This window comes from Helianthus annuus, chromosome 13 (genome assembly GCF_002127325.2).
Source record: "Helianthus annuus cultivar XRQ/B chromosome 13, HanXRQr2.0-SUNRISE, whole genome shotgun sequence".
Taxonomy (NCBI): Eukaryota; Viridiplantae; Streptophyta; class Magnoliopsida; order Asterales; family Asteraceae; genus Helianthus; species Helianthus annuus.
In genome coordinates this window covers 129,521,642-129,593,481 of record NC_035445.2, presented here as the reverse complement: position 1 = coordinate 129,593,481, position 71,840 = coordinate 129,521,642, and the positions used below count along the sequence as shown (strand labels likewise).

At 39.8% G+C, this 71,840-nt stretch overlaps 6 protein-coding genes and 1 pseudogene across 7 annotated transcripts; 4 read left to right on the top strand and 3 right to left on the bottom strand.

Annotated features, from left to right (window-relative positions):
- The first annotated feature begins 24,119 nt into the window (after positions 1-24,119).
- LOC110901706 (probable serine/threonine-protein kinase PBL28) lies at positions 24,120-32,861 on the top strand. The gene is made up of 5 exons (XM_022148506.1): positions 24,120-24,310; positions 24,792-24,886; positions 27,084-27,214; positions 31,162-32,108; positions 32,660-32,861. The coding sequence occupies exons 1-5, from the start codon at positions 24,120-24,122 to the stop codon at positions 32,859-32,861; spliced, it is 1,566 nt and encodes a 521-aa protein (XP_022004198.1).
- A 2,370-nt stretch (positions 32,862-35,231) lies between these two features.
- LOC110901705 lies at positions 35,232-37,221 on the top strand. The gene is made up of 2 exons (XM_022148505.1): positions 35,232-36,456; positions 36,548-37,221. The coding sequence occupies exons 1-2, from the start codon at positions 35,232-35,234 to the stop codon at positions 37,219-37,221; spliced, it is 1,899 nt and encodes a 632-aa protein (XP_022004197.1).
- An 87-nt stretch (positions 37,222-37,308) lies between these two features.
- On the top strand, positions 37,309-38,197 carry LOC118485858. The gene is made up of 2 exons (XM_035982355.1): positions 37,309-37,364; positions 37,448-38,197. Exon 2 carries the CDS (start codon positions 37,457-37,459, stop codon positions 38,195-38,197), a length of 741 nt encoding a protein of 246 aa, XP_035838248.1. The 5' UTR covers positions 37,309-37,364; positions 37,448-37,456.
- An 838-nt stretch (positions 38,198-39,035) lies between these two features.
- Positions 39,036-39,992, top strand: LOC110901704. The gene is made up of 4 exons (XM_022148504.2): positions 39,036-39,219; positions 39,296-39,379; positions 39,475-39,663; positions 39,774-39,992. Exons 1-4 carry the CDS (start codon positions 39,070-39,072, stop codon positions 39,936-39,938), a joined length of 588 nt encoding a protein of 195 aa, XP_022004196.2. The 5' UTR covers positions 39,036-39,069; the 3' UTR covers positions 39,939-39,992.
- Positions 39,993-41,708: 1,716 nt separating this feature from the next.
- On the bottom strand, positions 41,709-43,055 carry LOC110901703 (annotated as a pseudogene).
- A 920-nt stretch (positions 43,056-43,975) lies between these two features.
- LOC110899323 (cyclase-like protein 2) lies at positions 43,976-48,893 on the bottom strand. Of its 2 annotated transcripts, none has more exons than XM_022146213.2 (6): positions 48,380-48,893; positions 46,126-46,170; positions 45,777-45,849; positions 45,570-45,667; positions 44,452-44,543; positions 43,976-44,362 (listed from the first exon to the last, which is right to left on the bottom strand). In XM_022146213.2, exons 1-6 carry the CDS (start codon positions 48,771-48,773, stop codon positions 44,237-44,239), a joined length of 828 nt encoding a protein of 275 aa, XP_022001905.1. In that variant the 5' UTR covers positions 48,774-48,893; the 3' UTR covers positions 43,976-44,236. The 2 variants fall into 2 exon arrangements, with proteins under 2 accessions (XP_022001905.1, XP_022001906.1); XM_022146214.2 differs by having other exon boundaries at positions 44,452-44,522; positions 48,380-48,892.
- Positions 48,894-66,307: 17,414 nt separating this feature from the next.
- Positions 66,308-70,199, bottom strand: LOC110899321 (probable receptor-like protein kinase At2g23200). Its single transcript, XM_022146208.2, has 2 exons — positions 69,899-70,199; positions 66,308-68,784 (listed from the first exon to the last, which is right to left on the bottom strand). Exons 1-2 carry the CDS (start codon positions 70,156-70,158, stop codon positions 66,552-66,554), a joined length of 2,493 nt encoding a protein of 830 aa, XP_022001900.1. The 5' UTR covers positions 70,159-70,199; the 3' UTR covers positions 66,308-66,551.
- Between the last annotated feature and the right edge of the window lie 1,641 nt (positions 70,200-71,840).

Below are 71,840 nucleotides of genomic sequence, written 5' to 3'. Positions count from 1 at the left end.
GAAATGCTTTCAAACATACATTTTCAACAAAAGAATCAAATGCTTAAATTTATTTCAAACTTTGATTACAATTGCATGTATGCTTTGCAAACTCCCCCTCAGCCCGAGCTCAGTATTTGTTCGTGCAGGAAGAAGATGGTGAAAGAGCTAAACAGAACAGTACAGAGCACTGTTCTATTTATAAGCACTAGCAAACCACTGAGCATCTAAGTTGACGTCACCATGAAAGTGACATCTAACCTCCTAACAAACTCTTAACAACTGACCTATACAAACACTGATATGCTAACTACTGATGTTACAATGCATTACATAAAGTAAACATAAACAGCTGCTGCATCCTTCCACTGCTGTGAACCCAGCAGTACTTGTCATGATCAGCAGTGCTTGAAACAAGGCAGTAGATTGAGCAGCAGAGCTTTAGTTCTTCAACAGTCTTTGACTTGATCAGCAGTTGTAGGTCAGCAGTTTGCATGATCAGCGGATAGGAGGTCAGCAGATGTTGAAACCACTTTCAAGGGGAGAGATTTGCATGCATAACATCTGCTTATTCTGGACCCACTGCTCTGATCCAGTTTTGGCTTTTATTATCTGTTCCTTTGGCAGGGTTCAATCCCAACAATCTCCCCTTGGAACAGATAATGCCAAGACTCTCCATTATTTAAAAGATTTTTATTGCCTCATCAGCAGTTCCCTTATTTGCCCTTTGAGTTGTAATTGAAAGGTTAAGGCGTCTGTGTCATTATCATCCCTGCTAAGTGGAAGATCGAGGAGATCCTGCAAATCTTCAATACTCTGGCCAAGAGCTTGTTCCCTTGTTAATTTCTTCACTTCTCCACTAGACTTGAACACAGTCAGTACGTGGGTCTGTTTATCAGTTTTCCACTTTAGTACTTTTGAGCCTGGTGGGTTTCTTGGGAGATTTTTATTAGATGAGGTATTTGGTGATGCTGGCCTATTCATGACTGGCTGAGCAGTACTTGCAGCTTGTTCCAATTCAGGATCTTCTTTCATTATTAACCTAATGCCCTCTTTTACAAGGTCATTACCAGCAATTAGATCTTGAACTGTTTCAGCACACAACTGGTTTTGTCTCCTTCTTTTGTAGATGGCAGCACCAGCAGGAGCAGTGGTTCTTTTGGCTTGCAGCTTTGGTGGTCTTTTTGAGACCTCTGCTTTGGAGTAGTCGGGCTTTTGTGGAGCTGTTGGATCTTTCTTCCTAAGTTCCTCCAACCTTTTATAGGTGGCCCTGACCCTAGCTTCTCCCCACTTTGACACAGAATTCTTTGACCCATAATCAGCTGTTACCAGCTCCTCTTTCATTCTCTTCAACTCTAAGGCCTTGTCAGCTTCAAATTGTTTGAATTTTTCAGGAGGAGTCTGCTTGACCTTATTTTTGATCTTTTCATGAATCCTGGCTACTTCTTTTTCAAGCTCAGGAATGGTCCAGTTTTTGTACATGTGTTTCTCCCCCTTGTATTTCTTGTAGGTCATGATGTTTTCAATGTAGTCTTTTCTCAAGGACTCATCTGCCCTTTCAGAGATTTGCTGACATACATTTTTGGCAAATTGCTCCATAGATCTGACCTGTGTGAGTAGAAACTGATAGTTCTGCTGAAATTCTCTATCAGATTTCCCATGTTTTTTTTTGATTGAGATATCCTCTGCTTGCTTGGCCTTGATTTTCAAATCTTCTTCAATATTATTTGGCCTGGGATATCCTTCAATCGATGGCAAACTCCTTTTGGCAGGGTCATCCTCATAATAGAAAGATTTGATTTCTTCCCTTACTGCTATGAGTTCCAAAGGAAATACAACACCTACAAGAGGTAATGGCTTTTGGATTTGAGCTGAAGAGAAAGGAATGGGTTTTGGAATTGTGACAAGTGCTTGGGATTTTGAAGCTGTTGGTGGTGGTGATGGAGAATCATCATCTGATATGATAATCCTTCTCCTTTTTATTTTAGGAGAGGCAAATGATGTTTTGGGTGGAATAGTGGAGGTGGTTTGAGTGGCAGTGGTTTGTGAGTGACTAACAGTTGTTGAAACAACTGGTGTTTCAACCACTGTTGTCATTACAGCAGATGTTGTGACATCTGCTGTCTTCTGCTTTTTGGCAGGAGATGATGGTGGAGATGTTGTTTTTGGTCGTGATAAGGCAGTGGTAGTGGTGTGTGTTGAAGTGGTGTGTGTTGAAGTGAGAGCAGATGTTGAAACAACTGAAGTACCAGCAGATGTTGATACAACAGGAGTTTCAGCAACTGTTTGGGTGGAGGTTTGATGTTGGTGGCTTTTGGATGGTGGTTTTGAAGTATGCTTTGGAAGACTGGATGGTGTGGACTTGGGTTTCCTTACTTTTCTAGTAAGATTTCTTTTTGGAACAGGATTTTGATCTTCCTTTTCACAAGAACAACCCTGCGCATTCAGCTCCATGAAAGCTCTCTTCTCCTCATTCCACCTTGATAAATCCTTTGCCGCTTTATCCCTTTTTACACTTATGACACCTTCATCAAGTGCATTCTGGGTAACATCAACCTTTTTGCTACCATCTAGCAAGGGAATGTTTCTAAGCATAGCATCCTTTTCTTGATCCAGATACAACCCATTATCAATCCCTTTCTTTATCCACTCCTTAATTTTCTCCCCCTTTTTGGCATTATCTGGGGGGAATTTAGCAATAAAAAGAAGTGTCGGAGGAGCAGTGCCAGTGGTTGTCAACAGATGGGCCTTGATAGCCTTGATGTCATCTTTTGTATCCTTCAACCTAGACTCTATTGTATTTTTCAGCCTTTGAACATGTTTTTCATCTTGTTGTTCAGCCAGTTGATGTTGTTCTTGGAGAAAAGGTTGAAAAAGGTTCCAGAGCTCATTTGTAACGTCTGCTGGTTCTGGAGCGGGTGCTTGAGGTGGAACAGCAGTGGATTGTACCATTTGAACTGTCAACAACTGATGCAGCATTTCTTTGATTTCTGCAACAGTGGTATCCAGTTTTTCAACTCTGTCCGTCAATTCCTGGTACTTTAAACCATCACCCAACTTAATAGGATCATCTGATTTTCCACTAGCAGTGGTTTTATTTGAGGTTGAGGTAGGGAGTATACTCCTAACATCAACAACTGATGCCCTTTTTTTCTTGGTACTGGGGTCTTCTTCCTTCAACACTTGATAATCTTTTGATGGAACCAGTAGTTAAAACAAACTCACTAGCAGATAACAGAGGTGTTATGGAAGGAATTGCCTCCTAGGAAGTCTTATTGATGTAACCACTGTCCAAGTGTGAACCTGTAGGTTCAACACTTGTAGTGGCTGCTTCACTTGGATTACCACCAAGAGTTACTTGTAACTCAAGGGGTGTAACCTCCTGAGGTTGTGTTGGTGGGTTAGCAAAGATTGATACATCAAGCCCAGTCTCATGTTGAGGTATATTCTCATGAACAGGTGATTGAGAAGGACTGGTTTGTGCCAGGTCCAAATCAATTGCATCCAACAGTAGTTTGATGTTTGGGGGAATTGGGGATGTGAGTTTGGGTGTAGAAAGAGGATTTGCCCCGGGTATTGGGCTGTGGATGATGGAAACAAGTGCTTCCAGAGCATCATGATGTGGTGACCCTTGTTGTACAACCTGTTCTTTTTGTGAAGAGACAGGAGGAGTTTCAGCTATGGTTTGAGATATTTTTGCCAACTGCTGTGAGGAAGTAGCAGCAGTGGTTTGATGTGACTTTTGTGTTGTCACAGGCAGTTACTCTGGTATCTCATCCTCTAGAGTTGCCTTTTTTATGGGTTTGGGGGTTTTTGAGTTTTCTTTTTCTGTGGCTTTTTGGTGATTTTAGGTGTGGGTTTCAAAGCAGTTGTTTGACTACCTTGATCACCTTGAGCAGTGGGCTCAGCAGCAGATACCTGAGGAGTAGTGTTTGCTGCTAAATTCTGCTCAGGCACATCTCCTTGTGTTTTGCAAGGTGTTGACATTCTTGTAAAAGTTTCAGCAGTTAAGCTGTGCATTTGTAGAGATTCACCTTGGTTTATTACAGCAATATCATCCTTACTGAATTTTTTCTCAAAATAATAACTTAAAAATCTTGGAAACAGTAAGAATGATTTTGTTTCACAATTTTTAACCAAATCATTGAAGATTACTTGGGAATAATTAAAGTTTTCTTCTTGAAGAATAGCATATCCCAGGTTTTGAATCTTCAATGGTATTTCATTAAAAGAAGTGGTTTTATTTGAAACACACATGAGGAGGGTATGGAATAAAAATCTTGTTGCAGGAGGGAAGAAACCTTTTTGTAAGGTATCCCTCTTCATTATTGTGTCTGCATACCCTCTCTCAATGAAGTCAATTTTTAACTCATTTTTAGGGAAAGAATCTTTACCTTCCTGATCATCGAGCTGAAAGACCTCTGATATGGATTGCGATGTGATGTTGACAGTTTTGCCCTTTAGAGAAGAGGTAATGTTAGTGAAAGTTTCACCTTTTTTTACAAGGGTTGCATTCTTCCAGAACTCTCTTTGGGTCATCAAGTAAATTGGTGCATCGGCGGTTAACAAAGTTTTGTACTTTGTTGCATTAAGCATATCGAGGATGGAATCAAAGGTATCAGTGGTGCCGGGCTTTGTGAGAAGACCCAGAAGATTATGAGAAATTTTATGTGGAATTTCGGTGGGTGTAGCCTTTTGAGAGGCAGCTTTTGAAGGTGATTTTGCGGAAGCCTTTGATTTGGTCATCGTTTTGAAGACGACGATTGAAGAAATTTATGGAGAAATTTGATGAAATGTGAGGAAACTACTTTGAGAAGAGAATTTTTGTGAATTCAATTCGATAGTAAAACCCTGTTTGGGGCTTGAAAGGGGGTTTTAAGGAGAAAAAGTGAAGGCTGGCGTGGCAGCGGTTACAAAAGATCTGACCACTATGTACTGTCCACGTACCATCCCCTGATGAAGTGAAGGACAGTACTTTTGTGAAAGTTACTGAAGAAAGCAGTGGTTGTAACGGTACGGAAGGCAGTGGATGATTTTTGCTATCAGTGGATAGCTCATCAGTGGATACAACACTGCTTTTGAACAACAGTGTTTATCAAAGAAATAAGAGAACAGGGGATGGCTTTCAGCATTGGACAGTCTTTTGAAGTAGAACAGTCTTTTGAACTCATCAGTGGTTATGGCAGACTTTTAAGGATTTTAATGAAAAATTCATTTTTAGCTATTTTTAAGGATGAATTTTTTATTTTCTGAAAACATTTTAATGTTTTTATTCATAGAAAAACAGGATTTTGCCTGTTATTCCATATTTAGCATGCCAATCCTAGAGATCAAGCTTTCAAAGGTGGATGTGTCTAATGCTTTGGTTAGCACATCTGCCAGCTGATCCTTAGTTGGAACATGATGCAGAGAAAACAAACCTTTTTCATAGCAATCCCTCACAAAGTGATGTCTGATGTCGATGTGTTTGGTGGTTGAATGAGAAATTGGATTTTTAATGATATTTTCTGCTGCCTGACTGTCCAACATAAGTGGTGTTTTCAAGGCAGTGATACCAAAATCCAGCAACTGATTTTGAAGCCAAAGTAGTTGGGCTGTGCAACTTGCAGCAGCTATATATTCTGCTTCAGCAGTGGATGTGGAAACAGCTGCTTGCTTTTTGCTTTGCCAAGACACTAAGCAGTTGCCTAGGAATTGGCACCCTCCTGAAGTGGACTTCCTTGTCTTGTCACATCCAGCAAACTCACTATCTGAGAAACCTGAAAGCTCAATTTTACCATCAGCTGGATACCAGATACCAAGTGTGGGAGGACCTTTGAGGTATCTGAATATCCTTTTTACAGCAATAAGGTTTGACTTTCTGGGGGCTGATTGGGATCTTACACGGACACATGTTGCAAACATGATGTCTGGTCTAGATGCAGTTAGGTACAATAAAGACCCAATCATGCTTCTATATAAGGTCTGATCAACCAAATCATCCTTTTCATCAGACATGACCAATTTATTGGTTGCAATGGGTGTACTACATGGCTTACAATCATCCATATCAAATTTCTTTAAAAGCTCTTTGGCATATTTGCCTTGATGGATGAAAGTGCCATTTTGCAGCTGCCTTACTTGGAGACCAAGAAAGCACTGGAGTTCACTCATTCCACTCATTTCAAACTCAGCTGTCATGAGTTGCCTGAACTCTTCACACATTTTATTACATGTGCTTCCAAATATGATGTCATCCACATAAATTTGGACAATCGTCAATTCCTTCCCTCTCCATTTTAAAAACAGTGTTTTGTCAATTCTGCCTCTGGTGAAACCAATGGAGAGTAGAAAGGTGGAAAGAGTTTCATATCAGGCTCTTGGTGCTTGTTTCAAGCCATACTAAGCTTTATTTAGCTTGTAGACATGATCTGGATTAAATGGATCCTCAAAACCTGTAGGTTGACAGACATATACCTCTTCTTGAATCTTACCATAGAGGAATGCACATTTTATATCCATTTGGTACACCTTGATGTTGTTGTTGACAGCAAAGGCCAGAAAAAGTCTGATTGCTTCAAGTCTAGCAACAGGGACAAAAGTTTCATCATAGTCAATGCCCTCTTCTTGTCTGTAACCTTGAACCACAAGCCTGGCTTTATTCTTGACAACAATACCCCTTTCATCAGTTTTGTTTTTGAAGACCCACTTTGTGCCAATAGGACTAACATTCTCTGGCAGTGGTACAAGCTCCTATACTTGTTGTCTTCTGAACTGTTGGAGCTCCTCTTGCATGGCTTCTACCCAGCTGTTGTCTTTCAGTGCCTCTTGGTACTTGACTGGCTGATGGAGTGATAGAAAACCAGCAAAAAGACAAATGTTTTGGGATTGACTTCTTGTGAGCACCCCTTCATTGATGTTGCCAATAATTTGATCTTGTGGATGAGATTTCAAGAAGATGAGCTCTCCTTGGTATGGAACAATGGCATTGAGGGGTGAGGGCTGCAGATGTGTATCATCTAAGCTAACCACTTGTGGATGAGATTTCAAGAAGATGAGCTCTCCTTGGTATGGAACAATGGCATTGAGTGGTGAGGGCTGCAGATGTGTATCATCTGAGCTAACCACTCCTGGTGACTTTGATGACCCAGCAGTGGCTTCAAAAGGTGGTGGCATAGGGGGTAATGGTGAGGACACATGCTGACTTTGATCCACTGTTTGAGGACTTTTGTCAGCAGTGTTTGATGAGGTGGAAGCAGGGGTGAAGGGGCTACTTTGGTCAACAACTGTTGACGTAGCAGTGGTTGAGCTTTGACAACTGTTTTGAACAAATGATGCTCTTCCCATTGAAGCAGACTTTTGAGGAATGATGATCTCATATCCATAGTCTGGTGATGAATTCTCTGATGGACCTGCAGTGTTAGTCTTGACAGCAGTATTTTCAAAAGTGAATTAATCAAGATCAAACAATTCTGCAGGGTTTGCTGGGATTTTCATTGATGAAAGTTCATTGAACTTCACATTTAAAGTCTCCTCCACTGCCTTGGTTCGTGTATTAAACACTTTGTAGGCCTTGGCAGTGGTTGAGTATCCCAGGTGATATCCCATATCAATTTTGGCTGCAAACTTTGAGATAGAATCTTTTAAGTTTAAAATGAAGCATGGGCAGCCAAAAACTTTGAAATATGAGATTAATGGCTTTATTTTATACAGTAGTTCATAGGCAGTCTTTTGATGCCTGGGGTTGATCAAAACTCTGTTTTGGACATAGCACGCAGTGTTTACTGCCTCAGCCCAAAAAGTTAATGGCAAACCTGAACCTGCAAGCATGGTTCTGACAGCCTCAATCAAAGTTCTATTCTTTCTTTCAACAACCCCATTTTATTCTGGTGTTCTTGGAATGCTGTATTGCCTCACAATTCCTTTTGACACACAGAAATCATCCAACTCCTTGTTCCTGAACTCTGTGCCATTGTCACTTCTAAAGATTTTCACTGGAAGGTCAAACTGCTTTCAACCTGTTTCACAAAGTCTTGCAGAATGCCTGCAGTCTCATCTTTTGAGTGTAAAAAGTAAGTCCATGTAAACCTAGAAAAGTCATCAACAATAACCAAACAATATCTCTTTTTCTTTAGACTCATGACTTTTACTGGGCCAAACAAATCCATATGAAGCATTTGCAAACATTTGGTTGTTTTGGACTCATCAATGGATTTGTAGGAGCTTTTATGTTGTTTTCCTTTTAGACAGGAAACACAATGCTCAGGACAGTAGAACAATTTTTGAGGTAAACCCCTTACCAGTCCCTGTTTTAAAATGGCAGTGATTGTCTTAAGATTTGTGTGCCCCAATCTCCTATGCCATAGTTCTGTTTCTTTGCTAGAAGCAGCTGAGAACAGACAGGCATCAGCTCTGGGACACTCTTTTGACATATCAACAACATAAACATTGCCACTTCTTTGAGCAACAAGTTTAGTTGAGCCTTTGTTGATTATTGCTTCAATCTTATTAAACATTTCTGGTCCAACAATACTACAACAGTCCTTTGTGAAAAATGAGCCAAACCCTTTATCACTCATTTGGGACACACTCAGGAGGTTGAATTTTAGATTGTCTATAAGATTGACATTTTCAAATTTTACATTTCCAGACTTTACTGTACCAGACCCCAGAACCTTCCCTTTACTATTATTACCAAAGGATATATCACCCCCTCCATGAATTTTGAAGTCTTGAAGAAGGGCTTTACATCCTGTCATGTGCCTGGAGCCTCCACTATCTACATACCAAAGACTACCTAAGCATGCAGAAGCTCCCTGCACATGAAGTAAAAGGATTAGTTCATTAAGGTCTCCAAAGCCAATAAGGCTTTGGATGGGGTCTCAACAGTGTCTGGGATGGTGGCAAGTGTATGGACAGTGGTTTGCTCAGGGGTTTGAACATTTTTGGGAATGTTCTTTTCTAACCACTGTTGGGGGTCTTGACCCATCATCTGTTGATAACCAAAAGGATGCTTGTTCACTCTTGGTTTAGAGGGCTTTTTGTAAGCCTCATAAACGTGTGCAATCCTTTGGTATGATGCTTTTTCCTTTCCTTTTCTGAAATGATTGGCTGGAGGTGCATCAGTCACCTGTACATCCCTTTGAACAGATGTTTGGTTCAGCTGTTTTGTGACAGCAGTTTGGACAGGGACAAACAGTGGTTGTTTCTTGGTGAATTTAACAGATGATGCTGATGAACTTAAGGATGTTTTTGCAGTGTACTATTTCTTCTTCTCATCAAAGTTTTTGAGATACACACATTCCTTAGTTTTGTGGTTATTTTTACCACAGATGGTGCAGCTTTCTGCAGGAACAATGACATTTGTTTTGTTTAGATCATGGGCTTTTAGATGAAAACAATCTTTTGTTAGATGATTCCTCTTTTCACAAAAATCACAAAACAGGTTTTTAATCTTTTCTCTTTTCTTCCTTTTCTCAGATTCCTTTGCAACAGAGTGTTGAACCTCTGTTGGGATATTTTTGATAGGAATGACCCTTGCTTTTGGAGCTTTTACACCATCAGTGGTTGTGAAATCCATTGGTTTGAAGTTTTCCAGGATGTCATACTAATCAGACCATGTGGGTTTAAATTGGTATTTCTCAATCTCTTCAAAAGTTGAAGATCCCACAGATCTTTCCAGAGTAATTTTGTTACCAAGTTTGTCAGTTATTTTAACTTCTTGGCCATTTTTGTTGGTTGGTATTATTTCAGATGAAACAACTTGTATTTCAGCAGTGTTTACAAGATCATCATATTTTCTATGTCCTATACCAAACTTGACATTGCTTTTAAGATGTTTCTCAAGCATAACCTCATACCCTTTACAAGATTCTACCCATCTTTCACAAGTGATCTGGGTAGACTCTAACTCCTTTTTACAAACTTCATATTTTTCTACCATAGTTTGGAGTTGAGTTTTGGTTATGCTCTGCTCTTCTTTTAGACTGCTGATCTCTTTATCTTTTTCAGCCAATTTGTTTCTAAGTTCTTTTAATGACTTTTCAAATTTGACTTCATCAGATAAGACTTTATCCCTAAGGTTTTCATTTACCTCTTTGATGTTAGCAAATGAAATAATACATTTGTCTGAACACAGTTTTTCAAGAACTTGAGGTGATACCTTAGCAGCAGCCATCATGGCACAATCACATTGATGATCACCTTCTTCATCAGCTCTAACTTCTTCCTCACCAGCTTTCTTCTTTTCTTCTTCCTTTTTGTCTTCTTTGGACCAGGGGTCAGACAGTGGTTCAAGCAGGGTTTCTGAATTTTCTTCCAGCAGTAGTTCACCAGCAACTGTAGTAACCACTGCTTCAGCAACTTCATCCACTGTTTCAGCACTTAGCTGTTCACCTTCAGTTTCTACCCCTTCTGGTATTGACTCTACATTCATCAAACAAAATTCATCATCAAAAGTATCATTAGAGGCATAGAGAGCAAACTTTTTGTGACAATTCGACCTTTTGACTTTAAATGCACGTTGACTTTGATCATTGACCATTGACCTTGACTATGTAATTGTTTGACTTGTTAACTTGTAACTGTACATGTTATGTGTTAATGAAACGTACTGTGTTATGCATGTATGTGATTACCATTGTAATGTGAGTATTATGAACACTTAGACTTAGACTACTGATTAAACCACATTAAACCACATAGTGCCTGACGAATCAGAGCTAGATTCGCCAACAACATCTCAACGAAACAGGAGGCCTGTCTCGCCAATCCCATCTCGACGAAACATGTGTTTCGCCGGCCCAACAGTTTCGCCAAGCCCAGTTCGGCCCAGTTAACCTTAAACGCGTATAGGTTATACGTAACCTGTTCATTTGTCACACTTTTAGCAAAACAGAAACCCTAAGAACTCCTTTGCTCTGTGACGGCGATCTCGCATACCCGAAGCCTAGAATCGACTTAGTTGCTTCCTTGATCCTTTCGGTTAGTCGTTTACGTGTTCATGATTTCTTGATTTATGTTATATCTATGCTTGATTTCCTGGATCATATGTGAATATATGCTTATGGTAATCCCGTACTCGCAACGCATGATTTATCGGTTACAATCTATGAATATGTATATTGTTAATGATGAATTAGATTACATGATGTTCAGGAGCAATATCTAAATGTTGTTCGTGTTATGGTAATCGGTTTGTGATACGTAAGTTAGGATTCATGTTAGAAGATGGTTGTGATAACATGATTTGATTACGAAGTGATTAAACGATGATTCTATGATTACTGAATGATTGTTGTTTGATCGATAATGATGTGACGGCAGATTAGGGTTTCCTGTGATTTCTGTTGTAACTGATCCATGATTTACGTAACTGGTATATTGACGTAACTGATATTAACGAATTAGAATGCTTGACGAATTAGAATGCTTGACGAATGTGAATGCCTTGACGAATTTGAATGTTTGACGAAATTGAGTCATTGACGGAATGGAACGCTTGACGAAACAAGGATGTGTTTCGCCAAGGGTTTCGACGAAATTGAATTGTGTTTCGCCAAAGAATAGTTGACGAAACAGTCTATGTTTCGCCAATCTGGACAACCTGCACAGTAACTGATGTAATTCTGTTAAGTGTTAACTGAGTTAATTAACTGATGTCAAACGCTATGCATGACTTGTGTGATGTTGATTAGTGATGTGCACTACTTGGTGATTATTGATTATGCTTATACGCGAACTGCATGAATTCAAACTGATTGTGTACGTACATACTCTAGGACGTGATTGATTTACTTTGAGCACATACTTAGCATACCGAGCAAACCCAAGGTGAGTTCACACAGCCAAGGCATGGGTTCCCGGGTGGGGAATGGGTTTTGATAGATTGTTATGCACACTCAGATGGTAGAACTTAACGAATACGAACCTACTAGACTAGTAACACTCATTGAACTGATCTTCGCACACCTGCCACGGGTTGGCCGCGATACTATGACATCTTCGCACACCTGCCTTTGGAAGGCCGCGAACTAAACGTACTAACCTTCGCACACCTGCCTGGGAGGCCGCGATACAAATAAACCTAGTCTAGAATACTCGGGAAGAACATCCCCTAATATCTTCGCACACCTGCCTGGGAGGCCGCGATGGAAATATGAAACATGATATAAACGAACGAACTTACTATTACTCATACCGCATTATTACTGAACTTTTAACTGTGAACTCGCTCAACTAGTTTGTTGACTCTCTGCTGCATGCCTTGCAGGACCTTAGGTACTTACGGAGCTTGCACTGGAGGAGCGGGTCGTTGTGGGCAATGGATCATGAACGCTATGTTTAAACATTTCGTATATTTGAACTTATGATTTACTTTGGGTTATTTACTTATGCTTCCGCTACTGATACTATGTTTGGTTTGGAACATCAATTGTATTGAATGAGGTTTTACGAACTATTTTATTTATATTATGCTATGTTCAATATGATTGGTGGCTTGATCCTGGTCAGTCACGCTCCCAAGCGGTGATACTCCGTAGGTGGATTTTGGGGGTGTGACAGATTGGTATCAGAGCCATTGGTTATAGAGAACTTGGTTTTAATATGGGAAAACGTTTTTATTAAAACCAGACTATAACCAGAACAGTGCTCTCAACGATCCACAACGACGCTTCGCTCCACGTGCAAGACTCGACATCCTAGGTAATAAGGTTTATGTTTATTACCTGCTTGCTAGAACTGCTTAGAACTTTGCTCGTAGTATGCTTACCCTACTATTGCTCGCTATCTGTTACTGCTTGAGAACACTTATGTGCTTACACTCTTCTGTCATCGCACTATTCGCGAACCTTTCTCACTTATGTTGCCTTTGATGTGAAGATCAATGGCCGCACGAATTAACATGACTCAAGCCCAGCTAGAGGCTCTCGTTGCTGCGGCAGTTGCAGCCGCTCAAGCAGGTAGTATACCCTGCAGTATAGACTCATACTAGGGTCTTTAGATCCTACATTAACTCCCGTATTTAACTTCGTCCTATTTGTACAATAGGTCAACACGCGCAGCAGCCTGTCTGCACATTCAAGAACTTCATGGACTGTCGTCCAAATTCTTTCAGTGGCACCGAGGGGGCAGTAGGACTCCTCCATTGGTTTGAAAAGCTAGAGTCAGTATTCGAAATGTGCGAGTGCCCTGAGGCACGCAAGGTCAAGTATGCAACTAGCACCTTGGAGGGAATAGCGCTAACCTGGTGGAACGCGCAGGTGCAAATTCTGGGGTTGGCAGCTGCTAACGCCACACCCTGGAACGATTTTAAGGAACTTATCAAGAGAGAGTATTGCACGCGTGAAGATATTCACAAACTGGAAGACGAGCTGTATAACCTGAAAATGGTTGGATCAGAGATTGAAGCGTATACTAAACGGTCAAATGAGCTGGCCGTGCTGTGTCCAACTATGGTGGACCCTCCATACAAGCGTATTGAGTTGTATCTCAAGGGTTTGGCGCCAGAGATCCAGAGCCACGTAACATCGGCTAATCTTGACGACATTCAGGCTATTCAGCGCCTCGCTCACCGCATCACAGATCAGGCAGTGGATCAGAACAGACTGCCAAAACGCATCAGTGCTACCACTACTGCTACTACTACTCCAGCTACTACCTCTGCCACACCCAGCGAGAACAAAAGAAAGTGGGATGGGGATTCCAGCAAGGGATCAGTTTCGGTTCAGTCCCAGACACAGCAGCGTCGCACCAACGACCACCAGAGTCCGAATCAGCAATCATCGGGCAACCAGGGGCAGAGTGGTTATAGGGGAACTCACCCTGGTGTGTAACAGGTGCAACAAACACCACAGTGGAAGATGTCGCAGGGAACGTTGTCAAAGATGCCACAAGCTGGGCCATGAGGCTAAAGATTGTAGAAGCTCGCGACCAGCAAACCAAAACCAGCAACTCCCACCGCCAGCTCCACAGAACCAGCAGCAGCAGCCACAGCGTGGAAACCGGGGATGTTTCCAGTGTGGGGCTGAAGGCCACTACAAACGCGATTGCCCACAGTTGAACCAGAATCGCAACAACAACAACAACCAGGGCAACGAGAATAACAACAATAACAACAACAACGGGGGAAACAACAACAATGGCAACGAAGCTCGTGGTCGTATGTTCGTGCTAGGTCGGGGTGACGCAGTGAATGATCCCAATGTAGTTATGGGTAAGTTTCTTCTCGATGATATTTATGTTACTGTCTTATTTGATTCGGGTGCTGATACAAGTTATATGTCATTGAAAATGAGTAAATTGTTAAAACGTACACCAACACCCCTAAGCACCAAACACGTCGTAGAACTAGCAAATGGTAAAAGTGTAGAAGCGGCACATGTAATCAAGGGTTGTAACATCGTTCTAGCTGGTCAGACTTTCTCGATTGATCTTATACCCATAGTCTTGGGTAGTTTCGACGTCGTCATCGGTATGGATTGGTTATCCCAGCATCGCGCAGAGATTTTATGCAAGGAGAAGGTTATTCGTATTCCTCGCTCTAGTCAGGAACCTCTCGAAGTTCAAGGTGACAAGAGTGGTGCGGTGGTTGGCATCATCTCTTACTTAAAGGCGCAGAAATGTTTACGAAAGGGGCACACTGCCATTTTGGCACTGGTCACAGACGCGTCAGCAAAAGAAAAGAAGCTGGAGGATATTCCAGTTGTACGTGACTTTCCTCAGGTGTTTCCTGAAGATTTACCTGGTTTACCGCCTCATCGCCAAGTCGAGTTTCAGATTGAGTTAGCTCCTAGAGCAGCACCAATAGCCCGCGCACCGTATCGTTTAGCCCCATCAGAGTTGGAAGAACTGTCGAAACAGCTGCAAGAGCTCTTAGAAAAGGGTTTTATTCATCCAAGCTCATCGCCTTGGGGAGCTCCAGTGTTATTTGTGAAAAAGAAAGACGGTACGTTCAGGATGTGCATCGACTACCGTGAACTCAACAAGGTGACGGTGAAGAACCGTTATCCTCTTCCGCGCATCGACGACTTATTCGACCAGTTTCAAGGGTCGTGCTACTATTCGAAGATAGACTTGAGGTCTGGTTATCATCAGCTGAGAGTCCGGGATGAGGACGTCTCTAAAACCGCTTTCAGAACTCGTTACGGTCACTACGAGTTTCTCGTCATGCCATTCGGGTTAACGAACGCGCCTGCCGTATTCATGGATCTTATGAACAGGGTGTGTAAACCATATCTAGACAAGTTTGTGATTATATTCATCGACGACATTCTGATTTACTCCAAGAGTCAGGAGGAGCACGAACAGCATCTACGATTGATTTTGGAACTCCTTCGAAAGGAGCAATTGTACGCCAAGTTTTCAAAATGTGACTTCTGGCTTCGTGAAGTCCATTTCTTAGGCCATGTGGTTAACAAGGATGGGATTCATGTCGATCCGTCCAAGGTAGATTCGATCAGGAACTGGCCTGCACCGCGTACACCAACGAAAATACGCCAATTCTTGGGTTTGGCGGGTTACTATCGGCGATTCATCAAAGACTTTTCAAAGATCGCTCAGCCGCTTACACTGCTGACACAGAAGGGTGTCACCTATCGCTGGGGAGAGTCCCAGGAAACCGCTTTTCAGTACTTAAAGGATAGGCTTTGCAGTGCGCCTATTCTCTCATTGCCAGAGGGCACGGAAGACTTCGTGGTTTATTGTGACGCATCAATACAGGGTCTTGGTTGCGTGTTGATGCAGCGGGATAAAGTTATTGCCTACGCCTCTCGTCAACTCAAGATTCACGAACGGAACTACACGACGCACGATTTAGAGCTGGGAGCTGTTGTTTTTGCGCTTAAGATATGGCGACACTACCTGTACGGTACCAGGTGCACAATTTACCCCGATCACAGGAGTCTCGAGCATATCCTTAAGCAGAAGGATTTGAACATGCGTCAACGAAGATGGGTTGAACTACTGAATGATTACGAATGCGCCATCAAGTACCATCCAGGCAAAGCCAATGTTGTGGCTGACGCCCTCAGTCGGAAAGACACTCTACCTAGACGCGTACGAGCTTTGCAGCTCACTATTCAGTCTAGTCTTCCTGCACAGATACGAGATGCTCAGGTGGGAGCATTGAAACCGGAAAATGTAAAGGCTGAAGCCTTACGTGGTTCGAGGCAACAAATGGAACAAAAGGAAGACGGCGCCTACTATGTAACGGGGCGTATTTGGGTTCCACTTTATGGCGGTCTACGCGAGCTGGTAATGGATGAAGCTCACAAGTCTCGCTACTCGGTACATCCAGGGTCGGATAAAATGTACCACGACATCAAAACAACGTATTGGTGGCCTAGCATGAAGGCCCACATCGCTACTTACGTCGGCAAGTGTTTGACATGCGCAAGGGTCAAGGTTGAATATCAGAAACCCGCAGGTCTACTACAACAGCCCAAGATACCACAGTGGAAATGGGAAGAAATTTCCATGGATTTCGTTACGGGCTTACCTAGATCCCAGCGTGGGAACGATACGATATGGGTGATCGTGGATCGACTCACCAAGTCTGCACACTTCCTAGCGATAAAGGAAACGGATAAGTTCTCCACTCTCGCAGACGTTTATCTCAAAGAAGTTGTTTCGAGGCACGGGGTGCCCATCTCCATCATTTCAGATCGCGACGCACGATTCACGTCAGAGCTATGGCAAGCAATGCACAAATCTTTCGGCTCAAAGTTAGACATGAGCACGGCATATCACCCTCAGACGGATGGGCAGTCTGAGCGAACGATCCAAACTCTTGAAGACATGCTCCGGGCATGTGTTATCGATTTCGGCAACGGCTGGGAAAAGCACCTCCCTTTGGTGGAGTTCTCATACAATAACAGTTATCACACCAGCATTCAAGCCGCTCCATTCGAGGCATTGTACGGGCGTAAGTGCCGGTCACCACTCTGTTGGGCAGAGGTGGGGGATAGTCAGATTACGGGTCCAGAGATTGTAGTGGACGCCACAGAAAAGATTGCGCAGATACGACAGCGTATGGCGGCAGCACGCGACCGTCAGAAAGCCTACGCGGATAAGCGTAAAAGGCCTTTGGAATTTCAGGTCGGGGACCGGGTATTGTTAAAAGTTTCACCCTGGAAGGGTGTGGTACGTTTTGGCAAACGGGGTAAGTTAAATCCGCGATATGTTGGACCATTCGAGATCATTGAGAAAATTGGCAAGGTAGCCTACAGATTGAACTTACCAGCAGAACTCGGGGCAGTTCACAATGTCTTTCACGTGTCGAATCTGAAGAAGTGTCTGTCAGATGAGACCCTTATCATTCCTTTTAAGGAACTCACTATCGACGAGCGGTTGCAGTTCGTCGAGGAACCTGTTGAAATTACGGACCGGGATGTGAAGGTCCTCAAACACAAGAGAATCCCTCTTGTTCGAGTTCGTTGGAACTCCCGACGTGGCCCAGAGTACACCTGGGAACGCGAAGACCAAATGAAAGAAAAGTATCCCCAGTTATTCGGAACCAATAGAACCACTGCTGAGGCTGAAGCTACTACCACGGAATTTCGGGGCGAAATTCCAGATCAACGGGGGGAGGATGTGACACCCCAGGAAAACCAGTGAATGATGCAACCTACCTAGCTTCCTCAGTAAGTACTTACCAAATTTCGGGATGAAATTTCTTTCAAGTTGGGGATAATGTGACAATTCGACCTTTTGACTTTAAATGCACGTTGACTTTGATCATTGACCATTGACCTTGACTATGTAATTGTTTGACTTGTTGACTTGTAACTGTACATGTTATGTGTTAATGAAACGTACTGTGTTATGCATGTATGTGATTACCATTGTAATGTGAGTATTATGAACACTTAGACTTAGACTACTGATTAAACCACATTAAACCACATAGTGCCCGACGAATCAGAGCTAGATTCGCTAACAACATCTCAACGAAACAGGAGGCCTGTCTCGCCAATCCCATCTCGACGAAACATGTGTTTCGCCGGCCCAACAGTTTCGCCAAGCCCAGTTCGGCCTAGTTAACCTTAAACGCGTATAGGTTATACGTAACCTCTTCATTTGTCACACTTTTAGCAAAACAGAAACCCTAAGAACTCCTTTGCTCTGTGACGGCGATCTCGCATACCCGAAGCCTAGAATCGACTTAGTTGCTTCCTTGATCCTTTCGGTTAGTCGTTTACGTGTTCATGATTTCTTGATTTATGTTATATCTATGCTTGATTTCCTGGATCATATGTGAATATATGCTTATGGTAATCCCGTACTCGCAACGCATGATTTATCGGTTACAATCTATGAATATGTATATTGTTAATGATGAATTAGATTACATGATGTTCAGGAGCAATATCTAAATGTTGTTCGTGTTATGGTAATCGGTTTGTGATACGTAAGTTAGGATTCATGTTAGAAGATGGTTGTGATAACATGATTTGATTACGAAGTGATTAAACGATGATTCTATGATTACTGAATGATTGTTGTTTGATCGATAATGATGTGACGGCAGATTAGGGTTTCCTGTGATTTCTGTTGTAACTGATCCATGATTTACGTAACTGGTATATTGACGTAACTGATATTAACGAATTAGAATGCTTGACGAATTAGAATGCTTGACGAATGTGAATGCCTTGACGAACTTGAATGTTTGACGAAATTGAGTCATTGACGGAATGGAACGCTTGACGAAACAAGGATGTGTTTCGCCAAGGGTTTCGACGAAATTGAATTGTGTTTCGCCAATGAATAGTTGACGAAACAGTCTATGTTTCGCCAACCTCTGTTTCGCCAATCTGGACAACCTGCACAGTAACTGATGTAATTCTGTTAAGTGTTAACTGAGTTAATTAACTGATGTCAAACGCTATGCATGACTTGTGTGATGTTGATTAGTGATGTGCACTACTTGGTGATTATTGATTATGCTTATACGCGAACTGCATGAATTCAAACTGATTGTGTACGTACATACTCTAGGACGTGATTGATTTACTTTGAGCACATACTTAGCATACCGAGCAAACCCAAGGTGAGTTCACACAGCCAAGGCATGGGTTCCCGGGTGGGGAATGGGTTTTGATAGATTGTTATGCACACTCAGATGGTAGAACTTAACGAATACGAACCTACTAGACTAGTAACACTCATTGAACTGATCTTCGCACACCTGCCACGGGTTGGCCGCGATACTATGACATCTTCGCACACCTGCCTTTGGAAGGCCGTGAACTAAACGTACTAACCTTCGCACACCTGCCTGGGAGGCCGCGATACAAATAAACCTAGTCTAGAATACTCGGGAAGAACATCCCCTAATATCTTCGCACACCTGCCTGGGAGGCCGCGATGGAAATATGAAACATGATATAAACGAACGAACTTACTATTACTCATACCGCATTATTACTGAACTTTTAACTGTGAACTCGCTCAACTAGTTTGTTGACTCTCTGCTGCATGCCTTGCAGGACCTTAGGTACTTATGGAGCTTGCACTGGAGGAGCGGGTCGTTGTGGGCAATGGATCATGAACGCTATGTTTAAACATTTCGTATATTTGAACTTATGATTTACTTTGGGTTATTTACTTATGCTTCCGCTACTGATACTATGTTTGGTTTGGAACATCAATTGTATTGAATGAGGTTTTACGAACTATTTTATTTATATTATGCTATGTTCAATATGATTGGTGGCTTGATCCTGGTCAGTCATGCTCCCAAGCGGTGATACTCCGTAGGTGGATTTTGGGGGTGTGACACTTTTCATCACCAAGTTCATTAGGCATGCTGCTCCAATCAACAAAGCTTTGTGTGAAGAAGCTTTGCTAATCTGGTTGAACCACTATTGGAGCAGCTTGTTGAGGTGCAACAGGTTGCACCTGTGCTTGAGGAACAGGAGCTTGAACATACTGAATTTGTGGAACAGTGGTTTGAACATAATGCACAGGCACAGGGGTTGCAGCATAATGAGCAGTGTTAGCATGTGCTGCAGGGGCATATTGGGTATAGTGCACAGTGTTTTGTTGTTGTGGTCTAGGGTTTGAGCTAGGGTGAGTAATTATGGGACCAGTGGTTTGACTCCTACATTCCCTAGCAAAATGACCTAGCCTATTACACTTGTAACACTTGATTTTTGACTTATCCAACCCCACCCTTAAATTCCCATGAAGCCCTGGGAATTTTCTCCCTGTTCTTTTGTAGAATTTGCTTGTTCTAGCACTAAGCAAAGCCAATTGATGCAAAATGTCCATCTCTTCTAAGTCAGTGGGATCGAAATGTTGCAAATCATTTAGTTCAAAGCACAAGTTATCTGACATCTGGTTTTCAGTATTTGCAGTGAAAGCATAATTTGCAGAGTGAGAATCAGAGTTGTTAAAATTACCACCAGCAGTTATGTCAATAAAATGATCATAACTCTGATCCTTACTGCTGCTACCAGATTCTTCCTGACCAAACAGAGCTGTGTTGCCAAATGAATAGTCATCAGCAACTTTACCAGACTCTTGCAACTTCCTTTTCTGGTTTAACTCCCTTTCATAGGTCAGGAGTCTACCATGGAGTTGGGTCAGGGTCAGATCTTTGAACTCAGCTGAATTCCTGGTGACAAAAGCAATTGTGTCCTATTTTTCGGGCAATGATCTAAGGAACCTGCTATTTTGAGTTGCATTTGGAAATGTAACTTTAACAAGCCTTAGTTCACTGATGAGACAGCTGAAACGTTCAAATTGTTGGGTTAGTGATTCCCCTTTGATATGACAAAATGTTTCATACTGCTGATTCAGAATTTCCCTGTTGTTTTCAATAACCTCTTCCGTTCCCCCAAATTGTTCCTTCAATGCATCCCATAATTCTTTGGCACTGTTACAGTGTAACAGCCCAGCATAGATTTCATTGGGTAATGCAGAAGCTATGATGCTAAATGCTATGGCATCGAGTTCGAACTTTTGAAAATCAGATTTAGTATAGTTTTCAGTTGGTTTAGGAACGAACTTCTTTGTATCCTCAGCACTTGGCACCATAGGAACATGAGGACCAAAAACAACAGACCTCCAACATCCAGTGTTTTGTTGAGCAAGGATGTGACACATCCTTCTCTCCTAGATGTTGTATTCATTTTGTTTAAGCATAGGAGGTTTAAAAAGCGAACCAATGTTATTCTTATCATATTGAGATTGTGATGACATCCTGGTTGTTTTACAGGCACTGATTAATCAACTTTATCGGTGATTAAACCTTGCTCTGTTTTTCAACAAAACGAACAAACTATCAGTATCAACGATTGCGAGCTGAGTGTGCTTTTAGTAGCAGCAGCCATACCAACAATCTATCTTTCGTAAATAGGCACTCACATTACGGTGCGAGATCTGGCTGGCTACCTAGAATAGAAAGATCCTTCACTGCACACTTTAGATATCTGTTTCCATCCAATCAAAGACGTATTGGTATCAGAGCTATTCCCATGTTCCGATCTTTCCATTTTTTTACCCATTTCTTGGGTAAAGTCTCCCAACTATATTTGAAAATGAATTGGTTATCCATAAAGATAAAGAAAGCTTTCTTGTAGTTCCGCTTCTTGCTCGAAAAATGAGGAAAGACTTGTCGGAAATAGTTGGCTTGGTCCGACCAAGAAAGGCATGGGACTCTTTGGGCGTTCTGATTCTTCTTCTATTACGATATTTCTAGTTGGATAAACAGATCGCTCCTAAAAGCAGCCCAGATTGATGCACGTGGAAAAACAGTCCATTATACGCAGTCTTCGGATCAAAGGTACGCCGGGGATAACAGGCTGATGACTCCCAAGAGCTCTTATCGACGGAGTCGTTTGGCACCTGGATACATTGTCTGACGATAACCTTGCCTGACCGCTTCCGCTCTGACTGAGCTGACCGTCGCCAATTCCCGTGAAAGTCTTTCATAGAAGAGAATTCTGATTCTTACGAAGCAAATTACATTTCCTATTGATTTGTCCCCTGGACCTATTTACGTCAAAATGATTTTTAAATCAAATTTGACTATCCTAGCTCTGATACCAATTGTTAGGATCTGAGTTTGGATTGATTGTGATTTGTGTTTGAATTAAGATGAGATGAATGAGTTGTGCAGCGGAAATTAAATGGAAGCAAACTTTTCACAATCAAACAGAAGAAATGCTTTCAAACATACATTTTCAACAAAAGAATCAAATGCTTAAATTTATTTCAAACTTTGATTACAATTGCATGTATGCTTTGCAAACTCCCCCTCGCCCGAGCTAGGTATTTGTTCGTGCAGGAAGAAGATGGTGAAAGAGCTAAACAGAACAGTACAGAGCACTGTTCTATTTATAAGCACTAGCAAACCACTGAGCATCTAAGCTGACGTCATCATGAAAGTGACATCTAACCTCCTAACAAACTCTTAACAACTGACCTATACAAACACTGCTATGCTAACTACTGATGTTACAATTCATTACATAAAGTAAACATAAACAACTGCTGCATCCTTCCACTGCTGTGAACCCAGCAGTACTTGTCATGATCAGCAGTGCTTGAAACAAGGCAGTAGATCGAGCAGCAGAGCTTTAGTTCTTCAACAGTCTTTGACTTGATCAGCAGCTGTAGGTCAGCAGTTTACATGATCAGCGGATAGGAGGTCAGCAGATGTTGAAACCACTTTCAAGGGGAGAGATTTGCATGCATAACATCTGCTTATTCTGGATCCACTGCTCTGATCCAGATTTGACTTTTATTATCTGTTCCTTTGGCAGGGTTCAATCCCAACAAGTTCACGCCCGTCCTCTCAGGTACGGTGTGAGGTTGCGAAGCCTAATAGCGCTATCAACTAATACCCTGTTACCTCTCAGGTAACTAATTCGGTATAAGATGGGACTTAAAGTGATAGGAAATGAGTGTATTATCTAACATCCCGGTTTTTACCCAAAAGACTTATTCCTCTCATGAATACCCATTTGATTGTCCCACCCACCGAGACGCATGCTCAAGAGGAATGAACTCACCTTAGTTTTTGCTCGGTATGTTAAGTTACCCGTTCCAAGTTGGTCAACCAAACCCTGCCGTGGTTACCAATCAAGTCATTTTCATAGTCAATATAGTCGCGTATTTATCACAGATTGCATCCATCACAAACATGACTGTACAACATATACCACGTACCCAATTCTCATACAAGTCCACATCCCATGTGAATGTCACATAACAACATATAGCAGAGGAGTTTACTACTCTCACAAGTCAAACCAGATTTCGCATTCTATGCAGCAAATAGATCTTATAAAAACAAACATCCATCATCATATACATCATAAACTTTTCTATTTGTTTACACACATGCAACATCTCCACGAAGAATCTATTCTTCGTGGAATGCTCCCTTGGCGAAGAATCCTCTGGCGAAGGACTATCCTTCGTCGGAATTGAGTACGGCGAAGAACCATAGAGGTTCGTCAAACACCAGTCGATGGAGGACTATATTCTTCGTCGACCTGGGTTCTTCGTGGGACATCCTTCGCCGCTGCACTTCAACAGATAGTTAGTGTTTCCTACAACCCTAATCATGGCAGTTTCATTCACTATCACACTAATAACCATCATTCGCATCGATTATCATGAACACATATAGCATTTACGCATACATAAACTAATTCAGCGTACTACATAAGAAATCATCACACATCATAACAATTCTTATTTCACACACAGTGTTCCAACTCATCAACAGTTATTATCCTACCGAGTTCATGTTTTGATGCTAACATCATAACTCACAGTTTATTAACACAAGAACCCTAACAACCCTATTACATGAAATCACAAAACCGTTGTTCCAATTATCAAAAAAGACTTTCAGATTCATCAAGGATAAACAATTTATCAAAAATCCTTATTATCAAACACATCAATCTCTTAACAGTTTGTATGCGTACACGGGATTAATTATAAGCAACGATAAAAGTGTACTAACCGAGGAATTATGTGTGTGCGCCTAAGTGTTTGAACAGAGAGAGAAAGAGCTTGAGGAGAGGATTGCCATCGAACAAGAAAGAGAGAGAGAGCCTTAGGGTTTTTGTGTGATTTGCAGTTAAGTTAAACAAGAAGTTTACATTCTGGGCCTCGGATAACCTGGGCCGAGGGCCCTTATGGCGAACAACTCCCTCGACGAAGAACCTTCTTCGTCGTGGAGTGTTTGGCGAAGAACACTATCGGCGAAGGATCTCTTGACGAAGAACCATACTTCATCAAGGGTGTTGACGACGAAGAACCCTCCTTCATCGAGGAGTGGTTGTGACGAAGAACCATTCTTCATCGGCGTGGGTTTTTCGTCAATCAAGTGTGAACAAAGTGTGATGTTATGCTATGCCTAAACACTACACAATTATCATGTAACACCCAACCATAACAATACTTTAATCATTCAGATATCATGCACAAGATACAACGTAAAATGAAATGTGAAAACAATATTGTGAAACAAGTGGTGCGTAGAGGAAAGACCTTGAAATCTCGGGTTGTCACAAAAAGTGCATTCTTACATGGTGTGGTTGAAGAAGAGGTGTACATCGAACAGCCTCTAGGTTTTGAAGATCCTACTCACCCTGATCGGGTTGGTTGCTCAACAAAGCTCTCTACGGATTACATCAAGCACCGAGAGCATGGTACGCAACCTTATCTAATTATCTGCTAGAGAATGGATTTCCTTGAGGTCTTATCGATTGCACTCTTTTCATCAAAGAACAGGATGGAGATCTTCTATTGGTAAAGGTATACGTAGATGATATTATATTTGAATCTACTAACGATGTTTTGTGTAGGAACTTTGAGCGTGTTATGCAGGAGAAATTCGAAATGAGCGCCATGGGGGAAATGACATTCTTTTTGCGCCTACAAGTGCAACAAACGAAGTGTGGTATATTTATCCATCAGACTAAGTATGTTAGTGACATCTTGAACCGATTCCAGATGTCCAAAGCAACGCCCATTGGGAATTAATCCGGACTTGAAGGGTGAAGTTGATAACTCTTCATTTTACCACGCAATGATCGGGTCTCTTATGTACCTCACGGCCTCAAGACCAGATATAATATATCCTACGTTCCTGCTTGCCCGATATCAAGTCAACCCGAAGGCCTCACATCTTGCATCTGTGAAAAGGATTTTTCACTATTTGAAGGGATGCCCGGACACCGGTCTCTGGTACCCTAGGGATGATAGCTTTGACTTGATCGCGTTCAGTGATTCTGATTTTGGTGGCTACAAAATCGACGGTAAATCCACAACGACTGAATGTCAGTTTTTAGGAAATCGCCTAGTCACATGGTAGTGCAAGAAGCAGACTTGTGTCGCTACATCAACATGTGAAGCTGAATACGTTGCTGCCTCAATTTGTTGCTCCCAAGTCCTGTGGATCCAACAACAAATGCACGACTGCTGTTTTGAATTCCTAGCTACTCCTATTTTCGTTGATAACTAAGCTACCTTACAGATCACTAGAAATCCTATGCAACATTCAAAGACGAAACACATCGAAATTAAGTATCACTTCATATGTGATTGCTTTGATAAAAAGGCTTATCGATGTTGTTAAGGTCCACACTGATGACCAACGTGCTGACCTTTGTACCAAAGCTTTTCATAAATCACGATTTGACTTTTTAGTAATGGTAAACGGCATTAAGGCCAAGCAAGAGTAAAACTGACATCGGAAAATCGTTTTTGTAAATATCTTTGTGTTTTTAATTTATCATAGTTTATACATTTTAGGGGGAGTAAATCCAAATTTGAAAATTTCAAAAACATCGAAAAATTTCTAAAACACAAAAACAATAGAAAAACAAAAATGAGTTTCCTGGCGAGCAAAAGAGAAAATGATAGTACATCAATGGTCTGTTGAAACCTCTTTAAACTGAACGTAAAATGACAAACGACAACTAGCTCTATATAAGTTGTATCGGTAGGTTCACAATCACCTTAAAGTGTGCAGGGTGATATAAACTTTAATCGACTGAAGACTGTGTGGGAACCACTCATTGGCATATGGTCTTAGTACCGAAATTTCGTTTGAGAGATTGCGAAGGTTCTGAGATATGTGGTCTTTATGTTGTTTATCATCTGGGTATCATGGTTATTTCTTTTACCAAAAAAATAACGAGACGAAGTCAAGATCTTCCATGATACCATACATACGTGTACATATTGCATACGACCTCAATAAGTGATCAACAATTACATGTCCAAACAAAATAAGTGATAATATATCACAGCTTTCATGCGGGAGTCAAGTTCGTCTCTTTTTCTGTACATTGGTACTAACCTGTTCACGGACTTGCTCATGTGCCCTCATGCATATGAAAATCAAGTTCCTCATCAATAAGTGATTCTATCACATAGGGCTTGTTTTCAATAAAAAACAAGTGGGTATCTCACATCATTATATACGGTCAAACAGATGATAAGCGGTATACTCACCAGTAAGATGAAATCTCGTGCATACCTTGATATGGGAATGTGTCGTGTGTGGATGAACACCGGTCGATAAGTATAAATCATACCTTAATCGTATCCCCTAATCACGAATACATCTGATAAGTTGAGCCTAAGTGGACAACAATACCGATAATCGTTATAGGATGCTTATCTTAATATTAACTATTGAACAACAAGAGCGTTTTGGCGTGACCGCACACTGATATGATTCTCTTACCCTCGAAACTCGCAAAAAGAATGTCTGTAAATATTTATTTACTGCTTTCCGTCTTTAAATTTGAAAATTCAAAAATACCAAAAAGATTTTAGGTGTGTTTTAATATAAACTTTATAAAAACCAAAAAGATTTTATTTCTATTTTATTTTTGATTGCCCGATGTTGGATCTCGAGTCTTTACCACCTGAAATCTGATCGAAAACCAAAACAATTAAATCTTCATAAACGGTCAAAGTTTGCAAGTTTTGAAAGTTAGAAACTAAAATTGATAAATATGTTAAACTTTCAAACTATTGTCGGACGGTAGGTTAATGAGAATTGGTCTCATGTGTGTCGTTTGTTTGTGTTGACTATTTTCCAAGCAGTTGTTCTCATTACGCGTTTAGCTTTCTTGTATGTGCAGATGCGACATCCAAACCAGCTAAAGGCGAAGAGAACATGTCAGATGATAAGCCTTGGAATGAAGACACAATATGGATGCAATCAGAAGATCAAGATGATCAAGTTGCAGTTGACCACTCATCAACACCAAAAGTATTGAAGTTAAAAAGATTCGCGAGCATCATTTTAGGGGGAGTTTGTTGATACACTCCCTGTTTGAGTCACGTGAAGACCTTTATGTGGACGCGACTCGGTTCGGTTCGGTTCGACTCGGTTAGGTTCGGCTCAATACCGACGTCGCGACATTCCTCCGTCGTGCGCCCCAGAGTTCGACACGCGAAGCACAAAGAGCCGCGAAGCTTCCCGACGCCACATCACCATGACATCACCATGATGATGTCATGTGAAGACTTATCATCAGTGGCGTCTCTGAGAATTCATGTACCCTGTTCGAGGTCAAAAAAATGTGCCCTTATATCTTAACGATAAACAAGACATTTACGAAAATGACAAAATCGTATTATTCGATAAACAATGTGTAACATCCGCCTAAATGAACTAAACGAACAATGTGTAATCTCCGATAACCATCCGTTTTGAAAACCGGATCCCAAACGAACTTTTTTTATTTATATTAGATGTCGCATATTTAGAAATTACTATAACTAGTTTTTTCGGGTTTAAAATATTAATTTTATGAATGAAACTTGTTAGTCCCGTTAATAATTACAAAATAAATCACTAACCTAGTTATAAATGTTAGATTAAACTAATTTCCTAATTGAAGGGACTGATTTGGTAATTCTTTAGAACTTTTAAGTGCAGGGACCAGTTGTGCAATTATTGGAAACTATTAAATGAAACTCAATAAAAAAGAAGTGAACCAAGGGACTCGAACTCGGGTCTCACCGGGCCCAAAGAACGAACAAAAGCACGCGCACCACTGCACCAAAGATCATTTTATGTATATTGTTTGATTCGATTTCTATTTATGAACATATATATATCGGTTTAAAAAAAACACGTGCCCCTCGAAATCACGGGCCTGTGCGGAAGTCCTCCCCGCATACCCTCATAGCCGCCCCTGCTTATCATTCCATAGATTCCATTCTCAAACGTGAATTCATGTGTTTAGAACCATTTAATTGCTGATTATTATGCATGACGAAGAACCCTTTTATCATACATGACGAAGAACTAGGTCTGTGTAATGACGAAGAACCTCATTAGAAATCGACGAAGAACATGTTTCTTCCAAAGGTTATTCGCTGATCTAGTATGACGAAGAACCTCACTTCTTCGTCATCTTATGTTCTTCGTCGGACCTGCTGTGCATATATATATTCAGCAAACAGGAGACAAAATGGGTCTGAACAGACTAGAGAACACAGAGAGTATTTTCAAGAGAGCTTTGAGAGAACCATTGTTTGATTCTCTTGTAACAAACTCTTATGTGAAATCCAAGTTAAAGCTTTAACAATTGTATCTTTATCTTGTGTTTGTGTGTTCTTGAACTTGGTTTACTTACCCGGTTGGATTCTGCACAACTGGGTTTGTCCGGTAACAAGGAATAGGTTATACTCGATCCTCCGGGTGGACCTACATTTAACTAATCCGATTTATTTAAGAAAACGTATCCACACGTATTCGAGTGGTTTTAGTCAGGTGAAACCTGGTTTAGGGTCGGGTTGCGAGTTGGGGAAGAAGAACCAAGCAGAGTTTGGTTGGGTTCGCGTTTATAGGGAACAAACATCAGATTCTGTTCCATCAGTTGTTGTAGATCAGCTGCTATCCTTGAACGTGGTTAACCAGAGGTGGCCGGGTTCGAGTCCCACGCGACCCATGGCATTTTCCTTCACAACTAATTTTTATTTTCTTTTATAATCAATTTTCAGTCTTTCCTATGGTGACCCAAATGCCCCTGTACTTGAGTTTCATAGTTCGACAAAATTGGTCCTTATAGTTATAAATCCTCTAATCAACACTAAACTAATGAATTATAAGTCTCATTTATTATACTACTTAGTTTGATGTTTATATTCTCAAACCTAACTTAGTTAAAAGATATAATTTAGCTTAGTTATGTATAATAATAACTTCGCTAATTGTTTTACCATACATAATCTAACTTAGTTAATTGTTTTCTTTTATAAGATTCAATGGAACCAACCAGTTATATTTATTTTATGAAAATGCATCTTTAATCCCGGATTTAGTTAATCAACAAAATATAGGAAAATGGTAAAGATAATAAACTTTGCGCTTTTATTTATAATATTCCGGATTCGGTTTACAGTTCAAGTCGGGTTTCGGGAATCCATAAACGGATGTTACAATAATGAATTTCACATTTGTAATCATTTAGAGTTTCCATCCATCAACGTCGACGCATATTTAAATCATTCTGACTGAATATGTGTTGTAGACTCTTATGGTCAATATATATGATAAACATTAAAATGAATGAGATGTCAATACTCAAAATTGTGTATTTGAAATGTTACTACTATGAGAAACTGGGTGGGAATGTGTCACATATATGGAGTAAGTGTTTTTATGGTTAAATTTGGCTGGATTTTACAAAAAAAAAAAAGGGTAAACTGACAACTACGTTTTGGAGAACAAAAACCAAACTAGTTAGTTGGATTCTACAGAAAATTTTAGACAACACCTGCTAAGTACGATTCAAAGAATGACAAACCAAATCTACAGGCCGAGTGGGTTGACCAGACTAATGGGGTTTACGGGTTTGGCGGGTCAATGATTCGGTTTTCTCAGTTTAAAGGTTTGGTTTTGTCGGTTAAACGGTTCGATTTTGATAGTTTGACTCGTTTAAAAATCATGATTTTATATAAAAATGATAAAGGAGGTTCATAAATACAATACATTTAAAAGAGGTTCATGATTTTGATGGTTTGGATGCATACCCGAGCCATCAAGCCACCAGACTGAATATGTGTTGTAGACTCTTATGGTCAATATATATGATAAACATTAAAATGAATGAGATGTCAATACTCAAAATTGTGTATTTGAAATGTTACTACTATGAGAAACTGGGTGGGAATGTGTCACATATATGGAGTAAGTGTTTTTATGGTTAAATTTGGCTGGATTTTACAAAAAAAAAAAAAGGGTAAACTGACAACTACGTTTTGGAGAACAAAAACCAAACTAGTTAGTTGGATTCTACAGAAAATTTTAGACAACACCTGCTAAGTACGATTCAAAGAATGACAAACCAAATCTACAGGCCGAGTGGGTTGACCAGACTAATGGGGTTTACGGGTTTGGCGGGTCAATGATTCGGTTTTCTCAGTTTAAAGGTTTGGTTTTGTCGGTTAAACGGTTCGATTTTGATAGTTTGACTCGTTTAAAAATCATGATTTTATATAAAAATGATAAAGGAGGTTCATAAATACAATACATTTAAAAGAGGTTCATGATTTTGATGGTTTGGATGCATACCCGAGCCATCAAGCCACCAATTCCCGGGAAAACCCGTCCGGTTCGGCTTGGTTTCGAACTGGCAACCTCCAGAGAGCCCTAGTTCTAAACTTTATTGTTACCACCAGGGCTGGCCCTGGCCACCAACAATGTCCTTCAAAGTGATGCTAGTGGTAGTTGAACTTGAGACCTTAATGAGAGAAACCAATTAAGTAAATAACCATTAGACCAACTTGTTAGGACGGAATGGTTGTTTTTTAAAGCCGAAAACTCAAATAGCTGTTTTCGTGATCCACTTTTTACGCTATAAACATGAATATCAAATCATGTGAAATCGTGTGTACATGTTGAAATGTCAACACGTTCTTTGCATCTGAGGTAGTGTATTATATTTTAATTTTAAATTAATATAAAATGTAATAACTGAAGTGGCGTTATGTATTACTAGTTTAATTTCTGGCCTGTCTAATCCAATATAAAGGCATTGCATTTCATTTAATTTCATTCATAACCATTTTTCCATTCCCTTATAGATATATACAAACACCTTTTGTCTTGGTTCTTTTCACATCTCCTGTCAACCTGTGCACTTGCAATTGCTTGGAACCCTTCATTTGAATTTAATAATTATGATTTCATCAACATATATGCAGGCATACTTGCAAAAATTCTTGCACAAGTTTCAACATCTTAAAATCCAACTGGAAGAGATAACATCAGCCACCAACGACTTCGACGATCAGAATTATATTGGTCGTGGTGGTTATGGGAAAGGTTACAAAGGAGAACTGTCTCACTCCAAGGGCCGAAGCGTGGTCGCTATCAAGCGTCTGGATCGTACCAGTAGACAAGGAATACCTGAGTTCTTGAAAGAGATAACAATGCTTTCTGATTATAAGCATGAAAATGTTATCTCACTTCTGGGATTCTGTTGTGAAGGGGGTGAGATGATCCTGGTGTACGAGCTTGCATCTCGTGGAAGCCTTGACCGCTATTTAAATTCCCCTCATCTCACTTGGAGCCAACGTTTAAAGATATGCCTTAATGCCGCGAAGGGATTAAGCTACCTTCATGATCCAAGGGAAACACACCGAAGACTAATCCATTGTGATATTAAAAGTGGCAACATCCTTCTCGATGAGCAATGGAATGCTAAAGTTTCGGACTTCGGGCTATCAACAATGGGGTCAGCTAATGAGCAGCACTCGGTTATTGTCATCCCGGCCGCAGGTAGAGAGGGGTACATTGATCCACTATATTGGATGACGCACACCCTAACGAAAGAGTCAGATGTGTACTCTTTTGGCGTGGTGTTATTTGAAGTTTTATGTGGGAGATTATGCTATACACTTGATAGCAAGGGTCATGTTAAGGAGATCTTAGTGCCCACGTGGATTAAGAGTCTTGAACAAAACAAGTTAAATGATATCATTTATAAAAATTCGTACAATGAACCAAAGCATCAGAGTGTTATAAACAGATTTTCAGATATTGCATATCAATGTTTAAAGGAATCTCGTGAAGATAGTCCAAAGATGGTTGACGTTGTGACAGAACTTGAGATTGCAATCGATAATCACGAGTTACTCCAAAATGAAGAGTTAATAGGTAAATGGAACGAACAACTTTATGAGTACCAACAGATGATTAAGACTGCAGAACCTCCTCTGAACTACAGATCCAAAGATGAATTGATGACCATTGCCACTAAAAAAGATTGTGAGTGATAGAAAAATGGTTGATAACATGACGGAACTTGATTGGGTGTTGTGAGTGATGAGTGATGACCACCCCAGCCACCCCACTAAAACAACAAAGAGGGTTGTAAATACAACAATATAATGTACTTTAAAAGTACTATCATGAATTCTTTTAACTAAATTCATTCACTTTACTATAACTTTTTGGATAGAGGTTACCATAAGTTCTTTCATTTGTTCAAACTCATGATTTTATAAAAAAATAAATAAATAAATAAATAAAAACCCTCAGATTTTATAACAAAAAAAATCAATAAATTCCAGTGGTATGATGGTTCTATATTTGAGCTCTCTAATTCTTTCTAAATCTTATTGATTCGTTATGATTCCATTTTAGCCATTTTATTTAAGAAGTTCTCATTTAATTCGTGAATTTTTTTTTTTTCTTAAGATATAACTCAAATCTTTTGAGACTTGTTATTATTGCACTTCAGTACTTCACATATCTAGATCTTGAGAAGTGGTGTGTAAAGATGAATTCACTACAAGAATTATACACCATTAGCGACGACACCATTAGCGGCGACGGGCCAAGTGTCGCCGCTATTGGTCGATCCGTGTCACGAGGCCTGAGACCAAACCCCAGCCGTTGATCAAAATCCTGATCTAACGGTTGGGGATTTAAAAGGTATTAGCGGCGACAGAGCTAGGGTCAATACCGGCGACGGGTGTCTCCGCTAAAAGTAGGCGTCAGAACTTTAAACCCTAGCCACACAAACCTTATCTGTTGTCAGAGCTTTACCGGCGACAGGAGTCAGTACCGGCGACGGTCCGTCGCCGCTAAAGGTTTTACGTTATCAGACCCATATCAGCGCCTTTTTTTCCCTCTTTCTTCACTTTTTCCCCCAAAACCTTCCCTCTACCGCCGGAAAAACGCGATTTTCACCCAAATCAGTAAGTGAACCTTTGTTTTTGTTACATTTCTTCTTTATTTTTGTTATATACATGTTATAGCATTTAATTTTTGTATATTTTTGTGTGTTCGGGTGTATGCTAGAGAATTTCTCCACCGGCACCACCTCGTCTCCACGGCCGCCACCTCATCTCCACCGGCACTACCTCTTCTCCTCCAAAACAGGTTAATGTATGTTTATTTTTGTTCCAAGATGTAAATGTGATGTGAATTGTACTTGGTTGTTAAGAATGAACTGTAGTTTGAAAGTCTCATGATGTTGACTCCCTCATTTGCCATTTAATTTAATCTTGGTATATGCATATGCAAGCTATATATTTTGGTTTTGTAGAAATTTGTAGATGTTGACTCCCTCAATGAACTGTAGTTTTTTGAATTAACTTAGTTGTGTAGTCACGAAATTGTTGTATCAATTGGTTGATTTGATCTAGTAGGTTTGGTTTTGTAGAAATTTGCAGATGCAAGCTATATATTTTGAGTTAGGCAGTGTTATTTGGATCAGAGGCACATTAAGCGTGTGGTTATGTTTGTTTGTGATATATTATTTAACAAAGTTTAGGCAGTAGATATTGATCTTTACATAACAGCTATGCTTACTTTCTACACTTAGATGAATGATGATTATAGTGTTCCATAGACTTATAAATGATAATATGGACATGAAATATAAAATCAATACATTTTTCCACTTGGAACTTCATCTAAGTAGCGCCACCAGAAGTATTAATTTATGTATTATTTGTTTTCATGTGACCGCTACATCAAGACATTGTACTATGTGCATTGATTTTTGTAACCTATAATGCATTATAAATCCATTCATTGCATAACTGTATAATTAGCGAGTAGGGGAAACGAGAAACCATTCATTTAACATGCTAAATATATTACAGAAAATTTAATTTAACATGTTAAATTGTTTTTTTTTCAGATCTTTTGCATATAAAAACATGTGTGCAGGTCTTTTTAATAAAAAAAATCAGAAAAATAAAAATTAAAAACATACTTAAAAACACTTTAAAAAGGTAACAATTCTTTTTTACATAAAAAGGTAACAGTTCTTTTTTACATATTTAGTTTAGTTCTCAATGAGATATATCTAGAGTACCATTTGTCGCCGGTATTGACTTTTAGCGACGACGTGCCCGTGTTTGAATTAATCATTTTAAACATAACGAGCTTAGAAATACCCGCCCGAAATTGATTTAGAAATTAATTTCGGGTTGTCCCCGTTTATCTTGGGACTGCTTTTTGAATACTTTATCTCATTTAGGATGTGAATGTGTATTACATGATTGTTTGTTTAAGAAGGATCCGGTTATCATTTTCTCTTTGCTCCTCGGGTATATATATCATTACATATATACTTGGGAGCTAAGAGGAAATGCTGCCGAATTTTTCTTAAACAAACAATCATGTAATACACATTCACATATGAGATAAAGTGTTCAAAAAGTGGGTTTAGCAGCCTACCCTTGTCTTGTTAATCCTAAATTAGATTTTCTTTCAGTTGCATAATGCCTATCGATAAAAGTTGGATTGATTCCCCACGTCATTCACCTCACTACAAGCAAGGACTCGAGTCATTTATCGAGATGTGTGAAAGAGTGATAAAAAACCACGATGAAGTTAGATGTCCGTGTACCAAATGTAAAAATTCCGGCTTAAAAACTATGGCAGAAATGAAATACCATTTGCGTATTAACAGTTTTTGGAAGGAATACACTTCGTGGACCTATCACAGGGACACGACTCCAATTGCACAAGTAAACGATGTTGCGCCACAAGACGGTATGGTAAACGTTATTGAAGACATTAGGGGGAGCGTATGGAAGAAGATACATACCTTAACCAAGAGAACCCGAATGGAGATAGTAGCGGTGTTGTTGATGATTTTGAAGACCTGATAAAGGAAGCTGAAACAGAATTATATCCTGGTTGTACTAAGTTTTCTTCTATCGACTTTTTAGCAAAGCTTTTGAATATAAAGGATACGTACCATTTTCAAAATGAAGGAGTAGATCGACTCCTCTCGTTGTTGCGATAGTCAATGCCAGAAGGCAACAAGATTCCCCCTTCGTATTATGTAGCTAAGAAGACATTTAAGAAGATTGGTTTGACATATGAGATGATAGATGTGTGCACAAATGATTGTGCTCTCTTTTGGAAAGAAATCGAGTCCTTGCAAAATTGTCCCGTTTGTAATGAGAGTCGATGGGTCGATAAAGACACAAAAGGCACGAAGGTGGCTCGTAAGGTGTTACGATACTTTCCTTTGACGCCTAGACTACGACGTTTGTATTGTTCAAGGCACACAGCGAAAGATATGATATGGCATAGTACCGGACGATCGGAAGATGGGACTATGCGTCATCCAGTTGATGGATCTGCATGGCAAGACTTTGATAAAAAGTACCCAAACTTCGCGATGGAGCCACGAAATGTTCGCTTAGGGCTTGCAGCTGACGGTTTTAATCCCTTTAACACCGGTAGTGGATCCTCGACTCATAGCACGTGGCCGGTTATACTCACCACATATAATCTGCCTCCCTGGCTATGCATGCGAGAGTCCACATTCATGTTGACCTTGTTGATTTCTGGCCCTAAATCACCGGGGAAAGACATGGACGTTTTCCTTAGACCGTTAGTGGATGAGCTTAAGCAATTGTGGCAGACAGGTGTACGTACTAAAGACGCAGCAACAAACACATACTTCACAATGAAGGCGGCGTTGTTATGGACCATAAATGACTTTCCAGCCCGTAGTAGCCTATCAGGTTGGAGCGGACAAGGCTACATGGCATGCCCAACTTGTAACCAAGACACTCCTTCAATACGTGTAACTGGTAAATGTGCTTATGTTGGTCATCGCCGTTTCTTAGATGCCAACCATCCTTGGAGAACAAGTCTCGACTTTAACGGGAGACCCGAGACACGAGACCCTCCGAGACAGTTTAGCCCAGCTGACATAGAAGCTCAACTAGGTCGTTTAATTAATCGTCTACCAGGCAAGCAACCAGATTTTGGAGGTAGGAGGATAACCCGGTCAGATTTCGAGTTGAACTGGTCCAAAAGAAGCATATTTTTTGACCTTGAGTATTGGTCTTCTCTGCAGCTGAAACATAACTTAGATGTAATGCATATAGAGAAAAATGTGTGCGACAGCTTGCTCGGTACTCTTCTGATGAACGATAAGAGCAAAGACACGCCAAATGCGCGGTCCGACTTGGAAAAACTAAACATTCGGCCGTCACAATGGCTGAAACAATCGGGTGGCAAGTTCTTAAGTCCCCACCCAAAGTACTCATTCAAGTCCGATGATCGAAAACTTTTTTGTCAGTTTATAAAAAAATGTTAAAATACCAGATGGGTTTGGATCTAATATCAGTAAGAGGGTGACAGATAACAATGCTAACATTACCGGGTTGAAATCTCATGACTGTCATATCCTCATGCAACGTTTGATACCGATTGGGGTTAGAGGGCTTTTGACTAAAGATACATCTACACCAATAGTAGACCTTTGTATGTTCTTTAAGCAACTTTGCTCTAGAACACTATCGGTGGATGATATGAAGAAAGCAAAGGATGACATTGTTACCATCTTATGCAAGTTAGAGATGATCTATCCACCTGCGTTTTTTGACATTATGGTTCATTTACTTGTGCATTTACCTGATGAAGCGATTGCGGGAGGTCCAGTAGCTTTTAGATGGATGTATCCATTTGAAAGGTACATGAAAAAACTAAAGAACTATGTTAAAAACCCGGCAAGGCCTGAAGGTTGTATAGCTGAATGTTATGTGTTTGAAGAAGCTCTAACATTTTGTTCAATGTACCTTAAAGATGTTCAGACTAAGTTCAATCGCCCAGATAGAAACGGTGATGTCGTTGTTGAAAAAAGAAAGTTATGGGTGTTTGAGTCCAAATGTAGTTATGTTGGCGCAAGAAAGGAGAAATATCTATCATTCATCGAAAAAAACAAGATGGAATGGTTTGTCCTCGAAAACTGCGCAGAAGTTAGGGAGTACATGAAGTGAGTGCTTCTATCTTTAACATTTCATAATCTGTTAATTGGTATTTTTCGTTCCTTTCTTATATTTGTCATCAATGTCGTGAATTCAAACATACACATCCCCATGATGATCTTAAAACCAAATTTCCGGGATGGTTTCTCCATAAGGTATAATACATATATAACACTCATTACTCTATACTTGCTAGGTAATACATATATAACAAACATTATTACTATATATTTGTTAGGTCCATTCGATGAAAACACAAAATTCTCCAGAATTCCACCCGGAGTTGTATGCTCTTTCAATTTGTGCGAAAATGACTGCTTACACTTACACTGCTTGCATAGTCAACGGTGTTAGGTTTAAGACACTTGAACGTGATGCAAAATGCGCAACGCAAAACTCTGGGGTGGAAGTGGTTGGAGAGAACGGTGTGAAATTTTATGGCCAATTAGAAGAAATTATTGAGTTGCGTTATACAAATGATTATTCCACTGTCCTATTTCAGTGCAAGTGGTTTGATACTCAAAGGGGTGTAAACCATGACAATAATATCACCAGTATAAGCACTGAACATGAATGGGACAAAGACGATCAACTCATATTTGCTTCGCAAGCCAAACAAGTGTTCTTCATCCAAGAAACGTCTCGAAACCAAAAAAATAAACATAGGTGGGTAGTCGAAAATGTTAATCATCGAAGAATTTGGGATCGGCCATTAAGTGATGACCGCGTCAATAAGGTTCAAAATGTTGGCAAACGCTTAGAAGATAGTGACGTTGTTGACAACAACTCTTCATCTGACTGTCCACTTGTCATTGACTTGACCCAATACTTTCAAATTGGATCTTCTCATGTTACTGCGGGTGAGCCTTCAATTAAAGTTGATCCCCCAACGGCCACCGTCGATGAAGTGTTTGAAGTCGAGACTGATTCTGATGAGGTCGAGGCTGATTATGATGAGGATGATCCCGATTATGTGGAGTCTGACTAAAAGAAAAGTTATTGTAATTTTTTATTGATTTGTAATTGATAAACACTTGTTTGAAATATTTATTTGAATTTGAGTTACACTTGTTGTACTTTCCCTTAATTTGTATTAGATACACATGCTGTAACATTTGTAACTTTATAGGGATTATGTTTTCGATACTGTTGATATTCGCGTATCTGATGGCTGATGTGGCCCCCTGGGGACATGGGGGTGACGGCGCTGGTGATCCACCGCTTCCTCCTGGTGGATTTCGTAGCACACACGAGACAGACGGTAAGTCTTTTACTAAATTATTTTGTAGTCCTTATATTTTATATATTATAAATGTTGTTACTAATTATTTTTGTTTTAATTGCAGCGGTTCCCCCGAAGAGGGTTAGGGGGAAAGCAAAAAACGAGAAACTAAGGCGTCTGGTAAAAGCGGGGGGGCCTGTATCGCTTACGTTTGACAGGCAGGTGACGTATACCCCTGTTGGTAAAACAAGGGATATGTTTTCACGGGAGGCCGGCCTGTATATGTGGCGGTCCATCCCCTTCGATAAAATTGGATGGGATAACGTTGAACAACATTACAAGGATGCCCTCATGAACCACTTACGGGTAAATAACTTATATGCATAAAATTTTATTAAATATTTAAGCACATACAAATCTAATTTATATATGATATTTTAACTTTTTTATTTAATTTGTAGGAAAATTTCAATTTTGATGAAGTGCAACGTGATATAGAGGCCAAAAACTTGACGGGTGGCATTAGGGCTGTGCTTATGAAGCGGTACTCTGACCGCAAGTACGATGCTAAAAAATTATTTAAGAGCAAAGGAGGTTACAATGATCTTGAGAGTGCAAGGGCATTCCATCCCAAGGATATGCCCTATGATAACTGGTTGAGAACCATCGAAGGTTTCCGGGAAGAAAAATATATTAAAAGAAGCAAGGCCAACACACTAGTACGCGAGAAACAACAATTCCCATACCGTGGGGGGACATCTTCGTACGGTAGCACCGCCTATAAAAATGTAATGTTTTATGTATGTGTGCGTGTGTGTAAGCTTTTGTTTATTTAATGTCTAATCTAAGTTTAATGTTAAACAGGATATGGATTGGGTACCTACGTATGCTAAAACCCACACGGACAATCAAGGGAATTGGGTTGATCCGGTTGCTGAACAAAATTACGTAAGTATTTCTTTTAAGTATTATTTTCTATAACAAATATATATATATATATATATACACACACACATATATTTAATCATCTTCGTAAAATACAGCGGAACATACAACATGCCACTAGTGAATGGAGCGGTGAGGGTCCGCCAATTGCCCCGTATCAGGAAGCGTTGGGTGAGCGGCGAGGATGGTACCGCGGGATGGGGCCTAAACCTTCTTCCAACACGTCCTCGCACTCGTCATCTAACATGTCGTCTTCGCAAGCTCGGACGCAAGAACCCTTTTCCGAGGTAAACTGCGCAATTTAAAAAATGACAAACGAACGCATGTTTCCTTGTTAAATATATGTTGGTAGCGTTAATTAATATGCTAATATACGTTTTGCTATCTATTATTGTAGGATTTTGTTAACAGCTTGTTCCAAACCCCGTCATTTTTGAACCAACTTAACAACTATCTTGCTTTACAAGAAAAAGGAAAAGGAAAGTCAAAAGACTACGATTCTGACAACTTATTCGATAATGAATCCGACGATGAACCCAACGATAACGATGACGATGAGTGACTTGTTTTTAATGTATGCTTTGGATTTAATTAAACGTTGTAGGATATAATGTACGACTTAATTAAACGTAGTTTTTAATTATATTACCTTTAGTATATGTTGATTATGTTCATTGCGTATGCTTGCGTTGTTTAAAAATAGGCAGGTTTTGTTTTTTCGGCCGTAAAACTGGCTGGGCAGCTGTATATACAGCTGCTGTATTAAAAAAAAACAGACTTTTAGCGGCGACACGTGCACTACTACAAAATAGAGCATAAGACGGTGTTCAATATTTGGTTTAGACGGTGTTATTAAAATAACACCGTCTTAAAATCAATTCCTCGTGCAAATCCAATTAAAATATTCAACAAAATTCCATAAAACACCGTCTTATGCTTCAACACCGTCTTATGGTTACATACGCACCCTTTAGACGGTGTTCCCTTTGAACACCGTCTTATATGCTCATGCTTTAGACGGTGTTATTTTAATAACCCCGTCTTAAAATCGAATCCTCACATGACCGTTACACCAGCAAGCAAATGTATTTCTAGCAAATGTATTTCTGGAAAATGTTCACTAAACACTGTCTAATAAGACTTGAGGTATAAGCCGGTGTTCAAACTCTGAACACCGTCTAATAAGACTTGAGGTATAAGCCGGTGTTCAAACTCTGAACACCGTCTAATAAGACTTGAGGTATAAGCCGGTGTTCAAACTCTGAACACTGTCTAATAGGACTTGAGGTATAAGCCGGTGTTCAAACTCTGAACACTGTCTAATAGGACTTGAGGTATAAGCCGGTGTTGAGACTCTGAACACCGTCTAATAGGACTTGAGGTATAAGCCGGTGTTGAGACTCTGAACACCGTCTAATAAGTCATGAATTTTAAGCCGGTGTTCAAACTGAACACCGTCTAAAAAGATATGATTTTAAACCAGTGTGGTTTAAGACGGTGTTGAAAACACCGTCTTAAAACCCATTTCACCCCGTCTTATGCTCTATTTTGTAGTAGTGGTGTCGCCGCTATTGCTCTTCTCCCTTTACCGACGAAAGTCAACACCGGCGACACTGTTAGCGACGACACCTGTCGTCGCTAAAAGTGCAGCATCAATACCGGCGACAGCAATCATTACCGGCGACAACCGGTCAATAGCGGCCCAGCAATACCGGCGACAAATGGGGTCAATACCGGCGACAGCCGTCGCCGCTAAAGGTGCCCTGTTCTTGTAGTGATTGTTGATACAGCCATCTGTACATTGTAAACAAATTTCCATACAATTGTTGATACAGCCATCTGTACATTGTAAACAAATTTCCTCTATCGACTTCCTCTTTCCCCTGTTTAATTTCAATTTCTGATTTCATGATGTGTGTACTCCTGATTCATGTGTATACGAAGTTGTTGGTATTTGAGATGCACATGTCTAGACTTTCATTATAAATGATGTGAGCACACACATATAGTACCAGTGTTAAACATGAATGATATCCTGAGGGCACACACATATATTATCATTTAACATACTTTGTGTGTGAAGTAGTGGACATGTTTAACACTGGTACTATATGTGTGTGCCCTCAGGATAGTCCAAATACAATGTGGACGTTTTGTGATTAACATTATTTTCCTAGAACTGCTTGTACTATTAAATCATTTAATCCTTTTAGTATGTTTGCAATACCGACACTTACTTTACAAACTGACAAGTAATAAACACGGTTTGAAAAACAAAAAAAAAAAAAAAAGGTAAAAAGAAAATGAAGTTCGATTTGTGAACTACATAACATCATTTGATGAGGATGCATCTTATGGGAGATCTCTTGGCTCCGAGTAACCTTAATGGTAAGCAATGCACATTATATATCACTGCTTCTATATCTTCAAGTTTCAGACCTTCCACATGAATGATATCCTGAGGGCACACACATATAATACCAGTGTTAAACATGTCCACTACTTCACACACAAAGTATGTTAAAGAGTATACGTCTTACCCTGTTCTCTAAGAAGACAAGATGAGAAGGGATAAGACGATCATATGCAGCAACTGGCAAGTAATCAATACCTAAAAAATGAGACCAAATGACTGATTATGTATTTCTGTCATGCATAACCACAATAAGGTTGTTTTAGATATTTCCACAAACATATGTATCCATTACAAAGTAATGGATACGTGATGATCTAGGTATCCATTACAAAGTAATTGGATATAAGCTAAGGAGAAACAAGATAAAATTATTGAAATTTAGAAGAGTAAAAATATTTACCGCTCCAAAACAACATTGTGTTTCCTGTAACCATGGTGTTGTAATACACCACAGCCTGCAATAAACATTGTGTTTCCCATATATCTCAACTCATCTTGGCTTGGTCTCCATTTATGTTGGTCTTTTTAAACATCTCAGTGCATATATATTGAATGATAAATGTTTTCTTTTTGAACCCATGACCTCTTGTTGGTAAATAGGAGAGTTTACCACCACACCAGCTTTTCTTTTCATCCACATAATTGTATTTATGGGGTTCTTATAAAATTTAATATACCGGATCAACTAATTTTTTAGAAAACATTGGGGTCCGTGGACCCCGACCCACTCCATGTGGGTCCGATATCAGTGTTGTCCTTGAGCCACTAGGCTCCATCCTTCATAAATCCAACATAGCTTATGTCAAATTGCTTTTTCCACATTAGCCATCGGAAATTAGTGATCCGGAAAATCAAAAGTCAATATAAAAGTCAATATCAGTGTTTAATGTTATGAAAAGCAGAAGTCTTACTCCCTTGGGAATGTTCATGGACTTCATAACTTCAGCTGAAATAATTTAATAACTAATCAGGATTTAACACACATGGAAGCTGGAATGCACATATAATGTAAACAGAACTCACACATGCTAGCAGTAAAGAGCTATTTATTCAAAAAAAAAATATACAGAAAGAATCATAGAGCACTTAAAACAGAAGTACATACATGTACTGATTGGCATAAACAATTTAAAATTAAAAGTAAAGAACCATAGTTGAATTAGTACATGTTATGTTCTTGTCTCTTGGAACATCAACTAATAACGCTGGGCTTGCAGAAAAAAAAAAAGTGACATGATTTAGGGGGTAGTGATGGAATTCCATCACTCACAACATCCAATCAAGTTCCGCCACGTCATCGAGCTTTATTCCATCACTAGTGATAGATTTTACTAGGGGTGCCCATCATTAGCGTACGAAACACTTGGAAATTGACTTGCATTTTATTCGTGACATGGTTTTTGCGGTATTTTATACGTTCGGTATGTTTCTACTACGCTTCAGATTGCATATCTTTTGACCAAAGATTGTCTAGTGTTAGTTTTGACAATCTGCGGTCCAAGCTTCACGTGGATGTTTCCCGTTCAGCGTGAGGGGGCATATTAGATTGTATATTTGATACGTACATATATAGGTTATTGTGACAGCTGGATATTAGTTGGCATGTTAGTTAGTAGTTAGTTAGCATGGTGGTTGGTAGTATATATAGATGAGTGTGTTGTATGTTTTAGTTAACTGAAAGTGAAATGGAAATACTTTTGAGAGCCTGATACTTTTTTAAGTTGTGATACTATTGACACTTGAGGTTGGTTTGTCTATCTTAACTGATGCGAGCCTGGAAGTGCACATTGGAACCAGTTTGGGATCCGAAACCCGTTCCTAAATTGCAACCAATGTGATCTAGAAACCAGTTTGAAACTGAATTGAACCGCTAATTTGTAATCGGTTTGAGAACTCCTCTGTTGAAACCAATTAAAGCTAAATTGAACCGCATATAACTAGTTTCAAACCGATCCGATCCTTTTCCCTTTATAAACCGGTTTCTAATCCGAACTGTATTGGGCCAAAACCGGGTTTGACCACCCTTTAACCAAAACCAAACTGTTGTAACAATCAGATACTACATGACATGACTGTGTTATGGTTATGGACAAAATTTTGGTGCATATGATGCCGGTTGCTAAGGCTACTAGTAGAGAACCAAGACTTGAGCATATACAAGAACATAGTGACATGATAAAAGATGAAAGAATGCAAAGCTGATCATGGTATATTTTCGTATAAATATGATGAAAGAACGACGGTTAGCATACAACAAGAAGTTAAAACCGGTTTAGAACATGAAACCAAGTTAAAAGAAAACGACGAACAAAAGCTGAACCTAAATATCATTAAACACCGTATCACTGCTCTCAAACAGAACCAAAGGGAGCTTTTGCAACATGTTTGAGATGTCAGGAGCCAAGGCTGAGCGGTTTTCGTGGAATGGCTACTACTATATAGTATCACTTGATAAGGATGCATCTAATGGGAGATCCTTCAGCTCCAAGTAACCTCAATGGTAAGCAATGGACACTGTATATTCCCGCTTCTACATCGTCAAGTTTCAAACCTTCAACAAGTATGATATCCTGACACCACACAAACGATATTGATCAGAACAACGGTCATCTTTACCCTCCATAAGTACATTGTTAATTGATATTGCTTGATGACTTACCCTGCTCTCAAAGAAGACACGATGAGTAGCTACAGAATCAACAAATGCAGCAGCTGATAAGTAATCAATACCTAAAACGTCACAACAAACGACTGGATAATTGGTGAAGAATATTATTTTCTGTGCATTGAATAACAACTTAAAGATAAATGATAAATCAAATAGTAATATAACTATCTTGGTTTTAAAAAGCGCGCCCTAGGCGCAAGGCGCAACAAGGCGCAGGGCCTGGGGCTTTTTTGCTTCTCGCCTAGTGTAATTACAGGAAGCGACCAAAAGGCGCATTTTTTGATGATTTTTTGTGGGCTTTTTGGCCTGAGGCGCGCGCCTCATGTAACTTAGACGTTTTACTGCATAAAAATGTTGTACCTTGGGTTTTTTGACTTGTACATGTAATTAAAATGGTATAAAAGCCTTACTTATAGCTATATTTTGGTTAAAGGAAGCTAAAAACCTATGGGATATGTATGGGATATATAAAAAAATTATATAAACATCTTGCGCCTCGGGTACGAAAAGCCCACTGCTTTTGCGCTTTGCGCTTCGCGCCTCAATTTTAGACCCCGTTGCTTTTGTGCGCCTCTCGCCTTTTAAAACAAAGATAACTATAAAAGTAAACTGCCAAAATGGTCCCTGAGGTTTGGTCACTTTTGCCATTTTAGTCCAAAACTCAAACCTTTTGAATCTGGGTCCATGTGGTTTCAATTTTGTTGCCATTTTCATCCAAAAACAAAATTTGGTCAGATTTTTAGTTAACATCCAGTTTTTTTGTCTTTCTCCTCCCTTTTAATGAAGGGCAAAATGGTCTGGTTTTTTTAATTTGTTAAAATAGAATGTTAAAAGACCATTTTGCCCTTTATTAAAAGGAAGAAAAAAAGACATCAAAGCTGGATGTTAACTGAAAGATCTGACCAGATTTTAATTTTGGATGAAAATGGCAACAAAATTGAAACCACAGAGACCCAGATTCAAAAGGTTTGAGTTTTGGACTAATGTGGCAAAAGTGACCAAACCTCAGGGACCATTTTGGCAGTTTACTCTAACTATAATAAATAACAAACTTGGTTAACAGACCCATAATACATAACCAAGTGAGACAGAGAGAGAGAGAGATTTACCAACAAGTTTAATGTCGGAGTTGTCCTTAAGCCATTGGGCTCCATCCCTCAAGAATCCAACATAGCTTGTATCAAATTGCTTTTGCCACATCAGCCGCCTGAAACATGATGACTCGTAAATCTCAGCAAAAGAGAGAGATTTAAGTAAACTGGAAGTACTCTCCTATTTAGTTAACATTTTTATATACAAAACAAGGAGGAGATTACCTATCAGTGTTTAATGTTCTGAAAAGCACACGCTGTACGCCCTTGGGAATGTTTAAGGACTTCATAACTTCAGCTGAAACAAGTCAATTTGCATATCAATTAGTAAATTAGTTGCTTGAAGAAGACTCACTCATCCACACACGGAAGATAATCACGTGCAGTGGGAGAAAGAAAGAGAGGCAGTTAGAAACCGTCTTATATATCACATGTGAAGTAAAATGTATAAGTGTCTATGCGATTCACGCACTTATTTACTTAACTGGTTACGTATTGAACATGTAAATACATTTTGTTGACCAACGCCAACAACTTCAGATTACAGGGTAACGCACTATAGTTGAACAAGTACCTGTTATGTTACTGTCCCTTGGAACATCAACTAGTAACGCTGGGCCTGTAAAGTAAAAAAAAAAAAAAGAAACGTAAAATTAGTTATAAGTTTTTTCAAAGAACATGTATTTTTTTTCCTTAAGGATGAAAAATATAAAATTATAAGGATGAATTATGAGTATGTTGGGTTTTCAAGCTTCAAACACACAAAAACCAAACTCGAGAACAGAATAAGTTTTACTGCATAAAGAGACACAATTTCATTGCAACATCACGAAAAACTGAATAGACTCGACATAAATAAACATGCTCCCACTATCTAAAGAGTCACTCTTTTATTTGACCCAATAAACAAAAACTGGCCCATGATCTAATTAAACACATGTGACTAAAAAACTTTCTGTTGACCCGACTTTGACCCGTACCCATCAAGATTAACGTACAGAGTATATGACAAGAAAAATGTAGAGGGGTAGAGCATACTAGAAACTCAGTTTGTGTCAATGGTTAAAAAGCGTTCAGAACTATGTTTCAACCAAGTTTATAACTAGGGGTGTAAACAAGGCCAAAGGCTCGAGAGCTATTCATGATCAGCTCGGTTATAAGCTCGGATGAACCGAGCCTTAATGAGCCCAAGCTCGAGCCTGAAATACAATGCTCGTTTAGGCTATTTTGATGCAAGACAACGAGCAGAACAAACTTGAAGCTCAATTGTTCAACAAGGGAAAGAGATGCACTTTTGACATGAAATGAAATCTTCTTCATAACTAATAAAGGGAAAAAAAACCTGGGCAATGGAGTAATTTAGAATTCTTGGTGTAAAGTAACAGAACATTTGCCATTTAAAAAAAAAATCTAAAAAAGGGAAATTCATGTGACATTTTGACTAATAAAGAATATACATTTTTGTTTATTAATAAACAGGTAATTTACATCGAGATAGTTGGTAATTTACATCGAGATAGTCAGAATATACATTTTGACTAATTATATTATCAAACTTAATGGGATGTAATTATACATAACAGTCAAATTGACAAAACTTAAAAGAAAAGTTCAATGGTTATATGGAGGATAAAAAGTTTATTCAAACCGGGATTGTCGTCATTTTCCCTTCAAGAAACCTATGCATATATAAAAGGTCAAAAAAATAGAAGATTCAAGCTTTTAAAAAATCTTTTGCATATATACAGAAGTTTAAAAATTCAAACCATCAATGTCAAAAGAGAAAATTACTAAAATAGTCAAAAGTTGACCAAAAATTCAAAAAATAGAAGACATGGAAATTTAGTCGTCCCCAAAAGTGCAGGCTAAGCCTTAGCGGGCATCCAAAGGCACGGTTAGCCCGCACATTTCACCTAAAGCATGGGCTTAGCTAGCAATTATCACCAAAAGTGCAGGCCTAGCCGGCGCTTTCCTAGCCGTCTTAGCTTAAAGTTAGGCTAGTCAGCAGATGTGGCGGGTTCTCATAGAAGGATATGAGGACCGACTATTTTGGTGAAGGCTACATTTACACGAGGGATGAACAAATGGTACCCTGTACCGAACCATACCGGGCCATTTTCGGTACCCACTTTTTCCCATTTTCAAGATCGGTACTTCCGGTACGATACCAGTATTTTTGCTTGATTTACAAAGCCACTGCACCGTATTGTACCGAACCAAGCACTTTCGGTACCGGCAAGGCCGTTCCAACCTTTTTGGAGACCCAAGGCAAAATGAAATTTTGGGGTCTTTTTTTCCTTTTTTTATTATTATAAAGAGTACTCCTTTATCCGTATTTGGAAACAATCAAAAATCTAACACAACTATAACACAGAATGGTTAGTTTGTATAAGAAACCAAACAAATCTAAAACAATAAATTTACACTAATATTAATAATTTACATATATAAATTTACACTAATATTGATAGTTTACATATAAATTTTCTTTTTGTTGGAGGCCCTATTGGGTTACTTATACTATAGGTCCGGCCACCGCTATCATTTTTTGTGATTTTCGGGATCGGTAATTTCGATAGCGGTACAGTACCGAGTTAATCCCTAATTTCGACATCAATTCTTAAAAATTGAATTTTTTTTCTCAATTTTGACAATTTTGGTAATATTCTGGTGTCAAAATCATGTCTACAATCAGTCTTCTTGCTCAAAAATAAAAGCAAAACATCTAAATCAAACGAAAGGGTATTTAATATCATTCCACCTTTTCACATACGCATTTCATCAAACACCTTAACTACACCAACAATCTTTCCCCATAAAAAACTGACCATTAAGCACAAGAAGATCAAGCGTATCAACATCAAACCCGGCATCAAAATACTCATCAATCATGTGCCCAGGAGCATCCACGTGGGTCCCAGTGTGGGTCACCAGTTTCATCTCAGAAACATTGGACCGTGACCCGTTTTTCATACTGTTCGGAAGCCGGAGAAACTGTCCAAGACCCTCGTCCGATCCCCATGACGGCATCTCAGGGTGGTACCGGTGAGTTATGTCGATTATACGACCGTTGTCGTAGACTTCTGATCGGATAGGGGTGGGAATGTTGTTGAGGTCGCAGGTGGTGGTGTATGGAGATGGGTAGGCATCGTCGGCGGTGGAAGTGGAGCAGGTGATGAGTAGTGTGAGGAGTGTGGTGGTTAGTGTGTACAGTGGAGTCATTGGGACGAAGGTTAGAGGGACAACAATGGCGATTGATTGATTTTACAGAGTGATTATGGAATTTAGTAAGGTAAAAGGAGGGGGTTAGGTGGCCGACATGTTTGGTGATAATTTTGTATAAAAATGACCAATGTCGTAGGAATCTAAAATGAAAATATCTAAAAGTGAGCATGAAAATAGATGAAAGATTATTTTAGAAAAATCTAAATGTTCTGGATAGTGGCGAAACTTAATATTTTCGACTGGGGTCGGAAGTCACTGAACCTAAAATTAGACATAAAAAATTATAAAACAGGGGGTAGAAAACGTATATATCTAAAAAATTCTATACAAAAACTACATAGGACATTACTAAGCGAAAAGTTTTGGGGTCCCCCCCCCCCCCGGCCCCTACTATGCTACGCCTATGGTTTTGTAACTAAATGTGATTTTTGTCTCTGTGGCTTGGGTCATTTTGGCAGTTTAGTTCAAATGTTTCATTTTTCGCATGTGGGTTCAAAAAGGTTTCATTGTTGCCATTTTAGTCCACTGGGTTAACTTCAACCATTTTTTCTACTAACGAGAAAGGCAATTCGGTCATTTTATATGTAATTCTGTTAACTAGAAGGGCAATTCGGCCATATAAAATGATCGAATTGCCCTTCTCGTTAACATAAATGTGGTCGCCTGCCTTGCTGGGAGGGGTATTGCTTTGGGAGTTACAGAAACCGCTTTAGATGTTATATTAAGCGAGAGTAATGATCCGGTACACGTCCAAATCTTGTCGACTGACTATAATTGGTTTACACATTTGTATGCAATGATCATTTGGGCTGACATGTTTTAACTTTGTAGGTCTATGGGGCACGACCAATCAGGAGGTGGCTAGAAAAGAAGGTTGTGACTGAATTATCAAAGATGTTGATTAAAGAAGATATTGATGAAAACACAGCAGTGTATATAGATGCAGGCATGAATGGGGATGGGTTGAGTTACAGGGTGGAGAAGAATGGTGGATTGGTGAATGCTGCAACGGGGCAGAAGTCTGACATACTGATTGAAGTCCCGAATGCAAATGGTGGGACTCGTAGTGATGATGCGCAGGCTGTGAAGAGGATGAAGATCCAGGAGATCGAAGATGATGATGAAATGGATGAATTACTGAAAAGCAAAAATAGTTGGAGTCAGAAGGCATTCTGTTGATTCTGTGTACTTCTTGTATGTTAAATTAGAGACTTGTGAAGCCGTGAGGGCGCAAAACAATTTTTCCAAAAACAAAAATGCTATCAAGAACCAAACCATTATTTAGTAGAAATAAACATGCAAGTGAACTCGTGAAGCAGGGTTGGTTATATATTAACAATTTTCCAACTTGGCAACTTGATCTTTCAACCCCAATGACATATCAAAATCAGGAAATAGAAACAAAATACTAATCTATTACAACCCCAATGACATATCAAAATCAGGAAATAGAAACAAAATACTAATCTATTACAAGCGGAAAATGTGAACATCAACGACCTTAAGCTTATATATAGGTCCTTATCACTTACACTTAAAATAGAAACCGCCACTTAATATTGAAATTAGAAGCCCAGTGCTATAGAATAGTTGGTCAAAGTCATAGCTTAAAGCAAGATTAATAATGTGGTCTACAAGAAAGTTTTTTTCAGGATTGGAATAATTTTGTTCTTTTGTCTTCCAATGTATGTATTTTTACATAGTATTAAATTTGAAGAGAAATGATTAGTTTTTATTTGAAACCGCGTTTCACGCAGGCAATAGAATAGTAAGATATAAAATTAAAACAAATAAAAACCAACATTCATAAAAGGAATGAAATTAAAAAAATACAACTAACAAGAAAAATAAGTACTGATACTTAATTCTTTTGACATACGAAACCGTGTTCTAAACGTATCGCCATTATTCTTTGGGTTTTCAACAAAGTAATCATTCATTAGAACTTCATTAGCCTCTTCCCAATCGCGACGAACTATTTTTTTTCTTCCACCGTCCCATATCTTCAAGCTCCGCGAGCCCAGCCTTCTTTACAAAAAATTCCAAAACACAACCCGTAGATTCCGACGAACTAGACGAGTCGGAATTGTACTTGGGTACTCTATATCCCAATAGGTATTTTCTAAAAACTATAAAATATAGAAGGGTAGAGGATTTTTAGAGTTGAGATGTGAATTTGAGTGTATAAAATGAATGGGTAAACATTTGATGTATTTATATATAAAAATGTTTTTTTTAATTGCGGGCCCTGCATGAATATGCTATATTCCTATATTCCTCAAACAATTCCACCATCACTCACATCTATGACCTATCCACTCGCGATGTACATCACGTGTTACATCCATCCACGAGTGATAGCATACTTGCGGCGGTGTGCAATCACTCGTTGCTATAACGTGACCACCCCGAGCACCCTTTGGAGAATGTTGTACGAATTGGTATTTTTAATTTGGGTGTTGGTTACTAATAATTCGAGTTCTCTTTGAAATGTTGATAAAATGTAAACTGCTCGAATATGCAAGTGCAATCTCTACTCAAACGAGATATACATTAAGTTGTAATGTTAGTCATAAATATTTTATGCCATGTATCTCATTAGTATTATTATATGTCCACACTAGGTTAGAACCCCGTGTATTACATGGGTTGAATAAATGTAATTTTATATATTAAATAATAAAAAGCTATATATTTATGAACGTCGTATATTGTACGGATTAAATAAATGTGATTTTATATATCAAATAATAAAAAAGTTATATCTTTGAAAACCATGTGTATTACACAGATTAAATAAATGTAATTTTGTATACTAAATACTAAAAACGTCGTATCTTTAAAAAAAACCATGTATAATCGGGTTGAATAAATCTACCAAATAATAAAAAATTACATCCTTAAAAACCCCGTATATTACACGTGTTGAATAGATCTAAAAAGAGTTATATCTTTAAAAATCATGTCTATACACAGATTAAATAAATGTAATTTTGTATATTAAACTAGGATTGAGACCCGCATTCTTTAGTTATGACTAAGTCGATCTAGGACCCGCACGTTATGTTAAATCTGTCAAACGATGAAAAATAGACGATGTAAAAACGTTCACCCACACACGCACGTTGCGTCATGTTAACTCGCAAAATTTAGAACGAAACGTAAAAAGTTAAACCAAAGACGCACGTTGCGATGTGCTAAGTTACAAAATTTAGAACCAAGCATAAAGCGAAAAATTTGTGGAAAATGAAAACTATAAAGGACCAAGTTGAAAGTAAAAAAATGTGTGAGGATAGATTGCAAAATATAAAAAGTTTTGGGTTAAAAGTAAAAAAAAACAAATAGTTTTGGGTTAAAAGTAATTTATGAAATACTTTTGGGTGAAAAGTAAAAAAAATCAACTTTTTTTGGAAACCCCCAAAGCCAAGGTTACGACAACCATATGCATAACCATTTTTTCTTTAGAAAACACCCAAAGCACATGCCGCGTTGCGGCGGGGCGTAAAACGGTGTCAAATAGTACTATTGTCACACAACCGTTATCGACCACCAACACTGACTCGACCTAGGATCTGCGTATTGCGACGAACCTGTCAAACATGAAAAAATAGAGGTAAAAACGTTGAACCACACATGTACGTTGCGTCGTATTAACTTGCAAATTTTGAAACAAAACATAAAAAAGTTGAACCACACTTGTACGTTGCGTCGTATTAACTCGAAAAATTAAGAACTATACGTAAACCGAAAATTTGTCAAAGATGAAAAGTATAAGTGACAAAAGTTGTGAAGTTAAATTGCAAATAATGAAAAGTTTTGGGTTAAAGTTAAAAAAACAAATTATGTAGGGTTAAAATTACAAAAGGTAAAAACCTTTGGGTTACAAGTAATGAAAAGTTTGGGTTAAAGTTAAAAAAACAAATTATGTATGGTTAAAATTGCAAAAAGGTAAAAACCTTTAGGATAAATTTAAAAAATCAAGTTTTTTTTTTTTTTGAAAAACTCTTAAAACACAAATTACAAATGGTTATGCACAAAAAGTTTGCTTATTTATATATGGAATAATACTAAAAATGTCATATCTTTAAAAAACTCATGTATAGTCGGGTTGAAAAATCTACCATGATAAAAAAGTTATATCTTTAAAAACTTCGTGTATTACACGGGTTATATAAATGTAACTTTGTATAGTAAATAATAAAAAAAAATTATATTTATAGTAAATAATAAAATATTTATATTTTTAAAAACCCTTCATTTTACACGAGTTGAATAAATATAATTTTGTATACCAAATAATAAAAAAAAAATAATAAATTAGGATAACATTTAATATTAGTTTATTATTTATATATTTAATATAAGATAAGTAGGAAAGAGAGGTATTTGTTTTAAAAATATATTAAATTAATAATTTAGATTTGAGGATAATATTTTATTAAAATACAATAAAATTTAATATTAATTTTTTATTTATTTATTTATTTAATATAAGATAAGTATAGATTTAAATATACCTTCAATGAATGACATGTGTTCAAAACTTGGTTTCTTTTATTATAGTAGATAGATTTGTGCAAATGAACATATATTGTCGAACCGAAGGAACACGAACAAGGTCATGCTCTTGTTCGTTCGTTAAGGGAATTAATATGTTCGCGAACTGTTCACGAACGTATACTGAGCATAAGTTTATGTTCGTCTTCGTTCGTTAAGAAAATTCCGTTGTTCACGAACAGTTAGTAAACACTGGTCTCGAACACAAACGAACGTAAAGAACATTTAACTTGAAAGTAAAAAATAAAAACATTATTAACATAAAACGTTGGAAATAAGTAGTTTAAATACAACTATCAAATGATAAATTAAAACACAAGAAGTCTACTACAACCACAAACGATGAATCAAGTTTAACTAACTTAGACATAATTATCCTAAAAAATGCCTTGAATGCCCAAATTTTAGCTAACTTAGAAAAAAAAAAAGACAGGGTTTCAAGTTTTCAATATGTTTAGATAAAAAGTTTATATTTATCATTTTTTAATATAATCAAACGAACACGAACGAATGTAACTGAACATTCACGAACACAGTCGAACGAACGAGACCTTTGTTCGTGTTCGTTCGCTAAGCTAACCGAACAGAACTTTTTGTTCGTGTTCGTTTGTTAAGTTAATCGAACGAACATAAACGAACTTCCTGCCGAATGGTTCCCGAACTGTTCGTTGAACGTTCAGTTCGTTTACAGCCCTATATATTAACATATTAAAAAAAACAAGGGTAAATTACTTTTTGAGTCCCTGTGTTTTATGTGTTTTAACCACTTGAGTCCAAAAGTAAAAAGTTTAACGACCTGAGTCCCTATAATCATTTTCTTTAACCATTTGAGTCCAATTTTTTAACACTGTTATAATATTTTAGTTAAGTATTGTTAAATAACCAAAATACCCTTATAATTACAAAAAATCTCTATCTCTCCTATATCTCCTTATCTCTTTCTCTCTCTAAATTTCCACCTTCTTCTCTCCCCCCTCTCTCTCTCTCTCTGTAGGTTGTAGCCCACCAACACCACCCTATCACCACCACACAGGTGTTAACTTGTCTATTATAAAAAAAAAATAAGCTTGAATTTGTTGATGGTTCTTGTAAAAAAAAAAAGAAAAGAAAAATCCTTGTGAGACGTTTTGAGTAAGCAATGATTCTTAGAGCATGTTTGGCTAAGCTTTTTTAAACAACTTATTGACTTATTGGTTTTTTGAAAAATCACAAGCTCCAAAATGATGTTTGGCAATGAGGGTGTATGTGAGGGGAAAAGTGACTTTTCCAAAAAGTCACTCGATACTGACTTTTACAAAAAGCTAATAAGTCAATAAGTTATTTTCAAAAAACTTAACCAAACATGCCCTTAATTCTATATGAGAATTTATATTTAGGAGATGTTATCCAGACATTGCATATGTTTACAAAAGATTTAAAACTCTAAAGTTCTCTGATCGTCAGATTCCGTTCTGCACCAACAGGACCTCCACCCTCTTGATTTCTGCAACTTGCCGGACAAAAAGTTCCGATCGTCAGATTCCGTTAAATCTGTCACACCCCCCCCCCCAAAATCCACCCGCGGAGTACCACCGCTTGGGAGCGTGACTGACCAGGATCAAGCCATCAATCATATCAAACATAGCATTTAATAATAAAAGTAATCAATATAAATCATCATGACATGATTGATGTATCAAAACCAAACATCGTTTAAATAGCGGAAGCATAGTATGTAATCTCAAAATAGTTATAGTTCAGAATAAGTTCATGATCCGTATCCCACAACGACCTGCTCCTCCCTGTGCAAGCTCCATAATGTACCTAAGGTCCTGCAAGGCATGCAGCAAATAATCAACAAACTAGTTGAGCGAGTTCACAGAAAGTAAGGTCATAACATAGTGCATAAGTTTAACTAGTGGGGGCTTCCCATACTAGTGTGTACTAAAGGTGGGGGCTTCCCAAACCTTGTGTTCATATTACTGGTGGGGGCTTCCCATGTTTATCCTGGCTAATGAGGGCTTCTCATTAACGGTACTTACTAGACTAACTTCCGACCATGTGTTCTTCTTTACCGAGAACAGGAATACGTACAGGGTCACGTAGGCTTTACGTGACGTGCCCTTCCCCGAGGACATGGTACGCGTGGGGGCTACGTAGGCTTTACGCAGCGTGGCCTTCCGACCCGGAAGCCAGTAGATGGTATTTGGTTACGTAGGCTTTACGTAACGTGTCCTCCCGACCCGGGAGACAAATGGCAAATACTGGGTTACGTAGGCTTTACGTAACGTGTCCTGACTATCCTGAGGACGATGGTCTATAGTCTAGAGAATGCGTAAGTACGAGTAATCATTCCATATTCAACATATCCAACCCAATTCCCAACCCGGGAATCCCATGCCTTGGCTGTGTGAACTCACCTTGGTTTGCTCGGCAGATACACAAAGAGTATAGTTAAGCTAGAAATGGTCAACCACGTCCTATCATGGTTATTAATCAAGTCAGGTTTTGACTAAGGTAGTACACGTATGCATCACATCAACTAACACGTTACTATCACGTATGCATGTGAGCAGGTAAGAGCATAGCATTAACATTCATGTGCGATCCAATGTCTAAGCCCGAAGGTAATCCGCCCAAATAACACATCAGCCCAAATAACATATCGGCCCAACAGATAAGCAGTCCAATAACATAACAGTCATAAGATTGGGCCCGTGACAGTGTAGGCCCAAAACAGTGGATATGCAAAGATGGTCTCGAGTCGCAACGGGGATCTCGAGTCGCAACGGGGATCTCGAGTCGCAACAGTTGAATACGAGTCGCAACGGGTGGTCTCGGCTCATCATGGTTTGGTTACGAGTCGCAACCTGACTCGCAACCATGATTGCGGCTCGTGCTGCTGTGTCGGAGTGATGTTTCGAGTCGTAATTGGAGGTACCGACTCGCAACCGTGCGTGTGTACTGGTTTCCTGATTTCATGCAATTCAGTTATACACATTTATGCCATCAATTATCAGTTTCCAAAAATTCAAATCACTAACAGTTTCTATCCGGGAACTTTTTAGATCAAACAGGGAAAATCAACGCTAATCCTTATGAACCCTAGCACCAAATATATGAACAATTTAACAATCATGAAACCGTTTTTTAAACATCAATCAATCATATGAACAATCCGAAATTCTGGACATAAGCGTCTAATAATCAACTATCTCATAACAATTAAACTAACAGAACATGATATCCGGGTTAACATCTATTCGGTTTCACATTTACCATACCATTCGATACCTATGAAACTATAACCGGTTAACAAGCATTCGGTTAACATCAATCCAGAAACAAATCCGATTTACATGCACATAAGAATCACATATATGCATCATAACATCAAACCAAATCATCATTAACATGCCGAGCATATTCAACACACATCAATGGATAACATACTAACCGGTTACGAGTAAAGAGATGTGATCCGAACAAGAGGATGATCGGATGGTCTTGTGCCGTCGGGTCCTAAGCAAGCCGAGAGAGAGAGAGCAAGTAGGGTTTGTTGTGTGTGTGTTTTAGTTTTGTAAAAAGTGGGGAATGGTTACAACATTCCCATATGTCAATCGGCTAAGGTAGGGGTGGGCCGAACCCTCTCTTGGGCTGCCCAAGGTTCCGTGTACAAGGATGAGGCCCAAACGGCCTTGTGTGGGTGTTGTGAGCTTGTGCGGTTCAAGTGTCTAGTGTTGTGCGGTCCGATTCATACATGTACACATAGTAAACATCATGCACATAACACAACATTCATTCAATTAATATAATCACGTAATCACACTAGTTCAATGGTTACACGTAATGTACGAGACGGTAAAGTACGAGTTGTCACATTATCCCCAACTAATTGGAAATTTCGTCCCGAAATTTGGTATGCACTCACTGAGGAAGCTAGGTAAACTGTATTGTTCACTGATTTTCCTGGGGTGTCACATCCTCCCCCCGTTGATCTGGAATTTCGTCCCGAAATTCCGAAGTAGTAGCTTCAGCCTCAGTAGTGGTTGCATTGGTTTCGAATAACTGGGGGTACTTTTCTGTCATCCTGTCTTCGCGTTCCCAGGTGTACTCTGGGCCACGTTTGGAGTTCCAACGAACTCGAACAAGAGGGATTCTCTTGCTTTTGAGGACCTTCACATCCCGGTCCGTGATTTCTACTGGTTCCTCGACGAACTGCAACCGCTCGTCGATAGTGAGTTCCTTAAAAGGAATGATGAGGTTTTCATCTGATAGGTACTTCTTTAAGTTCGATACATGAAAGACGTTGTGAACTGCTCCGAGTTCAGCTGGTAGGTTCAACTTGTAGGCTACCTTGCCAATCTTTTCTAAGATTTCGAATGGTCCGACGTACCGCGGATTCAGTTTGCCCCGTTTGCCAAAACGTACCACACCCTTCCAGGGTGAAACTTTTAGTAAAACCCGGTCTCCGACCTGAAATTCCAAAGGCTTTCTACGCTTGTCCGCGTAGGCTTTCTGACGGTCGCGTGCTGCCGCCATGCGTTGTCGTATCTGTGCTATCTTTTCTGTGGCGTCCACTACAATCTCTGGACCCGTAATTTGACTATCCCCCACCTCTGCCCAACAGAGAGGTGACCGGCATTTACGTCCGTACAATGCCTCGAATGGAGCGGCTTGAATGCTGGTATGGTAACTGTTATTGTACGAAAACTCCACCAATGGGAGGTGCTTTTCCCAGCCGTTGCCGAAGTCGATAACGCATGCCCTAAGCATGTCTTCAAGTGTTTGAATCGTTCGCTCAGACTGCCCACCGGTCTGAGGATGATATGCTGTACTCATGTCTAACCGTGAGCCGAAAGATTTGTGCATCGCTTGCCATAGCTCTGACGTGAATCGTGCATCGCGATCCGAAATAATAGAGGTGGGCACTCCGTGCCTCGAAACAACTTCTTTAAGATAGACGTCTGCGAGAGTGGAGAACTTGTCCGTTTCCTTAATCGGCAGGAAGTGTGCAGACTTAGTGAGTCGATCCACGATCACCCATATCGTATCGTTCCCACGCTGGGATCTAGGTAGGCCTGTATCGAAATCCATGGAAATTTCTTCCCATTTCCACTGTGGTATCTTAGGTTGCTGAAGTAGGCCAGCTGGTTTCTGATATTCGACCTTGACTCTCGCACAGGTCAAGCATTTTCCAACGTACGTAGCGATGTGGGCCTTCATGCTAGGCCACCAATAAGTAGTGCTGATATCGTGGTACATTTTATCTGACCCTGGATGTACCGAATAGCGAGACTTGTGTGCTTCATCCATTACAAGTTCGCGTAGACCGCCATAAAGTGGGACCCAAATCCGCCCTGTTACATAGTAGGCGCCGTCTGCCTTCTGTTCCATTTGTTGTCGTGAGCCGCGTAAGGCTTCAGCCTTGACGTTTTCGGGCTTCAATGCTTCTGCCTGAGCATCTCGTATCTGTGCAGGAAGGCTAGACTGAATCGTCAGCTGTAGCGCTCGCACGCGCTTCGGTAAGGTGTCCTTTCGACTGAGGGCGTCAGCCACAACATTGGCTTTGCCTGGATGGTACTTGATGGCGCATTCGTAATCGTTTAGTAGTTCAACCCATCTTCGTTGACGCATGTTCAAATCCTTCTGCTTAAGGATATGCTCGAGACTCCTGTGATCGGTGTAAATCGTGCACCTGGTACCGTACAGGTAGTGTCGCCATATCTTAAGCGCGAAAACAACAGCTCCCAGCTCTAAATCGTGCGTCGTGTAGTTGCGTTCATGAACCTTGAGTTGACGAGAGGCGTAAGCAATAACCTTGTCGCGCTGCATTAACACACATCCAAGTCCCCGAATGGATGCATCACAATATACCACGAAGTCATCTGTGCCCTCTGGCAAGGAGAGGATAGGTGCACTGCAAAGTCTATCCTTTAGGTGCTGAAAAGCAGTCTCCTGGGGCTCTCCCCAGCGATAGGTAACCCCCTTCTGTGTCAGTAACGTAAGCGGCTGAGCAATCTTCGAAAAGTCTTTAATAAACCGTCTGTAGTAACCCGCCAAACCCAAGAATTGGCGTATTTCCGTTGGCGTACGCGGTGCAGGCCAGTTTCTGATCGAATCTACCTTGGATGGATCGACATGGATCCCATCCCTGTTTACCACATGGCCTAAGAAGTGGACTTCGCGAAGCCAGAAGTCGCATTTAGAAAGCTTGGCGTACAGCTGTTCCTTCCGAAGAAGTTCCAATATAAGGCGAAGATGTTGCTCGTGTTCCTCCTGACTCTTGGAGTAAATCAGAATGTCGTCGATGAATACTATGACAAACTTGTCAAGATAGGGTTTGCACACCCTGTTCATAAGGTCCATAAATACGGCAGGCGCGTTCGTTAACCCAAATGGCATGACAAGAAACTCGTAATGTCCATAACGAGTTCTGAATGCAGTCTTGGAGACGTCCTCATCCCGGACTCTCAGCTGATGATACCCAGATCTCAAGTCTATCTTCGAATAGTAGCACGACCCTTGCAACTGGTCGAATAAGTCGTCGATGCGCGGAAGAGGATAACGGTTCTTCACCGTCACCTTGTTGAGTTCACGGTAGTCGATGCACATCCTGAACGTACCGTCTTTCTTTTTCACGAAGAGTACTGGAGCTCCCCAAGGCGAAGAGCTTGGACGAATGAAACCCTTTTCCAAGAGCTCTTGTAGCTGCTTTGACAATTCCTCCAATTCCGATGGAGCTAGACGATATGGTGCGCGAGCTATGGGTGCTGCTCCTGGAGCGAGCTCGATTTGAAATTCGACCTGACGATGAGGCGGTAAGCCAGGTAAGTCTTCAGGAAACACCTGAGGGTAATCACGTACAATTGGAATATCCTCCAATTTCTTTTCTTTCACTGATGCGTCTGTAACGAGTGCCAGGATGGTAGTGTGACCCTTACGTAAGCATTTCTGAGCCTTCAAGAAAGAGATGATGCCGACCACAGCACCACTCCTTTCGCCTTGGACTTCGAGAGGTTCCTGACCCGAACGAGGAATACGAATTATCTTCTCGCTGCATAAGATTTCTGCCTGGCGTTGGGATAACCAATCCATCCCAATCACGACGTCGAAGCTACCCAAAACTATGGGAATGAGATCAATAGAGAAGGCTTGACCAGCTAAGATAAGATTACAACCCTGAACTACGTGCGTGGCTTCTAGACTTTTACCATTAGCTAACTCTACTACATGTTTGGTGGGTAAAAGTGTTGGTGCTCGTTTTAGCAGTTGACACATTTTCACAGACATATAGCTTGTATCCGCACCCGAATCAAACAAAACAGTAACGTAAATATTGTCGAGGAGAAACTTACCCATAACCACGTTGGGATCGTTCACTGCGTCGCCTCGACCTAGTACGAATGCACGACCACGAGCTTCATTGTCGTTGTTGTTGTTTCCCCCGTTGTTGTTATTCCCGTTACCCTGGTTGTTGTTGTTGTTGCGGTTCTGGTTCAACTGAGGGCAATCGCGTTTGAAGTGACCTTCAGCCCCACACTGGAAACATCCCCGATTTCCACGCTGTGGCTGCTGCTGCTGCTGCTGGTTCTGTGGAGCTGGCTGTTGAGGCTGCTGATTCTGATTCGCAGGCCGTGGACTCCTACAGTCTTTGGCCTCGTGACCCATCTTGAGGCACCTTTGACAACGACCCTTGCTACACGGGCCGTGGTGATGCCTGTTGCAGTTGTGGCACCTAGGTTGACTACCCTGATATCTCCTCTGTCTGTGACCGCCAGAGGATTGCTGACTGGGACTCTGGTAGTGATCGATCTTCTGCTGCTGAGCTTGTGGCTGAACAGTCGCTGAACCTTTGCTGGAATCTCCATCCCATTTTCTTTTACTGTCACCAGATGTAGCAGGAGTAACTGAGGTGGTGACGTTAGCAGTAGCACTAACACGCTTAGGCAGTTTATTCTGTTCCACTGCCTGATCGGTGATACGGTGAGCGAGACGCTGGATTTCCTGGATGTTATCGAGATTAGCCGACGTCACGTGGCTCTGAATTTCTGGCGCCAAACCCTTGAGATACATCTCAATACGCTTGTAGGGAGGGTCCACCATAGTAGGACACAGAACGGCCAGCTCATTCGACCGTTTAGTATACGCTTCAATCTCTGATCCAACCATTTTCAGATTATACAGCTCGTCTTCCAGCTTGTGAATATCTTCACGTGTACAATACTCACGCTTGATGAGTTCCTTGAACTCGTTCCATGGGGTGGCGTTAGCAGCTGCCAACCCTAAGATCTGAACTTGGGCGTTCCACCAAGTCAGTGCTATTCCTTCCAAAGTGCCAGTAGCAAACTTGACCTTGCGAGCCTCAGGGCACTCGCACATTTCGAATACTGATTCTAGCTTTTCAAACCAATGGAGGAGTCCCACTGCCCCCTCGGTGCCGCTGAAAGAATTTGGACGACAGTCCATGAAGTTCTTGAATGTGCAGACTGGCTGCTGCGCGTGTTGACCTGCTTGAGCTGCTGCAACTGCCGCAGCAACTTGAGCTTGAACGAGAGCCTCTAGCTGGGCTTGTGTCATGTTGATTCGTCCAGACATGATCTTCATAGTAACAAGTAGCATAGGTAAGAATGGTTCGCGAATAGGGCGATGACAGAAAAGTGTAAGCACGTAGGGATTCTCATGCTATAGTATCATGTGTATCTAAGCGTAATGCGAGCAAAGTTCTAAACAGTTCTAGCAAACAGGCAATAAACATAAACCTTATTACCTAGGATGTCGAGTCTTGCACATGGAGCGAAGCGTCGTTGTGGATCGTTGAGAGTACTGTTCTGGTTATAGTCCGGTTTTAATAAAAACATTTTCCCATATTAAAAACCAAGTTCTCTATAACCAATGGCTCTGATACCAATCTGTCACACCCCCCCCCCCCAAAAATCCACCCGCGGAGTACCACCGCTTGGGAGCGTGACTGACCAGGATCAAGCCATCAATCATATCAAACATAGCATTTAATAATAAAAGTAATCAATATAAATCATCATGACATGATTGATGTATCAAAACCAAACATCGTTTAAATAGCGGAAGCATAGTATGTAATCTCAAAATAGTTATAGTTCAGAATAAGTTCATGATCCGTATCCCACAACGACCTGCTCCTCCCTGTGCAAGCTCCATAATGTACCTAAGGTCCTGCAAGGCATGCAGCAAATAATCAACAAACTAGTTGAGCGAGTTCACAGAAAGTAAGTTCATAACATAGTGCATAAGTTTAACTAGTGGGGGCTTCCCATACTAGTGTGTACTAAAGGTGGGGGCTTCCCAAACCTTGTGTTCATATTACTGGTGGGGGCTTCCCATGTTTATCCTGGCTAATGAGGGCTTCTCATTAACGGTACTTACTAGACTAACTTCCGACCATGTGTTCTTCTTTACCGAGAACAGGAATACGTACAGGGTCACGTAGGCTTTACGTGACGTGCCCTTCCCCGAGGACATGGTACGCGTGGGGGCTACGTAGGCTTTACGCAGCGTGGCCTTCCGACCCGGAAGCCAGTAGATGGTATTTGGTTACGTAGGCTTTACGTAACGTGTCCTCCCGACCCGGGAGACAAATGGCAAATACTGGGTTACGTAGGCTTTACGTAACGTGTCCTGACTATCCTGAGGACGATGGTCTATAGTCTAGAGAATGCGTAAGTACGAGTAATCATTCCATATTCAACATATCCAACCCAATTCCCAACCCGGGAATCCCATGCCTTGGCTGTGTGAACTCACCTTGGTTTGCTCGGCAGATACACAAAGAGTATAGTTAAGCTAGAAATGGTCAACCACGTCCTATCATGGTTATTAATCAAGTCAGGTTTTGACTAAGGTAGTACACGTATGCATCACATCAACTAACACGTTACTATCACGTATGCATGTGAGCAGGTAAGAGCATAGCATTAACATTCATGTGCGATCCAATGTCTAAGCCCAAAGGTAATCCGCCCAAATAACACATCAGCCCAAATAACATATCGGCCCAACAGATAAGCAGTCCAATAACATAACAGTCATAAGATTGGGCCCGTGACAGTGTAGGCCCAAAACAGTGGATATGCAAAGATGGTCTCGAGTCGCAACGGGGATCTCGAGTCGCAACGGGGATCTCGAGTCGCAACAGTTGAATACGAGTCGCAACGGGTGGTCTCGGCTCATCATGGTTTGGTTACGAGTCGCAACCTGACTCGCAACCATGATTGCGGCTCGTGCTGCTGTGTCGGTGTGATGTTTCGAGTCGTAATTGGAGGTACCGACTCGCAACCGTGCGTATGTACTGGTTTCCTGATTTCATGCAATTCAGTTATACACATTTATGCCATCAATTATCAGTTTCCAAAAATTCAAATCACTAACAGTTTCTATCCGGGAACTTTTTAGATCAAACAGGGAAAATCAACGCTAATCCTTATGAACCCTAGCACCAAATATATGAACAATTTAACAATCATGAAACCGTTTTTTAAACATCAATCAATCATATGAACAATCCGAAATTCTGGACATAAGCATCTAATAATCAACTATCTCATAACAATTAAACTAACAGAACATGATATCCGGGTTAACATCTATTCGGTTTCACATTTACCATACCATTCGATACCTATGAAACTATAACCGGTTAACAAGCATTCGGTTAACATCAATCCAGAAACAAATCCGATTTACATGCACATAAGAATCACATATATGCATCATAACATCAAACCAAATCATCATTAACATGCCGAGCATTTTCAACACACATCAATGGATAACATACTAACCGGTTACGAGTAAAGAGATGTGATCCGAACAAGAGGATGATCGGATGGTCTTGTGCCGTCGGGTCCTAAGCAAGCCGAGAGAGAGAGAGAGCAAGTAGGGTTTGTTGTGTGTGTGTTGTAGTTTTGTAAAAAGTGGGGAATGGTTACAACATTCCCATATGTCAATCGGCTAAGGTAGGGGTGGGCCGAACCCTCTCTTGGGCTGCCCAAGGTTCCGTGTACAAGGATGAGGCCCAAACGGCCTTGTGTGGGTGTTGTGAGCTTGTGCGGTTCAAGTGTCTAGTGTTGTGCGGTCCGATTCATACATGTACACATAGTAAACATCATGCACATAACACAACATTCATTCAATTAATATAATCACGTAATCACACTAGTTCAATGGTTACACGTAATGTACGAGACGGTAAAGTACGAGTTGTCACATTATCCCCAACTAATTGGAAATTTCGTCCCGAAATTTGGTATGCACTCACTGAGGAAGCTAGGTAAACTGTATTGTTCACTGATTTTCCTGGGATGTCACAAAATTAACCAACCGAAACCCTAGCAGACGTCAGGAAACGTTCGGAATTCTCGCCACATTGCCGAAAAACAACGGCCGTAAACCTAATCTCCATGTGCTGAACCGAAACCCTACGGTCGGTTCTCCGTCATCGTCGCGGTTAATTCCGTCGATTCCGAGGCCTAATTAGTTAGATCGAGACGTGTCTCACTCTATGCCGGTGAGATTTCAGCAATCGGCGCCAGTGAACGTGCCGATGTTCGCGAGGAAGGGGAGGACTGGCGGTGAGTTTTTGTTTCGGTTTTGAGTTTGATTTCATACTTTGCTTTTGTAAAGTGATGAACAGGGAAGCAAACAGGAGGAATGTTCTTGCAATGTCTCTATATTGATTCGAGTGCAAATATTAATCCTTTGTTGTTTGCGGGTAAAGGTGTTGAATGTATGTTTAAAGTAAACTTCCATTTTGCTCCATGTGGTTTGCTCACTTTAACGGTTTTGCTCCAAACCTTTAAAAATAGCAATTTTACTCCCTGATCTATGAAGCTTATCTCTATTTCACTCCCCGCCCCTAACGACATCCATTTCCAATGTTAAAACCCAGTCACATGCCACTCACATGAGGGGCAAATCTGTCTTTTCCCATCCTCCCTCTTAAGAACTGATATCTTGTTGCCTTTTAAAAACCCTAATTTCTCACCACCAACAACCACCACCACCTACTGTCACTAGCACCAACTCTCAACAGAGGGATAAAATGGTGTTGACAGGTTATTAGAGAGAGATAGAGTCGTGGTGGTGGAGGCAGGTGGTGGCACTAGGGTGGTGGGTGACGGGCGGTGTCCGGTGGTGTAGAAGAGATAGGGAGCTCTTATAGAGAGAGAGAGTAAATACTGAATTTGTTATATGTGTGGTATGTATATATATAGGAAAAGACTAAAATGCCCCTCATGTGAGGGGCATGTGACCAGGATTTAACAGTTGAATTGAATGGCGTTAGGGGCAGGGAGTGAAATAGAGATAAGCTTCATAGATCAGGGAGTAAAATGACTATTTTTAAAGGTTTAGGGCAAAACCGTTAAAGTGACCAAACCACAGGGAACAAAATGGAAGTTTACTCTTAAGTTTATAAGTTCAATGACATCTTTGAGATTTTGGATACCTTGCCTAGGGAACGAGTTAATGTCTAACGAACGATCCCTTAGCTATGTTCCCGAGTTTCATTAAATAAATGAGAGAAAAGAAAAGATTTGGAAGAAAATAATTTTTAGTTGTGTTCCAGAGTCTCATTAAAGGGAGGAAAAGAAGAGAAAATAAGATATTTTTTGTTTAAAATTAATCTTTCCAATTTGGAAAGAACCGAAGAGAAAAGAAAAGAAAAAGAATCATTTCTTTTCTCTCTTTAACTTAACTCAGGAACACATTGTTAGAGAGAGAGGGGGGAGCTTTTCTAACTGGGTTGTATGCAAACTAGTTTATATATATTTATAGGGGTAATTTGATCATTTAACAAAACTTAACAATAAAATTCAATTCTATCTGGGTTAGAAATTTGGACTCAAATGGTTAAAGAAAATGCTTATGGAACTCAGGTCTTTAAACTTTTTGTTTTTAGACTTAAGTGGTTAAAACACATAAAAAAAGAGACTCAAAAAGTAATTTACTCAAAAAAAAAAAAAAAAACAAATGCTATTATCAATACCAAGTTTAACAAAAACACATTATTCAAATATAGCTACAAAAAAAAAGTACATTTCTTTTCTTTTCTTACACGATTTCCTATTTCTTGACACACTATGTATTCACCTGTCACCCAAAAACACCATCTACAACATATTACATGTATCAAAATAAATAGTACAAATAATCACAAATGACCACCAACATTACGTAACACCCCTTGATTGCTCATATGTGCTATCTAGCTTCACCCATGTTCAATTGGGAAAATACTTGGCTTTCACTTTCAGTCGGAAAGTTCGTGGCCCGGCTATAATCATTCACTTGGGAATCATCGTCGTTGGCATTAGAAGGCAAGCGATGAATCATCGACATTGGCAACTCCAACGACGTATTCATCGTGCTATCTTCATACGGCTCTTTGTCCACAGACATTTGGTGAAGCTTCAACGCGTATTCCAAGTCCCATAGCACATCGATCATGCTCGGCCTCTCATCTCCCGTGTCTTTCAAACACCTCTCAACCGTATCCAAAAACTTCCTTAACGAATTCGGGTTTATTGTACCTATGAGATACGGATCCATTATCGCCTCCACTTTCCCGGTTTGTATATGCTTGATCCCCCAGTCCGCCAAATTCGCTTCCTTTTGAGGAAGTGTGTTATCGAGTGCTGGTCTCGCGCATAGCACTTCAAGTAACACTACTCCAAAAGAGTAAACATCTGACTTTTGTGTCAGTTTCATGCATCTTATGTATTCGGGATCCAAATACCCGAAACTCCCTTTGATGTACGAAATCTCAGTTTCGTCCACGTTATCTAACCTCGATATCCCAAAATCGGCAACTTTTGCAACGTAGTTTTCGTTAAGCAAGATGTTTGTTGACTTGACGTCACGGTGAATTATACCTCCATCTGATCCCGTGTGAAGGTAATGTAATCCTCGAGTCGCGCTAATGCAAATCTCGAGTCTCTGAGTCCATGAAAGCTTCGGGTGAACTTTGTTCTCGTCGTATAAGTGATCTTGAAGGGTACCCTTTTCCATAAACTCGTACACAAGTATCATCTCGGATCTTTCGTCACAATACCCTATCAAAGTTACGAGATGACGGTGTCGTATTTTCGACAACACCATAATTTCCGTCACAAACTCGGGTCTACCTTGCCCGTGTCCTTTTTCGCCTCGTTTCACCGCGACTATCACACCATCGGGAAGCGTTCCTTTATAGACCTTCCCAAACCCGCCTTTTCCGATCAATAACCTCTCATCGAAACCATTTGTTGCTTTCAAGATATCAATAATCGGAAACCGAAGGCTAAGATTCAAATTAGGCATCGGCGACGAGTGGGTGATCGTAAAGTCCATATTTATGGTGGTGTATGAACTCCGGCCGTGCGATGGCCCCGCGTTAGATTCCGGTTTTACCCCTACCACCGGCTTCGCCTTCGCACATTTCGACCCGATAAAAAAACCAACCAACAACACCAACACCAAAGCCACACCTCCAACAACACCTCCAATCACAATATACAATGTCTTGCTCTTCTTCCCATTGCTTCCATGATCAACCACACCCGAATTCGTCACTAACTCCATAATCTCAAGCCCATTCAACAACGCGGTCTGGTTGTCACCTCTAACCGCGCCAATACTAACATTCAAAAACCCCGAATCAACCGAATCCACCACGGTATCAACATAAAACGGAGCTTGCAGCGCGTTCATTCTATTTCCCGGTTGAATCTCCTCCTTGTGGTGGCTGTAGACGAAGAAGTTGAATCCGGCATTCGCGTCAACAAGGCCTGTGCTTACAATGTCACAAAAATGAGCTCGAACTAGGTACATCGCGCTCTTACTAACCTCGAAATTCCATGTTACATTAACCAAACTGTTGGTCAGTTCTTTCGCTGTTTTATATACATCATCAGGAGCATCTTGTGGACTAGAACCCTGTCCGTTATACATCAATGTGCCGGAGAAACTAATGTTCTTTGCTGGCACACTTTGGAAGATGTATGGATCATCAGGTATCCAACTTCTTCTTAAAGTGTCACGTTCGGGTTCAATGTTTTGTCCTCCAACGTTAATTCTATAATGTGGGATGAGTGCAAATGATGACGATAAGTTATTCTCGTTACCATTGTCCCCTGCAGGCGATACACGAGGTAAACTAACGCCTTGGCGGAACAAGTCAGATGGTGTTGTGAAAGCTTCAATGGCGTTTATGAAAGCTGGGGATGATTGACTGGTGGGTGTGAATTCAATTCTGAAATGTGTTTCTGATCCAATTGGGATTATGAAGTCTTTGATTTGTAACGTGTTACCGACGCTAAAGGCGGATAACAGAGGGAAGCCGGAAGCTGAGACGTCGAATTTTGAATTCGATAAGTCGATTCCGTTGGAAAGAAATGGGGAGAAATGAAGGCGAATCATCACGAAAGTGTTGTTCGAGTCTGCCTGGAACTCGTACCTGTGGAATAATGAAAACCGTGTAAGACATTATGGATCATTGAAAACCTGTAAGGTATTGTGTATTATTAATCAAATGTATAAAAGAGTAAAAAGGAATAAAATACTACGTGTTAAAGTTAAAGATTCTCACCGTTAAAAAAATCAAATGTATAAAAAAGTAAAAAATAAAAGGTAAAAGGTAAAAAAGAATAGTTATATAATTTTATAGAGTAATTACACCAGTAGAATAGTTATGTAATTTTATAGAGTAATTACAATTACTCTCCTAGTGTAAAATCATGACTTTTTTTAGATTTTAAGACTAAAATACGTGATTAATAAGATGGGAAAAATTTCAAAAAAAAAAAATAAAACAAAATAAAAATCCCTTCACTTCTCACATTAAGCCAGTTTGTATCTTAACCCATTTATATAATAACTTAACCTCATACTTTTAAGTGAAAACTCATACTATTTGGTAGATTGTCAAAGAATTGACAGTGGTGTTGGCTATGAGGCAATTCAATATCACATAATAAAGATAGTACAACGAAACCTAATCAAATAATATCTCCTACTCACACAAATGCTATCACAAAAAAAAAAAAAAAAAAAAAAAAAAAAAAACCTTAACTAATACATTCTTTCTAATAGTACCATGATTGTCAGAGAATTGACAATCAGGTTCCGCGGTGAGGCAATTAAGATAATAATAATAGCGCAATATAGTAACGTGATCAAATAGCATCTCTTATTTATACAAATATCATCACAAAAAACCTTAACTAATATATTCTTTCTACCGGTACAACTCTTGTTGTTTGGTAGATTGTCAGGGAATTGGGTTGTCTAGGCAATTCAAATAGTACTAATAGTACAACGAAACCCAATCAAATAATATCTCCTCGTAACTTTTTTTTAACAGACAAGGGATAAACCGTAACTAATATATTCTTTCTAATAGTATTTGGTAGATTGTTAGAAAATTGGCAGCGGATTGTCGGCAGCTAGGCAATTCAAATAGTAGTAATAGTACAACGAAACCTAGTCAAATGATATCTCCTATTAATAAACCGTAACTTTTTTTAACATGGATAAACTGTAACTAATATATTCTTTCTAATATACAGTACCATGATTTCTTAGCGAAAACTCTTGCTGTTTGGTAGATTGTGGGCAAACTGGATGCCGGGTTGCCCGCGGTAACGCCACCAGAGACAGTAAACGTGGCCGGGTTGTCGTCTCCGATGAATGTTCTGCCGGTGAAGTTGGAGGAAGAAGATGATCCACAGTTGATGAAGTGGTGGTCTGGTAAGGTGTATTGTGAGTATGAGGAAGTGATGAAGAGAGGAGAGAGAAGGATGATGAGAGAGAAAACAAGGGTGGAATCCATTGATGCTGGTTACAAATGATCAGATTGAATATAATTGAATAATAGTAGTTATTATTGGGTTTATTTGTTTTAATGAGAGGAAGATGACAATGTAGAAAAAGGGAGTTGACGTTGACTTGGAAGACTAGCATCTAGTGGTGCTAAGTGGATTATTGAGTTGTTATTTGTTTTTTTATATTTTGATACAAATACACATGGCATTGGATATTTCAAAATATCGTTCTCTTCAATTTGCATAACTTTATATTATATTATATTATAAAAACCTATATTTCTCAATTTAATGCTTCAATAGATGTAATAGTGGCGGCTTATACACACACTAGAGAGAGATTATCCGAAGATCAATGACGAGTCAGTCATATAGACAGAGCCGGCCCTGAACAAGTGCAGGGTGGGCCTGCGCTCAGGGTCTAAACCAAGATAGGGACCGAAAAATTTTCAATTTTTTTTGTATATATATTTTTTTTTTAAAAAAAAAATCTGTACGTTTTTTATAAATATATCCTTAAAGGGCTCTGTATAACCAAAAAAAGGTTAAATGGGTCTGTGTTATAAGTGTACAACATATACGAAGAATTTTATAAATATATCCTTAAAGGGCTGTGTATAACCAAAAAAAGGTTAAATGGGTCTGTGTTATAAGTGTACAACATATACGAAGAATGAGATAAGTAACCCTTAAAAGTTAAAAGGCCCAATGGCCAATCTGTGCCTAATTAACAAGCCCAGGCCCCAAGTGGCTAATAAACAAACGTATTTCAAAAATCATAACCCAATTGTGGGCGCTGCTGGGCAATAGAAGAAGTCAGAACGTCGATCATTCACGCTGGTGGTTGGGTTCATTCATTCATCATCATTGCAACAGAGTGGATTGGTAGGTCGAAATCGAGTGAGGAAGCAAGGATATCATCATCATCGAGTGGTTTCAAAGGGCGATTCCAGGGTTTTGTGGGTGGATAATCTTGAGATTAAGGTATAAAATTCTTGAGATTCTTGTTTTATTTTAGAACTTTTAGTGTTATTGTGTGATTTCATATGTTTATAGTTTTTTATATATTTGATTGAATGATTAATGGGTTTATGTAAAATTAAGATTCGCGAATAGGGCCCAAATTTTTTATTTCACACAGGGCCAAAAAAATTTCGATTTGGGTTGGGTTGAAACTAGTTAACTTGGTTAAAATTGGTTTTTCAAACCGCGTCAAATCCAAACCGGTTTCAGGGAACGAGATATCGAATTGGTATACAAACTAATGGTTTGGGTCGGGTTCAAATTGGTTTGGGGCAAACCGGTTTAGGAGGCCATGTTACAAACCGGTGAATTTCCAAACCGGCTTTTTGTACACCTCTAACAAGAACCTCTCCATTCTCCTATAAATCCCTTAATAAACCATCTTATATTTTTGTATGATTTAATTTTTTGAAAATCTTTAAAAAAAAAAAAATTGTTCAAAACCTCTAAACCGTAATTAGACCATTTGGATGTCTTTTCCTTAAACCATAGTTTTGTATCTCATGATTCGAAAGAGTATTTTTGTTACACTCCTAGTAGTGACCTCTATTATCTTTAGGGCTGTAAACGAACCGAATGAACACGAACAAGACCATGTTCGTGTTCGCTCGTTAAGGATTTTAACATGTTTGCGAACTGTTCACGAACACATACCGAACATAAGTTT

Coding starts and splice junctions, on each gene's coding strand:
- LOC110901706 (XM_022148506.1), top strand. CDS start 24,120: ATGGCGAACAACTCCCTCGACGAAGAACCTTCTTCGTCGTGGAGTGTT. Junction 24,887..27,083: donor AGTGCAACAAACGAAGTGTG/GTATATTTATCC, acceptor TTGTATGTGCAG/ATGCGACATCCAAACCAGCT. Junction 27,215..31,161: donor ACCACTCATCAACACCAAAA/GTATTGAAGTTA, acceptor ACATATATGCAG/GCATACTTGCAAAAATTCTT.
- LOC110901705 (XM_022148505.1), top strand. CDS start 35,232: ATGCCAGAAGGCAACAAGATTCCCCCTTCGTATTATGTAGCTAAGAAG. Junction 36,457..36,547: donor ATGGCTGAAACAATCGGGTG/GCAAGTTCTTAA, acceptor TTAAAATACCAG/ATGGGTTTGGATCTAATATC.
- LOC118485858 (XM_035982355.1), top strand. CDS start 37,457: ATGAAAACACAAAATTCTCCAGAATTCCACCCGGAGTTGTATGCTCTT.
- LOC110901704 (XM_022148504.2), top strand. CDS start 39,070: ATGCCCTATGATAACTGGTTGAGAACCATCGAAGGTTTCCGGGAAGAA. Junction 39,380..39,474: donor CGGTTGCTGAACAAAATTAC/GTAAGTATTTCT, acceptor CGTAAAATACAG/CGGAACATACAACATGCCAC. Junction 39,664..39,773: donor CGCAAGAACCCTTTTCCGAG/GTAAACTGCGCA, acceptor CTATTATTGTAG/GATTTTGTTAACAGCTTGTT.
- LOC110899323 (XM_022146213.2), bottom strand. CDS start 48,773: ATGACTCCACTGTACACACTAACCACCACACTCCTCACACTACTCATC. Junction 45,668..45,776: donor AGAACATTAAACACTGATAG/GTAATCTCCTCC, acceptor ATCATGTTTCAG/GCGGCTGATGTGGCAAAAGC. Junction 44,363..44,451: donor GTGTCTTCTTTGAGAGCAGG/GTAAGTCATCAA, acceptor GTGTGGTGTCAG/GATATCATACTTGTTGAAGG.
- LOC110899321 (XM_022146208.2), bottom strand. CDS start 70,158: ATGGATTCCACCCTTGTTTTCTCTCTCATCATCCTTCTCTCTCCTCTC. Junction 68,785..69,898: donor GTTTTCGCTAAGAAATCATG/GTACTGTATATT, acceptor ATTATTCCACAG/GTACGAGTTCCAGGCAGACT.